Here is a 58,252-nt window from a genome sequence, read left to right on the forward strand (position 1 = left end):
TATTTCAACACGGCATAGCACTTAAAAAAACAAAATCAATGTTCAAGAAACCAATATATAGTATGTCCCTTTGTCAGATTCGCTGTACACAAAAACTCAAAACAATAAAACAAATGCTACGACAGAAAAATATCATTTTACCATCTCTATTATTTGGAATACCGCTTAGGATTTTTCAACGCGTTAACCAAACGGTGACAGTAAGCGACTTTAACTTTTTGTAAAAACTTATTTTGTATTTTTTTCGGGAACAGCTTGGAAAATTTTTTTACACAGAAATATGAACAGTTCAGAGTTTTTTCCTGTTCCTACTTTATTGTTGGAGATATTTGTTTTATTTGTTTCATTTAACTTCACGATGGAGTTTAATATACGAACGTGCGTTGTTCGGACTACAGACATTTTATATTATTTATAAACCGAGTGATGATATAATTTAGCATGCTGAAGAATATATTTAATGTCGCTTGTAGAAAGTTTAAGTGAAATTTAAAAAGTAAGATGAGGGAACCTTCTTATTTTCTTGTTAGGTTACCTGGAATCCTTTTTTAAAAGAAATATTAACTGTTTAATAATAATCTCTGAGAAAACGTCTGTAAGCCCCAGGTCAAGTATAAATACCTGCCGTCGTTAAGTCTTAACAAAACAGTATACATTGTCATAAATAACTAAACTAATTGTCATAAATTACTTGGAGTCCTTATAGAGCCTTCAATGAATTTATATTTAAAATCTGTTTTAAATTTCAATGACTTTTTATGTGACATAAAAAGAGCTTTTGGTTACCACATTTTTTAATCAATGGCTTAATTAATTTTGGATCTTTTTATCACGTTATATATATAATAGAATAAATTAAAATACATCAATATATAGTTTAAGAAACATTTTAAAAGGATCCCATCTCCAAGTCTATCTAAATCTCTTTACTCTTATGAGCCGTACGGAACCCTTTTACATTTCGATGTATATTTTTTCAATACATCTTTTAAGTTTGTTTTATACAAATTCATCTCGAAAGGTTTCCGCAAGATCAGCGACTCGCTTGTTTCAGAGCTAAGCCGTTCCCTCAATATAATTTATCTCATTGCTCCAAATTGAAATTGAATGGGAAATTTCAATTTGATCCAGATACAGAGATGTAGATTAATGCGGACGCTAAATGCACATTATTATTATAAAAAATATATATATTATTTATTTTAATAATTACCTATTCACATCTTTTTTATATCCTTGATACCCATTATATAAATATACCACTGAATTTTATTGTTAAATTATTAATATAAATTCTAGTTTTTTCCCAAAATTCGTCCGCGTGAACATGGAGTACAGTGTGTCAATAGTTATGTTGACCAACAGTTACCGACACCTTCGTATGTACATTCTGTGTGACGTGACATCAAACACAATACAACTGTTACGCCTTCATTCCGCGGGTACTCAGAGATAAATTACTGTCTATGTGATATTCTGATACTTAAGCTATACAATTGTGAAATTTCATCAAAATCCATTCAGTAATTTTTGATAAAGAAACAAACATACCAACATACATCCTCATTAATTTTATAATATTGGTAGTATTTAGGTAGGTGTAAAACTATTATCTTGTGATAAAACCTTTGTATGCTCCAAAAAAAAAATTTGATTGATTTACACCCGTATTTATTTTGTTTAGTAACAAATTGTCAAAAGTTTAAAATTCGATTTGTAGTAATTTGTAATACTCAATTGTAAATTTACATACTAACATACAAACACAATCGCGGCAACGAATATACTTCGTCCTAACACATGTTTCACACGGATTACTGATCGTTTCCAGTTTTATCCCTTAATCTACATGTATAGTATCAAGAAAAGCTTTTGAAAGAAAAGCTGGTAAAGCCTCGTATGTAATATAGCAATGAAAAGTTGTTCTAAGAATTGAAGAAATTTACTAAAGATGAAATTAAATTTAATAAAAGATAACGTAACTTAACTGTACCAAAACATCTTAACTCGATTGAGTTTAAGTAACCAACCGGTTGACTAGTGCTTCACTAGTAAACATTTAATATTAACTGTTAAATTACAAACCTCTCGCACGGTGTGATTTAAATGACATTCGAATATTTTCGACTAAACCTTCAATGAATATGGAAGAAATGTTGCGAGTAATTCAATTGAAAACCTTTCAATATATTCTTAATAAGACATTATGACTAAATATAATAAATACTTTCATACAAATAACGTTAAAAAAACATAAAGTTTTGTTAAAAAATTACGTTATGGAAGCCTAAACATAAATTATATAAAGTAATTAGCTAATGGTGACCGTGGAGAGAAGAGACGACAAATAAACAACAGGAGATTTTTAATATAATGAATTAGAAAGAGAATTAGTATAATTTGTTAAAATTGTTCCTCTTGCGCTGCTATTTCCTTAGCGAGAGCGTTGGGAGAAAAATTAAAGACATCGGAGGAATTTGTTAGACGCAAAAAAAATATGTTCAAAGATAAAGTGTTTTGTTTACAATGTTTCATTAATTTGTTTATAGAAGACGTTTTACCATGTACATATTACTGCGTTTAATATATAGGTTACACTTAATCGGATATAATCCTTCCAAGTTATTTTTATATCTTCCTGTTCGTCATATGTAAAGTTAATTGACGTTGTTTTTTTTACGCTTGAGTGCAACCGAGCAGACGGCCTACCTGATGGAGGTAGTACCGTCGGCCATGGACATCCGCAAGATATCGTACAGAGATGAACCAAATATGCAAAATGTAACAATTTCCTTATTGACTACAGTACAGTCCAGTACAGTTACAGTAAGTGACTATCATTAATATTTATAACTTTTACACAGTATTGGTTATATAAATGAGGAATAGGAAATCTATTTAGTTCAATGAATATTAATTTAAGGGAAACGAACTATTACGAAAAAGTTAAAACAGTATATATTTTTTATTTTTCTAACAACTGTAGAGAAATAAAAATACAATAATGATCCTTAAAATAACAACTGTTAGTCAATTTAAAGTTATTTAATATATGTACTTGCAATAAATTAATATTAACCAAATCTCGTTAAATCCTAAAAAGTATCGCTTAAAATAAACACTAGATGAATGTTTGGGTTTAACTGTTGTTTATAAGCTCCCGCCACCAGATCTAATTAATTATTTAGGATGCGAGTGAAGTCTGTTTTTGTTTTCAACTTAGTTTGTTCTTGAGATGCTGCTCTTGGCTCCTTGTGTTCTTGTGATGTTAAAAACGTAGTCTGGATTTGAATTCTTTTAATTTAATCACATTTAAAATCTTATACGAATTGATCATTTAGTGTTGTTGATGATAATTTTTGAACGTCATTGTATCCATATATTATATACTCGCTATTATTTTCCCGCGATAACTTCTGTCCTAAAATCGGTTAAAACAAAATAGGAACATAAGTCCTCATTACAGCTGTACAAAATTTCATTCAAATCGGCTCAGCATTTAAGACATGAAATGTAACCAACAAGGAGGCACTCACATTCATAACTATATATAAATACGTACATACTTTAATAGTTATATTATATTAATTGGATCTAGTTTAGTGTTTAGTACATAGATAGTAGTTTGGTACGTTCTCTTAAAATTAAGAGCCCTTCGAAATGATAAAAATTATTTTAAAAATTAATATTACCAAAAATACTTTCAGATTTTTGAAAAATGTACTATGTATAGACAATAAAAAAATTCACTCAACCCTACTTGTGCACTCGCCTTCAGATGTGTGCTCGCTTTAATCTTCGAAATTACTGCCTCACTTATCTATGATTGGATTTCGTCTTCGCGGCGTTATCTCGTAATCAAAAATTTGATCCTGCGTATAATGAAAGTTTATGCTATGGGTGTCGTTTACGAAATGGCAATACCTAATTATAATAAAATTTGTTATAATTATGGGCCGTTAATGTGGAATAAATTAATTAAGAAAACGCTTCGCAAGTGTGACGATGCAAAACTTGGAGCGCGTCAGTAACTAGTGTTATAAGTAACTCGTTAATATTGACGAGATTCAATAGCATAAACGGTAACAGAACAAAAACGGTATAATTTCAATATTTGCTTAAAAACTAATAATAAAAAAAAATTGGAACATTTTTCTATTGTCATCTCGATTCTCCTTTAGATTTCTAGACAATTTTGAAATAACCAATTTTGATATTTACAGCAGAGGTTCCCATATTTTGTCACATAGGCCTCTTTCGAAATTTTACTGGTTCTGTTGGTAGCTAAATTTCTACATTTCCAAAATCAGACAAATAACGTCTCACTTCCTTTATCATCTCCATCTGACCATAGAAATTTGGGAGGCTAAGTCGCAAGAATTAAATCACCGTTATGGAAAAAAATTATATTTATGACGTTGAAAAATTACAATGATGTTTCTTTACTTTCTTGGTAGGTAAATACTAAGTAAAAATATCCAATTCTCGCTGACGTTAGGCCAGCAATGTATTTATACTCCTTTTCTTGCTAATATCATGTTGCTGAAAAGTAACCGAAACGTCGGGAGTGTGTAGTTTTTTACAAAAATAAAGTCACGCGTAGTTCATCCGAAAAATACTAGTTTCATTTAAATGAATAAAACTAGCGAAAATCTTAGATCTCATTATCATGTTAACCGTTTACAATTGGCTGCAGTCTCTGTTATTTTTCCGTATATGGCACAGATATACATTTTTTTAAAAAAACGCTCCTTAAAGAGTGAAAAAAAATTATAATAATAAAGGGGTCATGACCACAGTTTAATTTTGTTCTTCACTACGATACCGGATAAATTCTCATTGAGTCCCGCTTAATAACTATGAACCTCCGTATTTTTAAACCACCATTGACTGAAATCAACAGTGCACCTGCAGTTTTCCAAACCTCTGACAATTAAAAACATTGACACGAGCTATTCGCGTGTCAAATAATAAATAACTGCAAAAAACTATATTCCCAGACTTAACACGAGTTTAGGCAGTCGTGTTTTTATATTAATCTGTCGGATGAAAATATGTTTGAACCAATCTACGCGGCTTAAATCCGAATATATATGTAACTAGTTTTTGCACGCCACTTCGTCCGCATTAATTTCAGAATTAGTAATATATAGCTTTTACTCGCGACTTCGTCCGCATTAGATAGTCTTTTTGGATAGTAGTATGAAAAAACCTGAGCTGTACATTTTTGTACGTATGTTTTAATTGTGCCGAGATGGGAAGAGGCCATACTAAGTGTGATTGTCATAGCTTAGGTTAGGTTAATACATTTTAAAAAGAAGATAGGTTACTGCAAAACATTTTTATATACGAGGTTTTTTGTTTTTCCTTCCTTGCCCAGAAAAGTAATTGTTCCCATGGGAATGCGTTGTTTTCCCGCAGTCAAAAGTAACTCATGTCATTTCTTGAGTCTCAAACTATCTCCTTACTAACTTTCATTTAAATCTGTTCAGTAGTTTAGGCGTAAAAGCGATCGGCCCACCTGAATTTTCCCATGGGAATGCTTCATTTTCCCGAGGTAAAAAGTATGTAGTAAGTATAAATGTCTTTTCTGGGGTATCAAAATATGTATCTCCATACCAAATTTCATTCAAATTGGTTCAGTAGTTTAGGCGTGATTGAGTTACAGACAGACAGATTTCCTTTCGCATTAAGTATGGATTTCGTACGGTGCATTCAAACTTATTTAATTCTTGTATAACAATGAATATTCATCACTACTTTATATATATGTATATATAAGATTATGATTGATTCTTTACACAATAAACAACAATGTGATTCGTCTAAAATAAAAAAAAACTTTATATATATATATTTAGCTCGAGGTCTTAAATTTTTGGATGTAATATATTTATTCCCTAGCAACACATGTCGCGCAAAGTCAATGAATACCATGTAAAATATTTTCGCAAGTTTTAATGCATCAGAACCTGAAAAAACCCATAAATATACCATTTTCACCATCTGACACAGGACATAGATTATTCATTTATCTATAATAAATTTAATTTTCTGTCTCTATACAACAATTTGTCGCTGAAATCTCGCATAAAAGAAAATTGATCATTTTCACCGTTTGAATAGCTTAACAATTTTGAATTTTGTTTGACCCTTATTATTTTTCCTTTGTATATAACTCTTGTTCAAATCTATAACATTATTAGAATTCACTTTGTAACGCCATCTATTGAATACTCATAGCAATTAAAATATGGTATCATCTTTGTCAAAATAAATATCACGAAATTAATCGTCTCAATTCATATATAAAAAAATTAAAATCTGAATCCCATATAAAAATCGCTAAACGCTTGAATAACAGAAACACGCTTTACAACAAGCAAGTATAATCAAAAATAGCTTTTTCAAGTTCCACAGATAACACAATTTTTGCAATTGCAATTAAATCAATGGGGTCATTTATTTATTTAAATAAAACATCAATAGATTTCAAACGTTTATTATATATGTATAACATGCTATACTATAAGCGATCTAACACGTGGCTCCACACCGGACCCTAAACAATCATATGTAAAACATTACATAACTATATGTCACGACACGATTATGATTCTACACCAAAATAATATTTAAAAATGCCTGCATGAGCCACACTAATAAACCCCGACACATACAGTGAACATCCTGTATCTACATGTACATGAAACACTATATAGCTGTAGTGAACAGTTCTTAGCAGAAACGTTTAAGGAATGCTATAGAAAATCTATAAACTATGAACATTGATGAACATTAAGTATTACATACATCTGTACTAGTTCAGCTCAGTTATCAATGATGGAAAAAATATATTTTTATATATTAATGATATTTATATGTTAGAATTACAACAAGCACGGAAAAATTTTCTACTAAAAAAAACAATTATAATCATATTCTTATGTCCGACAATGCTATGTTCCAACCATGAATTTAAAATGGAATATACACCAGCAATTAAATTTAAATTAAACTGTATATAAAATAAAAATAAAAATTAAATTAAAAATTTAAATTTAATTATTAGCTCAAAGTTGCTTTATTATACATCTCCTATGAAAGCATGTTAGTATGAGATTCTACTAAAATGTGATACATTCAGTCCGTTTAGAGACAGCAGCGACCTGTCCATGTTTTCATTAACGAACAACCGAGGAAAATACAGAACGAATGACTTGCAACCATTTTCGCTCTATTTTGAGTTTGTTTGGTACTTTATTTCACTCTATCGATGACGTCACCAAGTCACAGCTCCCTCTACACGAACCGGCTTTGAACACAGCGATCCCGCGAACAATACTGTATTATATACAAATTAATAATGTAACACGCCACCAGGAGAGCAGTTGGCAGGAGCTGGAACAAAACACACACTGATACATGGCGCGGAGATGACGACACGGATATAGACAGTGCCGGCAAATAGAACACTTATATGGAAATTAATTATGTTATTTTTAATAAAAACCAAAGTTATTAAATTGTAGGTGATGCATGAAATACTATCCATATCCTCTCCCCCCACCCCCAGATGGCGCTGACAAAGCTAAAGGCGCTAACAGCGACAGTTAAGTCGAAACTAAATAGAAACTATCCACTATGATCCACGATGACTCGCTATGATCCACGATGACTCACTATGAACCACTATGAACTCTTGCCGTCCATCCATACTCACTTAACAGCGCGTCTCGTACAGCCCGGAACGTCCGATGTACCGGACCCATTTAATAACATCGTGATCAGAGTAGTTCAGCTTGGGCTCGAACACCTTCAGATAACGGACCTGAAACAGACACACGCCTTAGAAACAACGAGAAAATACAAAAAACTCTTGTTAAAATAAACAAAAAACCATTTATAGCTAAATAAATATATGTGACGGCGCGCCCTGCGCTTGTATTAGTTTAATAATAAGCCCGGTAAGTAATTCAGTCGACTTGTTCCATACAGACTACGAGCGGCCAGTTCCGGACTGGGTAGCTGTGGTCACTGAGAGTGAGGACGGCCGTTACGCTATGACAGCCGACAAGCGAAGTGCACAAGTCTAACCTATCGGCTCGTAATCCATTGGCATCTTATCATTTGAGTGTGGTATTAAATACTGTTGTAAAGAAATCGAGTAGTGAGATATTGGCCGGTACACGAGTGCTTCTACTTTGAGTTCCGATCTTACAACGCCCATGATGGATATGAATAGAGGAGTCTGTAACTCTACAGAACAAGGACAGAAGAATTAAAGATAAGATAACATAATTTTGGAAAGCTGAATAACCAGCTACCCACATATAAAGGCATAGTACATATTAAAAGAAATTGATATACAAGTACTGTTGGCAGAACGAATAGATAGTAACAGTACCTTGAAGCCGGAAGGTGCGAAGGGCACTTCGAATCCCATGGAGATGGGTGGCCGCGTCCACTTCTTCTTGGTGTCAGTCTCCAGGAGCTCGATCTCAGCGGACAACTGGGTCTCCTTCATACCAGCCATACGCTTGATCCTGAAACACAATGACGTTGAGAGATTTAATGGGATATAAGACTTTCGCGAGTCATTTAAAAAAAACTATTACCATTTTGGATTTACGAGATGTGAATGTCTCATTCTGTGAGACGTTTAAAATAATAAAAATTCGCGTAGTAAATCCGAAAAGATATTAGTTTCAATTAAGAGATTCAAACAAGATATTCAAATAATAATCTATCGTGTTATTGAATCGTCAGATTATAACTGACAGACGGTACGGTCTGCACATAAATGCTAACAAACTATGAAATCATTTTTGTACACCAGATATATTTCATGTAGAGTACCATTTTGTACTAAACATGTATAATTTATACATTTATTAGTTTCTGCCCGCGGCTTCGTCCGCTATAATTTCAGAATTAACATTATGAGCCCATAAATAACCAGACATTGGAATTTATTAAGTTTTTTTTTTTCTTTTACGATCGAACAGAATTAAATATCCTATATCCATGTACTGGTTCTGAGCTATCTCCCCGCCAGTTTCTAACCATATCCCTACAGCCGTCCTTGAGTTATAAACAGTGTAACTAACACAACTCTCTTTTATATATATAGATCTATTTTAAAACTAGCCGTTTTGAAGGTAGAATTAAATTTATAAGCGATTTAAACCAAAAATGTATGTAACAGTGTTGTGTGTGTTTTTATTTAACTGAAAACATAACTTAATCATTCCGAGCACTCACTTCCACACAATAGCGTTCTCTGAGGGCTTGTACTTGGCCTTCCCCTTCAGACAGATCAACTGCACCCCGCTCGTGTTCAGCGGTGTCGGGATCTTCACTTCGATCTTCTGCCCCAGGAGCGACGGCTTGAAGTTTGACTTCAGCACTACCTTCACTTCCATCTTGGTGCGACCGACTTCACGCACCAAGGGGATCACACGGAACGGCAGGGATATATCCTTTGTTGTACGGTATCTGAGACAGAGGAACGGATGTTATAGCCTTATAAGGAATATCCCGGAGCTGGAACCTTAGTACGAGTTTGGATTGTCAGTCTCGCCACATGACTGTGACAACATAGATTTATGCGAACTTGTAACAAAATCCTTTCAAAGACTATCATAAAAAAATATTAACAAAGAAATCTGTTCAATTATTACATATAATAAAATATATGCATTATTAAACCAGTAAATGTATAATAATATAATATTGTGTCCAACAAACGGTTATCATACCTCATGAGTTCAAACTCTCCATCGGGCGGTATGAACGATATAGAGTGCTCCGTCTCAAACTTGCTGAGCTTCACGCACTGGTGGAACTGACAGTCATCAATTACGACTACAGGTTTACCGGAGCGAGCTGGGTCACTGTCCGTGTTGCCGGAGATGCCGCCTGTAATATTCATCGCATACATTAATAATCAGATCTCAATAGTTTTGATGTATAATATTTTTGGTAAAAGCCTTAATAACTATATATGTATGTAATTGATGAGCTAGGCTGCTCTAGTATAGATATGTTGAATGAAAGGTATCTCTTGAAACTAATGATACACGGATATGCCAATTGATTACTCTAACAGATATTCATCTCACCGTTGCCTTTGCCCTTGGCTTCCATGACAATTTTATCATTAATGCCAAACTTGCATTCCGGCATTCCTGACAGGTAAGACTTCATCACCACCTTACCGGCAACATGAGCCGACAAAACTTGACCTGGAACATGGTAAATTTCTTTATTAGGAACATATTAGTCGGAACAATTATAGGTCATATTTATTTGGACACAAAATTGATAATGTAGCATTTTTTATATTGATAGATAAGTCTCGATATATTATTTAGGATATTTTTTTGCTGTCGGTATAACCTCAACAAGGATGTATCCTCGAGATTCTTCCAATACTCCGAGTTCTTTGTTATATACTTAAAGTATTCCCCGCTTCCCTGATGTCATTGGCTAAGTTTAATAGTTCGACCACATCAGTTCTCTCGTGTCTGAGCGCCAACACATATATTTTTTTATCAATATCTGTTCGACAATAATAATTGTGTGTCCAATAAATATTCCCTTTCAATATTTTATTACATAAAATTAAACCATTATAAATATATGTATATATATCTTAAAGTTTCCATAGACAAAGTCCAATTTTTCTAGTACCATACATTGACATTTATGTTGAATGGCTGTTTGGGGGCATGCGATCTCTATCACATCAGATGTTTGGTTGACAATGTTTATTCTTCATAAAGGGTCTATTACTTTGAAAATCTTGGTACATACGTTTCTTAATTTTACAAAAAATTTACTAGAGTTAAATGTACATTTGCAGATAATACTTTATTAGCACATTATCTGGCAATAAAAGCATTTATAAATCTTATAGAACAAGCTTAGCATCTATATATGGCGTAACATTACATTAATTTACTAAAAAATTCAAATTATTTGTAACAAGTCTGTAACGCAACACACTGGGATATATTACCCTGTACTGGGAGCACATACCTTGAGGTGACATCAATAAATTGACATACTCCAGTACATCGAGGAACAACTCATTACGCCGATACTTGATGCCTTCACGACGCCAGCCGATCTGGCCAGTCACCTTACAGAGATATACGAGTTTAATAAAAATAAAGTAAAATAAGACATAATATAGATTTGGACAGTCGGTATACCACCAACTAGGATAAGAAAGTAAAATACAGAGGATAAGGAAGGAAATGAGGAATGAGAGGTGCTAAAGCGACAAGTGGTATGCATGAACCATTCATACATCGGAGGGTCTTTGGTAAAAAAGAAAAATTGGCGTAAGTTAGTACTAAAGAAAACTTAAATTAACAATTGATTCAAACTTAGATCTCAGAGAATTTTTTAATTATTAAATAAATTATACCTGTGATGTAATGAGAGCCTGTTCTTCCTTGGTGGCCGACTTGATTCCTTGCTGAGTGATAAATGTCTTCAGGACTCCGGTATCCGAGTTCTGAGGGTAACCAAAGTCCAGGATTTCTACAATATATAATACATATTAATTACATATTTCAATGACCAATTTTTTATTTCATTTAATAAGAGTAATCTCTACTAATATAATAATTCTAAGGCTTTTTGTAATGGCGATGATGTGTGCACTTTTTTTTTGACTAATATTATCACAGAACAATATTAAATATAATACAGAAGAACATAATTTGTAGTAAAAATCTTATAACAATGAGTTTTTGGCTTAGCTACGTCTACTGCCATCTATTTAAGACTGCTGCCAAATATTTAAGACAAACACTGATCTAAATGTAATAACAAAAGTAAATATGCAATATTTCATACAAAAATTATTGCATATTTGGTTGGAAAAGATAGAAATTTTTGTCCATAAAATTATATTAAGTTAATTTTAGCCAATTGTTTAAGGTATATCTCACCATCCAGCAGTTCGTAGATGAGCACGAAGTTATTCTTGATGTTTTCTTCGGATATCTTTCCGAAGTAAGACTGCATCACATCAATGATCTTCAATAGGAATTCAAACACCATAGCGGCGTTGACATTCTGCTTCGTGACCGCCGCTAGCCAAATGTTGGCTCTCTATGGAAATGAAAATTTATAATTCAATTTGTCACTATTCTGTAATTCCGTTAAATGTAGTACATATGTTGAGAGAATATATACATGTTTGATCTGGTGATGCGTGACGATCATTATGTGTGTTCAAGTATGTTATTTGTAGTTAGATTCAAATATAACCAGCAATACAGCGGCAATATACATACAATATACAACTAACATCACAACACATTACATCTGGCAAGCTGTTTAGTGCCAACATTAAGAAAATAGTGTGCCAAACTATCGTTCCAGAATAAAATTTATAATAATAGTTAATCAATAATGTTCATTCACAAAACATGTTGAACTACCCTCACATGACATTGTGGTTACACAATTTTACATGTATATACATAAGTTTATAGTATAATGGGTGCCATGACTATTACATATATGGAAAAAATTATGATTTTTTGATAATTATTTACAAAACCTTTTGGCATCTTTTATACAATTTACTCTATTAATGTTAATGTTCTTTGTGTCGATCTCTGTAGCCTTTCTTCTTACCTTTATATGAAAAAATGATGTCCTAGCGATGTTGGTGACAGGCGAGCGAACCTGCTGACGAGCGTGGATCACGTTCACCCTGAACGCATCCACGGCATTACGACCGATATCATCACGGTACACCCGAGATATCAACACCTCCCCTTTGTGGTTGTATACGAACAGCCCCCCAATCATCTTGCCGAGAAATTACCTGATTACGGATGACAAAAATATTGTTAGTTTCTAATGAATTTTAAGCATGGAAATGTAAACTATTAACTGGTGAGGCGTCGTTACATAGTACAAGATGTTATAAAAATTGTCTAAAGATGATTAAGTGGATTGTTAATCGATAAAACAGGATATGACCAATAAAATAAGTAGCAACAGAAGATGGAAAGTTACTCACGTAATGATTAGTTGGGACATCTATCAGAATATTTATTTTTTCACCATAAAAGCCAGCCCTGTAAACTCATTTTAGAGCAATATCGGAAAATATTGAAAAATTGTAGTTGATACCCGCCCCCAAAATGAAACGTCAATAGTTCGACCGACGGGCAATGGGCTGCAATGAAAAGCCACTGTAAATTACTAACAATAGCTATTATCTGTAAAGATAATCTAAAATATATATAATTTAAAAAAAAATTCATCATATAAAATCATGATAATAAAGAATAATATATAACACTGCCTAAAAAGATTTCTTATTACTTTAATGTTTTATAAAAAAAATGTAAATTATGAAAAACCCGTAGTCATAACCAAACTTTGGCATGTAGTGGAACGTCACTAAAACCAAAGGCAAAATGAAAGGAAAGTGCTATTTTGTCAATGGTGTGAGATTTGGGTCGATTATGTCATGGCGGGTTAGATGTTTTCGGCACTTGGTTTCGTTGAATTTGTTTTGAATTACGTCGTCAATGGTCCCGTTTGTTCGTTTGTTGTTTAACACTCACGGTATCCATATACTTGTAACTATCTCGTAAACATTTCAAATGCTGAAACAATTGCAAATGGGCCTTCGCGCGTTCATGCTAATAGCTTCCAAAGTATGGAGTTGTTTTTGTTACATGTTTAGAAAGCAATATCGAGCGGTAAATATAAACTTTGGTAGATAAATTCTGTGAAATAATGTGTTCAATAGAAATGTGTCTCATGAGGTGTTTGATTTTCAGTTGGCTCAATATCAATCTGTCAAATATGAAATATATCCTCTTTCTCCAGTATCTCGACACAGGCTGAGTAAGTTATAAAGATTTTTTATTAAAGTATAGCTATAACTGTCCTTATTGTAACTTGTTAAACACAAGAAACTTATATCTTTCATATAACATACCACTAGTCCTGTCTATTTTTAGAATTATCTTATGTGCTCACATAAACAAGTAATAATTGTTTGGAAAATGGTATTATTTATGTGTCTATCGCGCCACATGGCCACCAAATTTATTAGAATCTAACCATTCACACCATATGGACAGTAACCATCTGTCTTATTGGAATTTTAATTTAAAGTTGGCTACTTAATGAGTTCAGTTCCTTATACTAAATTAATATTACTTAATTAATTTGTGTGGTATATATTTTGACATATATTTATGTTTAGACCTCAGTATATTGATGTCGATTGTTGGTAATATTCTTAATTCAAAATGTAATAATTTAAAATCTCATATATTTTTCCACTAATACTTATCAGTTGATTTAAAAAAAAAACACAATATAACAACACATTATATCCTAAAGCAGTTGCTTTTTGGTATTAAATTAAAAAAAAAAAAACTTTGTATACATAATTTTAATATCAACTTTATTATATTTTTTCCATCATGTTAACAAGAAATTGTAATATATGAGATCCTCCACGCAGCACTCAAGATTATAATTCATCCATCAAATAAAAACATTGATACTGGCAAAATATTCCACAATTCCAATGTGATTGAAGCCATACCATTAAAAATATATAGGACATGTATATTCATTGAAACGAGAAGAAGTTTCAATTTATCTGTCTAAGATCATATACTGCTGCTATGGTTCATACTATGCTTAATTCGGAAATATATATGTTTGCTATGCTATATCTTCTGTAGTCTGGTTCGGGTCCCTAACCTGGTTACCCAGAATATATTTTTGTATGCTTAGGCATTGTAATATCAAATAACTGTTACATATAATAATTTAACAAGAATTATAACTAACAATGAAATGGCAATAAATAACAGTATAGATCTCGTCACCAAGAAGGTCAATATTGTAATGGGACAAAAAACAAAACCATAGACAATTTTCAGCGTCAGTTAAACAAAAATAGGTTTCACTCATATATAAGTAATTGCTAGCTATATCTATTGTTTTTGCTACATTATTGCTGGCTGCTAAGTATTACTGGGTACATCAATCATCGTGGAATCAACATAGTTTTTTGCAATTTTAAATTTTATTTCGTCAATAATCATATCAGTAAGATATTAAGTAGATTTGTGATATCTTATCTTGTCACGGATTTCAATATATATATATTAATAAGAATGTGTTACTTGAAAATTTATCTTTTATGTGAAATTTATATTCAACAAAGACTTTCTCTGCTTATATAGTTGATAATACAAACAAGCTGAAACAATGATAGAGGATTTTTTTTTTATGTCTATGATCTTCGATAGTCCCACATCAATTACAAAACTTAATAATTTTTATGTTCCAAGATATTTGACTGTTAATATTATATATACTGTCACATAGACTTACTTAATGCAATTAAAATTGTCAAATTAATAAAAGATATGTCCATATATGTATATATACGCCAAGTTAATCCGAACACAAGTGACCGATGATTCTTTTTTTCCAGGTTTAGTTAAAAGGAAGATGCTGGTGTTAGATCTAGACGAAACGTTGATTCACTCTCACCACGACGCCATGCTCCGACCGACTGTCAAGCCGGGGACCCCTCCGGACTTTGTGCTTAAGGTCACCATAGACAAACACCCCGTCAGATTCTTTGTACATAAACGACCCCATGTTGATTACTTCCTGGATGTGGTGAGTCTCTCTTAAGTAACACTATTATTGGTAGTGCAAAATCATGATATATGATAGTCTATATACTGCTGAATATTTATTTGTATGTTTGTTTGTTTATGAATTACTTTAAAACCAAAACTATGAATAAAAGACTAAAAGTGAACATTTTAAATGAATATTTATGCATTTGGTGATAGTTTTGTTTCCATATACGGTAATACAAGACAGATGGATAGCATTTATAGTTTTGTTTGTTCATTTAAACTAGTAAATAATTCAAGGAGAGCCAGATAGTTTTACCACCTAATTAAGCGAATGTACTTTTAGATTACTTACAATCAATGTGTCTGTATTTAACTGAGGAAGTATTTACGATATTGATATCAAAATTAATTCAATAAGTATGACGAATACACTAAGAATAAGTTCGTCGTAAATTTGTACGCCGGAGAAGTGGGACCGTGAGATATAACAGCTAAATCTCTACAACTTGGGCCTGTCCAGAACTAACATCAATTCATTCTTAGAACATACTTAGAAGGCAGTCCTAGTAGTATGTTTGTTTCAAATTTGGATAGGTAGAGAAAAGAGCTTAGACGGTGGAGGTGAGCGTTAAAGTCTCAGTCAAGTCTCAGGCGCCGTTAAAGCTCTTCTGTCTGCAATGCGAATCACGCGGCACCCGCACTGGGAATCCATTGAATGCTGAGAAATTTTCGTCTCTACTTCATATTTTATTAGAATCATATTATCAGTGAAAGTCACATCAAAATTGGTCCAGCAATTCCAGAGATTAGCCCAAACAAATAGACGGACAAACTGAAGTTTAAAAAAAAATGTCGTTTCGATTCACATACCAGTCACATGCGTTCAGTGTGAAGTTGTTATTTGAATATTACAAACGGACATTACAATCTCGTTTACTTGTATATATTATTAGCATGACAATGAGAAAGGCAATCACTCTTCCTTCTACTATGTTAAAAAAACTAATATTTACCTCCTAAACTATATAACTGATACATGAATTATTGAATATGTTCTATAGAAAAAAAAAATTTACATTAATATGTATGTTAATTCTGGTACATTAAATTAAGTATCACGTTCCAGGTGTCCCAGTGGTATGAGTTGGTGGTGTTCACCGCTTCAATGGAGATATACGGAGCAGCGGTGGCTGACAAACTTGACAACGGAAGAGGAATACTGAGGAGGAGGTTTTATAGGTAGTAGAATGTAATATTGTTACATAGACACATTTTTTTATGACAAACTGTGCAATGTATAAATTTATACAGAAAATATATATATACAGGTGATGGGATTGAACCTGCAACCTTTGGTATATTGAGTTTCAGTTTCTTTGCTAACTAAGCTATACTGCCCGGACTAAAGTTGATACAACTGTTTCATATATAGAAAAACTCAATTGTTTATAGTTTATCTCAAATGTTAGTAAAAACAGTTATAGATTATGGAGGGAAAGTTATATGACACTGAATGCATTTGGCTTACAAGGAAATCATAAAGTATTTAATTCAACTTTATGAAACAAAGATTATATAACAAAACTCATAAATCCTTTTTAGATAGAGTCACAGATAAAAAAGTACTTTAATCCAACTGATTTCTAGATAAAACTAAACTAGTCAAATCTTTTTGCAAACTATACAAAGTTTCTAATACCTATTATGATTGTTTTAATATCCATGTAAAATCATATTTGCCTGTTCCAGACAGCACTGTACTCAGGAACATGGCTCCTACACTAAGAACCTGTCGTCTATATGTGAGGATCTCAACAGGGTGTTCATATTAGACAACTCACCGGGCGCATACCGGGACTTCCCAGGTACATGACAAAGAAACACGCCCTATATAGTACTATTGATTGCTATACAAATTATAATTTATTACTTAAGGAAAATATTATCATGTGAAGTAAAGCTTGAAATGAATTTTGTAAAATTATTATTATAAGTTAAGTTAAAATAGAGCTATAACAAGGAGATGCTCCTTCACGTTTTTTGCTCTTTTTTTTTTGGGTGAAGTCACCTCAGCGTTTTTATACTGACCAGGTTTTTGGTCGTGGGTTCCGTTTGCCGGCCCTAAATTTGAAATTTGTGGTCTAATCTAAATATTTTTTAAATAAAAACCACCTAAAAACTGGGGTATCGGACTAAGAACTCCTCGACTCGATCAAACAGTCGCCAGTATAGCGAGCCGCTCGCTTCACTCAATAATATCCAATGCATTTTTCTGAGACAAACTAAGGAAACATAGTAATGATTCTTACAATTTAAATTAAACTATTATTTTTTGGATATACTACACTTTTATAACGAACCGATGTGAAGATTGCAACTACATTTCGGGTTATTTGCTGCAACCGTGATTAATGGCAGACAAGATGAAGGTGTCCGTCAGTTAGTCTTGTTACTTGTCATTTATCGCCAACAATGTTTCTTAATGCGCGATTAGAATGCGCTAACTGTCTTGAGGTCTTGTCGTGTGTTCACGGACATAAAATTTTATATTTTTAAGGAGGGTGTGCCAGGTATTAGATATTTGCCAGCCATCATCTCTATTGAAATTGGGATGTTTTTTTAATTTCAATAGCCTTGCGGATTAACCTCGGTATGTATCTGTCTTCACGAGCGAGAATTTGTGGTTTATCAAACCGAATGTAGTGGCCTGGTTTGTCCATCGTGTGTTCACACACTGCTGACTTCGACGCGCGCCTGTTTTTGATGTCTGAGATATGTTCTTTCACCCTCGTACCGATGCTCCTCTTTGTCTGTCCAATGTATGACAAGCCACAGTCACAAGCGAGTTTGTATACACCCGCTTGTTGCAAAGGAATGATACTCTTGATAGGTCTCGAGACTTGGCTCACTTTCTTGTGTGGTTTGTCTATAGTCTTGATGGAAAGCTTCTTCAAGATGTTGTCCATTCTGTCGGTGACTCTTCACATGTGATATGGCAGGGTATCAGATAGATTTTGTGACGGGGGTGAGCCGCGGGCAGGTTTTTTGCGGTAGCAACATGTTTTATATGCTGCAGCTTCTAAATGTTCAGCACGAGAAATTCTCGAAAGAAGGATTTACCATTTTGACCTAACTGGCGTTTGTGGTGGTGTGATCATCATAATAAATAACACAGTATATCCTAATACCATAGCTTTAAAATTAATTTTAATTAGTCCTGAACTCATTAATAATCCGCGTCCGTGTATTTTCCAGATAACGCCATCCCCATCAAGTCGTGGTTCTCGGACCCGCTGGACGTGGCCCTGTTGAACTTACTCCCCGTGTTGGACGCACTGCGGTTCACTCACGACGTGCGCTCCGTCCTGTCGAGGAACCTCCACCTGCACCGGCTGTGGTAGCGAACGACGGTACCTTCATGGTTTACTTAATCCTATATAGCTTTACTTATTTCCTAAAACTGATCGTTTTTATGGTGTTTAACTATATGGATACATTAGACAATCATAAAAGGGGCTGTTTATTCTAAATAACCCAGGAAATTATATATTTCTCTTAAGTATAAGCTGTGTTTGCATAAAAAAAATGTATGAAAATAACATTCAATCAAATCAAAAATTTAATCAAAGTTTAGACTGATAACATTTGATGAGTATAACGTCCATTAATGAATCTCTATATAATAACTAAACGTGAAATCTGTTTTGAAGTTTACAATATAAAGAAGCAATGTTTGTACATATTTTTTTCTTGTCCACAGATAAAATACCGGCTTATGTACAAAGTGAAGGGGCCGCGGCGCTTTCGGATCCTATTTATTATTTTTCCACTCGTCAGATCCTCCGGCGCTTTCTATAAATATAGATATAATTATAGTTAAATAATGTTTTATTAAGTTTTGTTTTTAAAATAAAGATGTGATCAGTGTCGTGACCATAGCCAGTGTATGATTAAGTGACCTACGTCTGTAGGACTGCGGGTCGTTTCTGAAACACCCTCTATGTATAACGGTTATGTTGCCAGTACTGACTGACAGGAGTGACAGTTTTCTATGAAGATCTAGTTAATTAGATGTATTTAATATAATCTGTTCTCCCGGTACAGATGATGAATGATTTTAAATTGTTTTAGCGATTCAATTTTGCGATGCACTGTTTTTTTATTTTGTATCGCGAGAACAGGTTTAGTAATAAAAATGGTAAAATAATTCTAAAGTTATAGTGTTTTTTGAGAGGATTTTTTTTTCTTTTGGAAATATAATTTACCACCAAAGTATTGAATCATCTTCCAACTCGTCTTTTACTAATGGTCTGGTGATATCTTGAATTTCTATAAATAAAAAAGATTTTTGATAACATTTGATACACACTCGCGATGTGAATAATTATTTTATTTATACAAATTCAAATGAAGTGGCCGCCGACAGCTGAATGGCCATTAGATACTGTAACAGGAAAAGAAATGGACATAAGAGGAGAGTGAAATACAATATGTGACTTAAACCATGAATATGATTACCATGTTTCTTAATAAATTTGAAACATGATTTCGTTTGTGTAGTATATTTTATTCAATAGATTAAGTAATTTTTAAGACGGCGCTGTGAACCGCTAGTGTAGCGTCACCCTGGCGACCATATCATGTGTAATAAGAGGGGTCGCACTTCAAATTGTAGTTAACATTTGGACTAGTCAGCTGAATCCAGCCGGTGTGACGCTAGCCTATGACAATAGTGTTATGTATACTATGTGACCATGTACAAACAACCGAACACTTTCATACCGTTCTGTTTACTAATCGCGCTGTTTGACGTTGCTTTTTGATTGCAATTTTTTTTTTATGGATACCGCTGTACTCTGTTTCAAATCTGTGATTTTGAACACCCTGTATTCGAGCGAAACATGATTTTCAAGTGGCCGGGCTGATTGTTGGTGTTTGATAGTTATTTAGATTGCGACATTGACCGCGATCTAGTCCTGAAAATATAAGGATGTTGAAGATTTAAACACTTGTATCACAAAAAATTAATCTGATTTGAAATAGATTGTATTCATGTAATGAGGAATAAGCAACTTTAAATCTTATTTATATGGGCTTTAGGGTATATTGTAATCTAAGACAGGTTAAGTGTGTACAGATTTTGTATTGCAATGTTGGATAGCGTTGTTAGTAAACTTTTAGATGTTTATAACGCCCGTTACTTGTGCGACGTGTCCGACCCCACTGTGAGGCTGTACAAAACTCATTTCATTTCCGACTCTATGACAATGTAATAAGAACTATGGAGTGTAAGTTGATTCAAATCTCTTAAATATTACAAAAAGACTACACATGGAATGGTAATTGAAAAAACGATTCAGCAAAACCATGACAATCAATGAAATTTTAGATTATTTAGTGTTACTGATAACTGGATCGCGCTAAAGAGATTTGAAACAAATAAAATTGTGAATTACTATGTATTTAGTTAGGAACATAATGTTAGCTATTTCTAAACTCATACAAATTTCAGTGGACGTATATTATATATAACTATTTACAATAAGGTACAACGTCTTATGGCCGATGGCTTTAAGAGCTTAGGAACTGGTTAAATACTAAGTGTGAATGATTTTGTAAATATAGTTCCATTAGCATATCAAAGGTTCAGCTGTGGATGTTCACAGGGTGTTTTTTATTTACGAAGTGAGATTAAATAATATTTTTTTTCCTGTTTTATAATTATTCTACAACACGAACAGACTGTGTAACACCACCACCTCTCGCACTAGTGTCCGACCAAAGTTGTCACTGACATCTCAAACAGTTCTTGTATTAGAGCACAATCTGTAGACGTTTTATTACATGATCATTTGTGTTACAATTTTACCATGCAATAACTAAAGATTTAACTCTCCGTTTTTTTGTTTTTTTTTTTTTTATCGAGGTATTGAAAGGCATTCGTTAATATTTTTAGTGATTCGTCTTTTTTTATATTTGTTTCTGATTAAATATTTGCGATCTTCGACGGTGACCTTAAATACAACCGTCGAAATTTGATGTATTAAATATAAACAAAATATTCGTGAATGCCTTCACATAATTGACGTACTTTTAAGTAGACAATTCGGGATGTACTGTGTGTATCATCTCATGAATATTGAAAAAAAAAATTGTAAAACAATTTTGTAATCTTGACTGGTTGTTCAAAGTTCAAAAGCGATTTGTAATAGAGATATTAAATCGATTCAAACAATGTGCTGATAGATCATTTTCAAAGCTCACTGAACCTCTCACCCCGACTGCAAGGCGTGTTCCCTAAAAGAAAAACTATATGAAAGAAATAAAATATCGTATTAGTGTATTAGGAAAAGCAATAATGACAATTCATATTAATTGTAAACTATAAAATTTTTAATTTTTATGTATTAAATCTGTTTTTAAAAAACTATAAATATGTAGGCTCGTAAATAAAAAAAAATAATTCATCAAGAAACATTTTTATTACAGACTATTGATTTTTATTTCTTCGAAATTATAATTTTCAGGCTTTACAAGGTTCAAGATCATATACCAGGAGCAGATAATGTTTTAACAAGTACTATAGACCCATATATATATCGCTATATTTTCACTGGACAATTCCCCATTAACATGCTCCGATACATCCGTCGTTTATATTTTGCACCTCACTAACACTAAAACAATGGGATACTGAGCATTTATTTTTAATTACTGCTCCATTTTACAAATTTTTCTCACTTGGATTAGTTTTTTAAGTAGACATTAACGATAGATTTCCTTTAAAATAATGAACAGGTTACACACAAAACAGACGCAAGTTATATTTGAATGTACGGATTGCGATATAACATTTAAGTTGCAACTAAGAAAAACAGATTTATAAATAAAATTGAGAGATAATTTTGGAAATAACGAAGCTATGATAGTCCTTTGATTTATTAAAAAAAAAAAAAAACAAAATGGCGTTCCTGGCAACTGATAGAATGAAGCAATAGAAGTTAAAAATTAAGATTTTTGTAAACAAGTAGCAAAAACTTGCAGTCCTTAATAACATATGTCAAAATTATGTCCTTATAAGTCAATAACATTTTTTTTTTCAAAAATGTATTTGCATTATGGCTTAATGGCTTACTAATGTTCCAAGACTCTGTTCCCGCCAAAATGCAAGTCCAATATGGGTTCCAATTACTCAGGATTTTAATAATAGCCCAGACAGTCGTAGCATTGTATAAAGTTATAAAGTATTTGTGGACAACATTAAATTATTTTAACATTTTTAACAAATACAATATAGTGTCATTTGTATCTGATGTTAATACGTATTTCAAATTATATTCAAAATCATTTAATAACATTCCACATTAGAAAATCCCTTAGTGATTATCTCAACAGGGCCAACAAGAACTAAGCCAATAGGGTTATCACAAACGGCTTTTGTTATTATATAATGTGAGCGAAATCGCGTCACTAGAATTCTTTCTCTATACATTCAACTGACACTGTCTAAGGTTTAAAACTTATTTCACAATACTCGGTCCAAATAAGTTACTGCGTCACTAATGGGTCTACTCAACATTTTTAAGGATTTATTCTTCAAATTACATCTGTACAGTGCCACTGGAGAAAGCAGCGGCTTGTTCCAAAATAACATATTATGAAACAGAAAAGGGCTTTTCTGAAAATGATTTCACATAAGCTTCATGCAGTTTGTTGACAAAGTCAGCGTCGTGTCTGAGGAGATAATTGACGGCCTGTAATAGTTGATTCCTAGTGAGAGGTTCAGGGGAGGGCTGAATATCATTCCCGGGTATAGCTGTGAACATCGTTGGAGGCATCAAGGCTGGTTTCTGTTGATTTGTCAGGGAGTTCATGATGGGGAACACACCTCCGACCTCCTCCAACTTACCACCATTATAGGATCCCACCTGGTGTCCAATATCTTGAGTGTGGTTCAAGTACGTAGCTAATGGAGAAGTCGGCTTCGGGGAAGAGATATGCATTAGATTCAGTTCATTCTCCAAAGGATTAGGCCCGTTGGTGTCACCATCTAATTGGATTTTCTGAAGATTAGTTATCCTGTGCTGGCTGTGCTTGTCTAGTGGCGTAGACTTAAGTTGGAAAGAACTGTTCTGTCTCATCATAGGATCTATGGAGACATTACCATTTGAAGATTGGGCTTCTTGAGGTGTTACAGATCTCTGCTGCTTTTCTATGTGCTCAACAGAATGGGCTGGATTACTCATCAGTCTTTGTAGAAGTAATGGAGTCTCTCGTACATCGTTTGGCCGCGGTCCAAACATCCCCGGAGATGGAAGAGAGGACACAGCAGGCATTTGCGCTGCCGCACCACTGCCAGCCTTGGCGAAGAAATCCATCACACTCTGTGAAGCCATATCTGGCGCTCTCGTCGGTGTTAAGTCATTTTTATTATTTGTCAATCCCTTATTAGTATTAAAATCATCTTGAGCTTTGCTCAACATGCTAAATATATCAACTGACGCGTTAGTCTTCGCTGGAGCTGAATACGTAGGATTTTGAGACATTTCGTTAGGAGCTTTTATAGAATCCTTCACTAAAGAGTTCAATTTCGTCGCAACTCTAATGCATTCGTCTTTATCGTAAAACCATATGCCGTAAATACGACACTTCGCGTTTCGATACAACAGAAATGGTTCTTTTAATTGCAATTCAATTCCTCTAGAAACAGGTTCGATAAGATTGTTTGTATTTAATCTGTTCATAATCACCAAACTATGGTAAGGTTCCCCATTTCTACTGTACACAAACAAAGCCCCTTCGATGTTCGTTTTCTCCCATTCGTTTTCTTCAAAAGTATAAAGTGCGACGTGGGTAGCACTGTCAATTATTTCTCTCGCATATGGGTCTGCCCTCTTTAACGCTGTTAAATTCATACGTAAACCGGTGTCAGCCATTTTATACCAACATATACAAATATTTTTTTACACAACTTACTAGCATCACCATCACACTTCACAGCAAAGTGACAGAAACGGACGAATTAAGTCGCCATCTTTAAAATACGTTCCATTAAGTGCTATATTAAAATGCTTACAGACATTTCCTCTAACAAATATTTTTATTCTTACATATTCTCACTTATTATTTATTTGTTTGTCATATATTAATCTTTTTTTTAATGACCTTTTGTTAATGTTTTCACTTGAAAATACAGTTTTATATGTTTGAATATATACTTAAATATTACTAATGATGGTTGTATAAATATATACCTACTTATTTCAATTTTTATACATAAATTATTTTGTTACTATGTATTTTTATCTACTTATTCAATAAATCAATGCAAAATTGAAATACATATTTCAATGCTTAAATTATAAAGTCTTTGAGGATCATGTCTTATAGCTCGAACTCGGGCCGTTGATTGATATGGTCTCAAATAACATTGTTTACTCTCTGACCTATGTTTTTGGCTTAACGCTTCTTTCTGTTGTTATCATTAAAAAAACTTTACTAAGGAACTTTCTCATGCTTGCAATCCTAAAAAGTGCTCAATGACTCAGATCGCTACAGTTTGAAGTTCTCTGAGGGCATTAATATGTCTTTAAAGATTCAGCATCGAGCGTGTACGGTGTTTGGGGTTTACCAGTGTCTTTAGTAAGGCTTAACAATGTCAACGTAAAAAACAATCACCTTAAAAAATCTCATTGAGAAGTCATGTTATATATTTGAATCGTCGATGACTTCGTTTAAAAATATTAATTCTATCGGTGTTTAGGCTGACGATGCACTTGGTATTATTAGATACGGTGGGTTTTATATTACTACGGTACTTTAGCAAAATTTTAATAAAATTAAACTCTTGTTTCTGTTATTTTTTCATAGGTAATTAAAGTTTTAAAAAGTTATGTAAAACGTATTATTTAGATTCTTACTAATCTTCCTGTACTACATGTAGCACTAATATATAAATATATTCGTATAGTCATGTATTTCATCAGTGTAGAACATATCTTCGAGATTGACCTCTTATCAGTTCGAACTAACAATATAATAGTTGTTATTCACATCTGATACAAATATTGCTAAGATTTCGTATTGTACCTATAGTGATGTACACCAATAATATCGAAAATTTAAATTACAATTATTGTCCTTTTTTTATATATTTATTTTTTTATATAGTATTCTCTTTCTGCTCTTTCTGCTTCTATTTATTCTTACTTTTAAATTCTATATTTGAAATAAAAGTATAAAAAAGACTTCTATATTAATAAAAAATCAATATCTAAACCAGTTTCTCTTCGAAGATTCTCTTAAGTATATATTTTGTTTAATATTTCTAATACTACTCCTGCAATAATATAAAATAAAAGAAAAACATCAAACATGAGTCTAAAAATTATAAATTAAAAAGTATCGTTATTGATAGTATTTTTCAGTCCTTCTATCTGTTAATAGGTGGAAAGGAAACTGTGGATGGTGAACCCACTATTTCATTAATAGCATAAATAGCCGTCGTATTAAACATCCCCGGTGATTTGTCTTTTCTGGAATAGATAAATTGAATTCTTTTTCCATAAAGTTGTTTTGACTCTTGAACTCAAAATTTTATCACAAGCAGCTCTGTATTCATAAAGGAAAAGAATCATAAATACAAAAAGTTTATATTTTGCATTTTGCATGAGGGTTTTATTTATTATCATCTAGAAAAAGAACTATGTTATTCTTATGAAAGTTTAAATTAGTCATATATGTATAAACTAAAAGTCCCAATTAGAAAACTCATATAATTTAAATAAGGAAAAAAACTTAAATAAATTGAAGTATCGATAAACCAGAAAACCTAAGATAGCTATCATCTAAATTGTAAATAACGTCAAACGAAAACGTCATTTTAAAGTTTACGCGTGTTATGAATGGTTGTGTTTTAGTTACAAAAAGTATATATAAAATACAATTAGATTATTATATTTAACTTTAAAGTAAAATGCAATAACCTTTTCAAAAAAAAATAACTTAAAAATTATAATAACTTTCAAAGTAAGTTTAAGTTTTTACACGCGGTACAAACTTGGTAAACAAGTTTGTAGTTTTATTTTATTATAATAATTTATTAAAGCTATGTCGGCAAACGTGCTCGTTATCGGTGGTGGAGGCAGGGAACATGCAATTTGTTGGAAATTAGCAGATTCTCCATTAATTTGTAAAATATTCTGTGCGCCCGGTAGTGTCGGTATATCGGCGACGAAGGAAAATGTTGAATGTGTGGATTTGAATATTAAAGATTTTCCGGTAAGTTTCTTAACACTCATAAGAATCATGTAGGAATAAAAAAATAAGCCGAATACTTCAATCATTACTTCATCTTAAACAAGACTCATTATTTAATTTTTCTCATTTCGATAATATGTCGTTTTAGTATAATTTTGAAAGCTCTTTCGAGGTTGTGTTATTTTCCAGTATTATCAACTTATGTATTAATTTTGTTTAGAACATAAATATATTTTCATCTAAATGTTGATGCATTTTACTTTAAAAAAAAACCCTGATTTTTTTTATCTTTGTTAAGAAATTGTAATTCAATTATTTTTTTCCTCAATTCTTTCCTTTTTATTTTTTATTTGCCCCATTTTCAAAGTAACTGCATAACTGTTATCCATTTTACATTCTGTATATATTTAAACTTATTTTTTAAAGTTTCAACAGGCACAAGTAAATGTTTCAATGAAAATCACAATTAAATATAGCGTTGAAGTATGACTAAATGGGACATAGGTTAATAATTAACTTAACATAAAATACAGTTATATTTTCCATTGACCATAACAATATCCTACCCACACAGGTCTCGTGCATGTAATATTTAATATCTCACATATTTTCAACAGTCATTTACCTAATTATAGATAACCTTTGCACCTAACTTTCTCATTGTCTGCGAGTGATATGCCGGTTGCTATGAAGATAACTAACAGCAACAAATGCTTCGGCTAGCTCTAAAAACGTATTTAGTGCCCTGATAAAAAATATAAAACTATGAATATACTCTTGTTAGGTTGGAATTTTAAAACCATTTTGTAAGTAATGATGGTGTTTCTTCTATGACTGCCTCAGGGTCTGGTTAAGTGGTGCAAAGACAAGTCAATTGATCTCGTCATCATTGGACCCGAAGATCCTCTTGCTAATGGCATTGTGGATGCCCTCGAACCAGCTGGCATCAAATGCTTCGGACCCACAAAAGCCGGTGCACAGATCGAGGCCAATAAAGACTGGTCCAAGAAATTTATGAACAAATATCAAATACCAACGGCAAGATACCAATCATTCACAGATGCTGAAGCTGCTAAGCAATTCATTAAGAGGTACCCATGGCTACCAAAGTTATGACTTTGAGAGATCACAGTAAAATGGTCATCTAATATAAATTGTGTTCAAAAAACTTTAAATTATTTTATACTGTACATTTCCTTAATTAATTTAAATTTACTGATATATTTATTTAAATAATAAATATTTTATGTATGTATTTGATTGAAAGTATTTATTATTTAGCAATATTTTTTATATTCAATAATATGAATACCGTGTTATAGTGCACCATTTAGAGCGTTAGTCGTGAAGGCATCCGGTTTAGCGGCTGGGAAAGGAGTTGTGGTAGCGAGCAATGAAGATGAGGCCTGTGCAGCGGTGGATGAGATCTTAACCGAAGCCAAGTACGGAACTGCCGGGCAGGTGGTCGTTGTTGAAGAACTGTTGGAAGGGGAAGAGGTTTCGGTAAGAAAATCCTAGATACATGTTAATTAAAATGTACTCTATATATAAAAATTGTTAATAATAATGATGTAATTCACGTACATGTATATTTTGTAAGACAAAAGAAAAACACAATTCTTATCAAAGGTCAGGTAGATCAAGTCAAACAAATCAGTGTTTATTGGGGGCCAGTGAGATAATACTTAATTAGAATTCTTATTGATAGCAGTTTACATAGTAATAAGATTTAATCTCTAAGAAATTTTACGTGTCTCGAAATAACACATTGCAATTTACTATTCGGCGGGTCGTTGTCGGGGTCATGATATCTCAGTGTCGTCAATGAATTAATAAACAAATAGAAGATCTTATAATATTTTATGTATATACGTTTAAATACATTTTGAGGAAATTGAGACTAAAATAAGGTTTTATGTGAAAAATTCTCCGACTTAATATTTATATATTCTGTTCAATGCCCATGGATAACGGAATGACTTACGGAAAGCGTTTTAGATCGGACAAATATTACACTTGACTTCTAAAGGTGTCGATAGCTAAGTTAAAAACACGTTACACCAGCTGACACGCGCTGGATTACAATCACAATTGTATTTATTGATGCAACGTAAACTCAGACTTAGCAACACAGCGTAGCGCTATACTTTATGTTTGAAAATATAACACGTAAATAAAGTTGCTTTTCCGTTGACTGCAACTGGGTTGTTTAAATATGACAATTTCTTTTGGACTCTATCGAGTTAATAAAAACAAATTAACACTACCTCCTGGAAAACGTAAGAGTAAAACTAATATTTTTCGGATTTGCTAGGCGTTTAAAATCATTTTTAACAACGTACTCCGACGTTTCGGTTACTTCGCAGCAACCGTGATCACCGGCAGACGGGATGTACACCGAAATGTTCCGAAACGTCGGTAGTATGGGATCCAAATAATTATAAACGCTTAGTAAATCAGAAAAATATTAGATTTATATCAATGAATACTCTCGAAACTCTTAGAGCTCATAACTTAAGAGTATAAAACCCTTCAATTGTCATAACTACTTCAAGGTGCTGGCATTCACGGATGGGAACACGGTGTCCATGATGCCCCCCGCCCAGGATCACAAGCGCATCGGCGAGGGGGACACGGGACCCAACACGGGGGGTATGGGGGCATATTGTCCCTGTCCGCTTATCACCCCAGAACAGCTGGCCGATGTCAAGGATCAAGTGTTACAGAGAGCTGTGGACGGGCTCAGGGCTGAGGGCATCAAATATGTCGGTGAGTGAGGTCGTTAGCAGCTATATTAGCCGTTTGAAACTTTACAATGTGAATGAAAATCAAAATAGAAAATAAAAGGCGAGAAATTATTGCACGAACAGAATTTCAACCTGCAACATCTAGATTCTAGATTCGGATCCGAAGTACAGTACAGTACAGTGTCGGATACAGTCGATGACTTTTCTCTTCTATAAATACTCTGTTTTTTTAAATGATAATAATTATATTATATTATGAACTCTATCTCCTGTGGAGTAAGGACTAAAATATTTTTATTGAATTATTCTTTTACGTATAAATACTAGTTTCAGCACAAATGGTGACACATCTTCCTTCACCAGATATGTATACAGAGTTTTGATACAACAGAATACAGCTAAGACATGTTACCGGCCTCCCTTACGCAGCTGTCTTTCTACACAGAGGCCATATCACTATTTGGAATTAGATTTATTAGCGTACTTACTATATAGAGCGGGTTTAAAGGTTAAATTACTCTAATTATAGCATATGCCTAGCGGCCTTTGGCCTGTCAGAGTGAACCTGTCAACAATATCAATAAAATCAATCGATCAATAAAAATATCTTTACCTTCGTCTCAAATTCTTCATACTTGGGACAGATGTCATTAATCAGTTAGATGTTTGTACGAACCGAATTATGTTATAATTAATTACCTTTTAAACTATACATTTACTTCAAAGCTCGTCATTCTCCATAAAATATAGGAAATCGATCGATAGGGCCATGTAACAATTCCTTGGACACTTGAGCCTCGTTATGAATAGTATTTACAGCTAAAATATTTAAAAGATAACTTACGTTAATATCATGGCCTATGACACCATGTTGACGACTGTTGATACATAGCGTAATATAGACGAGCGTGGCGGGCAATGTCGAACATTTTTGGTACGCAATAATAAATACAGATATTAATTTGAAAGACGCTATTGTGGAACTGATTTTGGAAACAGTACCCAAATCGTTTGCACCTTTCTGATATCAATCCCCATACTGTGTAGAATTTTCTAGTGTTTTGCTAAAATTTTTCGGAACTTTTTGGAATTATTAATACGGATATGTCTGGAATTTGATCTTCAAGTCTAAATTGTCTGTGTATATTTGATATTATTGTAAGATATCCGGGGACCGTGAGTGATAACGAGAGACAAACAATCTGTTATGGGCGTAAATAATGATATTATGAAACAGACTCATTCCCGTTCACAATAAAGTCGATAATCCTATGTATTACATAATGAGTAATGATTGAAAAAGTTGCGTTCGTCTTGTTTTGTTCATACTATTGTTGATGTAACAGACACGATAAAGGAACGTCTTGGCAATGTCAAGGTTGGCCATGATGTTACAGAAAAGGCGGAAAAATATTAATATCATATAAAAAATAACCAAAAAAATCGTGTATTAGGTATAAAAATATCCGGACTCAGAGCTGGGATCTGGGAACGCGATATTCCAGAGGTCCCAGGATAGTTTTGATGTTTTTGCACTACTGTATTTTGTATTTGAATATTAATTCAAGTATTTAATTGAGTTGCTAGTTTTCGAGGTACAGTTTCAAATTGATTTTTAATGTTCAGCGTTACTTCCACTTATGTCCTACAAAATGGCTGAAGCCAGTGTTTACACTTTTCAAATACAAGGTGATACTTAAATGTTGCCATTACAAAATTACACTGGTTCAGTATTATGATTAATTATAATCTGTCATAAAAATAATTCTAAGGATTATAGTACATTATAATTAGTACGGCACAGATGGCGCCACTTGTAACAATAAATATAGCAATAAGCACTCTAGCTAATTAAATGAGAGCCTTGCTGTCACTTACAAATTCTATATCTCAAGTATGTCACTTGTTTTATCGTGTATATCTGTCAGGGGTCCTCTACGCTGGTCTTATGGTGACCAAGTCTGGTCCAATGACCCTCGAGTTTAACTGCCGCTTCGGAGACCCAGAGACACAGGTCCTCATGATGTTGCTGGAATCGGATCTCTACTCCGTCATTAAGGTATAATACAACTGCTAGAGTATGACGCCCATCAAAGGCCAATATATATAATGTCGATAACTTAGAAGATTATTTAAAATTACTAAGATTCTGAATGTTATCGATTATTCACGAGGTCAAAGGTTCGACCGACACCTTGCACCCATCCTTCAGCAAATAAGTGAAGAATAGTGCGTAACTTGGAGTAGCTTGGAATAGAAATGACCTTCAGTGTATGGTTATTCACGAGGCAGTGTATAATTCCCAGGCGTGTGTGAGCGGTACATTAAAGGAGACTCCGGTCAAATGGAACACCTCAATGTCGGCCGTGGGAGTGGTGATCGCTTCCAAAGGTTACCCTGAGAGCTCCACCAAGGGCTGTGTCATAAGCGGTGAGTGTCACCTGTCCGACTGTACACTTACTATATACGAAATTCCCATATAATTCAGTAATTGTGGAGCTGTTTTTGGGTAAATCACGATGTTATCAGTAACAGCTGATCCTATAAACGTCAGGTATAAGAACAGGTCTACTGATTTATTGGCAGTTCCTTAATATATAGAATGGTAATTTAGCATCACACAAGTTTGAGAAAATTTAATGTCTTATAGGGACTGTATCTTCTCGTCGCTGCTAATCCTCAATTAATGATCGTACGCAGCTTAATAATATAACACGTCCTACTTTTTAATGAGTTGTTAATACTGAAAATAGACTAGTTCCTAGCACATTCAAAAGACAAACATCAGTTTTATAGTTCATGCATGAATTCCATATCTTCCCAGGTCTATCCCAGGTGTCCAGGGAAGACGTGGTCGTGTTCATGAGCGGAGTGTCCCGTGGAGCAAACGACTCGCTGGTCACTGCCGGCGGCAGAGTGCTGCTGCTGGCGGCGAGGAGAGCCGACCTCCGGACTGCCGCCGCCGCTGCGACACGAGCCGCCGCCGCCGTGGACTTCCCCGGGAAACAGTACAGGAAGGACATCGCCAGGCGGGCCTTCTGCAAGTGAGTGGAGGACACACCATCACCGCATGCCACAGCGTGTATCTCATTATGTCAATAAATATAATTACCCATATACATCTATTTTATTTCACATCCTGAAACCATTCGTTCGCGTGGTCCTTGGAAACTTACAGTCCGAAGTTAACGGTCACGAGTCACTTAGTGTCAAGCAACCAGTCACTCATCGACGTCAAAGACGGGATTCAAACATTTTGTTGATCTCCTTAATGCCACCACCGTTCATGGTTCAATTCATCCATAAGCCAAACTACGTCCATCACAGGATCTAGTCCTGAGCCAACATTAAATGAAAAGTTCAGCCCAAACTACTAAGACTTACGGTAAAAATATAGTCTAATTCATGTAAGGCCTGTACACAAGTAATAGCTCAATCCAAACACCCAGAATGAACGGCCTGTCATACCTGGAGAGCGGTGTGGACATTGAAGCGGCGGCGGCCTTGGTCCGTCTGATGGAGCCCCTGGCCACGGGGACCCACAGACCCGGGGTACTTGGAAGGCTGGGCTGCTACAGCGGACTGTTCCAACTGGCGGCCGTGGACCCCGGCCTCACAGACCCCGTGCTGGTCCAGGGAACGGACGGCGTTGGAACCAAGGTCAAGGTGAGAGAATTAGATAATATGTGCATAAAAAATATAAAGGTCGGATTGATCCCTACCGTGATGAGAGATGGTACTAATACACGCGAATATGAGGAATTGTGAATATTGAAGGGGAAAAATATTATATATCGTGAGGACATACACGTTAGTGCCTTGACACTGACGTATTAATTGACTAAGCATCAACTGAATTCCAAGGGGATCGACGTGGTCTGCCCGAAAAATGTATTCAGGAGTATTTACATGTCCCAGATAGCAGAGATGATGCAGAAGTACGACACCATCGGCCAGGACCTGGTGGCCATGTGCGTCAACGACATCCTGTGTGCGGGCGCCGAGCCCTTCGCCTTCCTGGACTACCTGGCGTGCGGCCGGCTGCAGCTGCACACCTCCACCACCATCGTCAAGGGAATCGCCGACGCCTGCGTCATGGCCGGCTGTGCTTTGTTGGGTAAGGAGCGATCGCTGAGCATAACATTTACTATATACACAAAGGAACTATAAAGATTCTCGTTTCGGTGACGTCACACACCCGACCGTTCTGTCAACATGTCACATGTGTTGCAACCCTCGTCTCCCGCCGCTCCGTCCACCCTGTTCGTCACAAAACGCGAACCATCGATAGAGCTTCTTAAAGCTTTTTCCATGTGTTTGGTATGATAACGTCTTAACATCTGATAATGAATAAGAACTGCGAGCGCTGGGAATGTTGTTTCATGATATTGATTGTATCCCGTCCCGTGTCTCTGCGGCATGTCCTGGCGAGCGCAGCGGACGGTCTTTGTCATTTCTGTTGTATGTTTAACTTCTTCAGGTCATTACAACAATAGTTGATGTTTAAGCTATTTTTGGTGATCGTATTGAGTGTACGTAACATCCTGTATACACCAGGGGGAGAGACGGCGGAGATGCCGAGTATGTATGACGTGGGGAAGTACGATTTGGCGGGGTTCGCGGTGGGCGTGGTGGACAACCTCAAGCAGCTGCCCCGCTACAAGGAGATACGACCCGGGGACGTGGTGCTCGCGCTGCCCTCCACCGGCGTGCACAGCAACGGGTACAGCCTCGTGCAGAGGATCATGGCCGAAAGTGGACATAGGTATTGTGTATTAACAGCTATTCAATGATTATAGAGCGGGCTGAAGAACAACACGCGCGGGACTCGAACCCGCTATGTTAGTTAGTAAGGAAGGTTCCGTTGAATAAACTTGGATACTAAAGATGGAGAAATATAAGTAAAGTGGACAATTAATACATTATATAGATACAGTCCGCCTAGTTTGTAATATTGCCTCTTATCTCATTAATGTGTTTCTCCTATAGTAAACAATAATTTTTCTATTCATTTTGTTATAACCCGTCAGTCAATGTACACGAGACACATGTTACCTACGTACGAGGTTGCAAATAAAACTATTTAAATGCCATTTTGTTTCTAATACAATTGTAAGTATGAAAAAAAATTTTTTTTTCAGTTTCTACGAAAAGGCTCCGTTCAGTAAATCCAACAAGAACTTCGGCGAGGAGTTCCTGGAGCCGACCGGTATCTACGTGAAGGCCCTCCTGCCGGCCATCAAGAAGGGCCTCGTGAAGGGCCTGGCACACATCACCGGGGGAGGCCTCCTGGAGAACATCCCCAGGATACTACCGCCCGGCGTCAGGGTCAGGCTCGACGCCACTAAGTTCCAGATAAACCCTATCTTCGGCTGGCTGCAAGCTAAAGGTGAATTACACTCGTACACGATATATGTAACGGTGCCAATGACCTAAAACTTCAAGCATCAGGACTAGGAATGGGTGTTATACTGAGTGACTGTTTATTTACTACGGAATGTTAATGAACGCGTTCTGTGTCCAGGGATGGTGTCGGACTTCGAGATGCTGCGCACGTTCAACTGCGGTGTCGGCATGGTGGTGGTGGCGGACCCCGTGCTGGTGAGCGAGCTGGTCGCCGCCGTGGACGGCACCATCAGTGTGGTCGGGCAGCTGGAGGACATGAGAACGGAAGGTCGGTGACCACCTGGAAAAGACTTACTCCCTCACAGATATATGGCTCATAGAAAGTGTCACCATACACGCCAGTGTTGACACCGTCGTTGAGTGAGGCAACACTGGGTTATATATTTTGTTTATATTTTTGGTGTCGAGGTGAGGAGTGACCAGAAAACTACTGGTCTTATAAAAATCTACTGAACGGATATTGATGAAACTTTACTGACTTGTAGTTAATAGTTCAGAAAAACTCGAAGGATATAATTTATTAAAATAATCCGTGCGGTTCCTTAAGGGTGACGTCTGAGAAATTGTATATTTTGCGAAGCGTGTACCGCGGTAGATGGCGCTGCCGGTTCAGAGTAGATTTTATTTAAGTATCCGTCATTAATTTCTCTCCGCGACCGACATTGTCGAATACGCGTTCAGGAACTGGTATTAAATAAAATACTTATATTTTACTCTTTATTACATGTACCGTGTTAAACAACTCGTGTCACACTCTCCAGGAGGTCAGCAGGTCATAGTGGAGAACTTCCAGCAGGCCATGTCTCCTCTGACGTCACCCTACTCGTCCGCCAGTCCGTGTCAGAAGTCACTCTCCTACAAGGACAGCGGGGTCGACATCGAGGCCGGGGACTCGCTGGTGTCACTCATAAAGCCTTTGGCTAGGTCGGTTTAATTGGTCCCACGAAACATAAAAAAAATAACTTTGACTTACAAAGATTTAGAATTTAGATAATGTGTCTTGTAGTGAGTATTGAGGCGGGTCACTTGGAGGTGGTCTGAAGATCCGAGGTAAACTTGTCAATAATAATTATGCTGTACACAGATCCACGTCTCGATCCGGGGTCCTGGGAGGTCTTGGAGGCTTCGGCGGGTGTTTCCAGCTGAAGGCTGTGGAGCAGGAGTATAAGGTGCCTACGGAAGATATATACACAATACATTTCACCAGCATACTTTACCTGATACCATACACGCTATATAAGAGACAAACTGCAGGCAGTTTTATGAAATCACTCATTTTGATAGACGTTGCTCGTATAAAATAGATTTGGAAAAAATTCATTAATATAAAAACGAATAGATAAATTTTTGATTCTAAAAAGCATTATGTCATAAATAACGCGTTCCATAACCTCGTGTGTGCTCAACATGCAAGGACCCGGTGCTGGTGGTGGCGGCGGACGGTGTGGGCACCAAGCTGCGCGTGGCTCAGAAGATGAACCGACACGCCACCATCGGCGTTGACCTGGTGGCCATGTGCGTCAACGACATCCTGTGCAACGGCGCCGCGCCGCTCACCTTCCTGGACTACTTCGCCTGCGGAGCCCTGGACGTGACCGTGGCCAGGGACGTCGTGGCCGGGGTCGCGGACGGCTGCAAGCAGTCCTCAGCGGCTCTCATCGGTTGGTTGATACAAATACGTCCCTACTAACGGTCGGGAGGCACATGCGACCCTAACGTTGTCTATGGTCAATCTCAAGAACCTTTATTATTGAAATACCCTGTGATCTGAAGTTTCTTTGCCGCTTTAAATGTACGATCCAAGTCCTCGTGATACAGCTTATTATGACACAATAGGCGGAGAGACGGCGGAGATGCCCGGCATGTACGAGGCCGGCGTGTACGACATCGCAGGGTTCGCGCTGGGAGTGGTGGAGAGGGACAACATACTGCCGAAGATCAACGACATCAATGTGAGGCGAAGTCTGGCGATACTCAGATAATACCTGCGCTCAAAAGTGTTTGCTTTTGAGAGATGTGTAAAGAATCGATTAATATATAAGAAAGTGTGGCAAAAAAAACAATGTCCGATGTAGTCGGAACCTAACTTTATAAATGCGAAAGCTGAACTTATAGTGATGAAACTTTACATTCACATTGTCCAGGCACCCGAGGAACATAGATATCATTTTATTCAAAATATCCGTTAATTTCCCCACACAAGGGCACGACACTTGTACCTAGTATGAAGTCGCACGTCCCCGGCGACAGATGGCGCCGCTAGCTGGTCGCCACTTCTATTTATTTTAAGTGTCTGACATTAATTTCCCCCGGCATCCCACTCCGAAGTCCATGCCGAGGGGAATTAACTAGTGACCGAATATCTCCTCCCCGGTCCCAGGTTGGCGACACGATAATAGGTCTGCCATCGAACGGCGTCCACAGCAATGGGTTCAGTCTCATCCACAGCCTCATGAAGAAGGCCGGTCTGAGTCTCAACGACAAGGCGCCCTTCAGCGAGGAAGGACTCACTCTCGGTGAGTTACATTCATTTAAATCAACCTAACATCGCAGAACGAGGAACTGTAGTTTGTATTATTCGAGTGTATTTTTATTTTTACGACGACAAGAACAAACTCCCGTCGTATTAATAATAACTTTATATTGGTAAATCCGTGTAGGTCCGATACTATAAATATAATGGTGCCCAAGGCAGGAAATTATTTAACATGAATAGCAATGAATGTTGAAGTTTCCGTTTAAGTAAAGTCGAGGGTTCCGTGTCGTGTTTTCCCCACGTCCCGAGTCCCGGCGCAGGGCAGGTGTATTTATCGGTCGCGAATGTTTTCCAGGCCAGGAGCTGATCAAGCCGACCCGCATCTACGTCCGCAGCGTGCTGCCGGCGCTGCAACGCGGCGTGGTGAAGGCGGTGGCGCACATCACGGGCGGCGGGCTCATGGAGAACATCCCGCGCATCATGCCGGACTCCGTGCGGGCCCGCCTCAACGCGCACTGGTGGAAAGTACACCCTGTATGTATACCACACCGCTGTATATGATGAGATCTAACGCTTCCGCGAGTAATCGTTTAGATAAGACTAACTAACTAACTACTATAACTACATATTTCCGTTGAGAATGTCTGTCGTTATCACCTCGTCTAGAGGATTAGTTTTATAAACAATAAAGCAACGCTCAGTAATCCGATAATATTAGTTTCATATCCGTGTATATGTGACCTGGACTAGTACTGTGTTGTGAGTGTAAGCGCGGTAGAGCATCCTGTATATAGATGTTATCGTGCAGGTGTTCGCGTGGATCGCGGAGACCGGCGAGGTCAAGAACGACGAGATGCTGAGGACATTCAACTGCGGCATCGGCTTGGTGCTGATAGTGTCTCCGGAACACCAGGCAGAGGTGATGCAGCAAGCATTTAAGTCATATAAAGCTGGAACCAATCTGTGACTACCTTCGATATGGTTCTATGATTATTTGGTGGCTGATCGTGTGATTGCCATTCGTGATCCAGGTGATGAACATAACTCGCTCGCACGGCGCGATGGTGATCGGCTCCATACAAGCCCGGCCCCCGGGCGGCGCTCGCGTGCTCGTCGACAACTTCACCTCCGCGCTGGACTTCACGAGGCGGATGCCGCACCTCACTAAGAAGAGGGTGAGAGCGGTGATTCCACCCCACCGGTTATCATACACCCTAACCCTTTGATTTTTTTCGATACAGTCAGTCTGTCTGTCTGTCTTGTCAGTAAATACTATCCGAGCGTTAAAACCCTAATTTTTTACTATCGAACAAGCTTGGCTAAATTTGAATTTAACAGGAAATATTAAATGTAATAACCGCGTATAGTTAACCGTACTTTGTAACTGGTTTCATTCATGTCCTGCGCGTGCGGCAGGTGGCGGTGCTGGTGTCGGGTAGCGGCAGCAACCTGCAGGCGCTCATGGACAGTGCGTCGGACCCCGCCCAGTGCATGTGTGCGGAGGTGGCGCTCGTCGTCAGCAACAAACCCGACGCCTTCGCCCTCAAACGGGCCCGGGACGCCGGCGTCAACACGCTGGTAACGCTCCAGACTACTAGGACACTGGGCATATGATAGCGAGCAGTCTGACACTGAGAGCATCACGCAGAGAGACGGCTGGGACATCAAAACCATTAGAAATTTAATGATAATATTTTCATATGTGCCTCGCGTTTTTATTATTTTAAACTACAAATCTTCACGTCATCTCCGCCCGTGACCACGGTTGCCGCAAAGGAACCGAAACGTCGCGAGTCTTTACTTAAACTAATAAGAAACGCGTGGTGTCCGGAAATATTAGTATGATTTACTATAAACTGATTCAATTGTCAATGCGTGCGTACGCCGCAGGTGCTGAGTCACAAGGACTACTCCAGCCGCGAGGAGTACGACCGCGCCCTCAGCGCCGCCCTGGACGCGCACCGGATCGACCTCGTGTGTCTGGCCGGCTTCATGAGGATACTCACGCCGGGCTTCGTTAAGAAGTAACCATATATGTCTCATATAACGTAACCGCAGCCCGTGACTAGTCTCAAATTAACAGTTTTACACTAAATGCATGTGAGAGTGTATGAGATAGTGGTATAATTTTTTTTTTTTATCTGTTTACTTATCCGGCTAGTCTCTACGGCTGGGCGTATTTGTCGGAGGCTGATACAACTCATATATATATTTGTATGTCACGCTCTCAATACGTATGTTCCCTCCAGGTGGAAGGGTCGCCTCATCAACATCCACCCGTCCCTGCTGCCGGCCCACCCTGGACTCCACGCTCAGAGACAGTGTCTACAGGCGGGAGACAAGGAGTCGGGCTGCACCGTACACTTCGTCGACGTTAGAACTAAGATACACTTTATACTCATATACATAAGGACCATTTTACAACATATTTTGTGAGCTAAAATAATTATCAAATTATCAGCTCTTTAGTAATAATAAGTTTTATCTAACATCTGTATGAGTATGTCTGTAACGTTATATGATGTTAACAGGAGGGCATGGACACGGGTCCGATCATTCTCCAGGAGCGCGTGCCGGTGATGCCGGGAGACACAGAGCAGGTTCTCAGTGACAGGATCCTGTCCGCGGAACACCGCGCCTACCCTCAGGCGCTCAGACTGCTCGCTACGGGCCGGGTCCGGCTGCATGAAGACACTATCATATGGCATTCATGAACACCCCACACTCCGTACAGCCAAGGGATGTAACATCAAGAATATTGCATTTATGCCGCACTCAACAACACATCCGTCTTCCACGAGGTGCCTTATTTGTGTTATATAAATCTTTAGCTCGAATAAAATATATAAATGTTGTATACATTATCATAATAAGAGTTTTTCATGTTGAAATAATTTTTTTACATATAATATGATATTATATAGATATTTCCGCACGTCATAGATATAAGATTATGTTAAATAAAATATATGAATTCTTATGTTATGTTTTATTTTAGTCTACATGTCTAGTACTAGACTCTAGAGTATCACAGATCACATATATGTATATAAAACAAAAAAAATCAATTGTTAACATTTTTCTATTGTTTTCTGAAGGAGAACACTTCGCCCAGAGCTTTAAACAACAGGCTTATAAAATCTTCATGGTCCTGAACCGCATTCGATGAAGTTTCTATTTCTTTGACCGGCTCTTTGACTTTAGAGTGTGGTCCATTCTTAAGTATGTCATCGGATATCTTGTCAAAGTCTACATGAAATTTCTGTTTATTCAACAGTGGTACAATTAAATTGAATGTATTAATTTTAACATTAATAGACTGTGACAGGAGTCGGTTACATTCACATATCCTACCCCACTTGGTGTGTTCATCACGGGTCAGGGGGTAGGGTCCGAGGTACATTCTATCCTTGGTTATCTCCTTCTTCAGCAGTTCAATGTCTTCATCTATCTCTTTACTCATTGTGATCCACTCCGGTGTAAACCCATTGTTTATCAACACCTACAAATAATATTAAACATATTATATTATAATAACCTTTGGTTTCTTTGATGATAAATAATCTGGTGATTTATTCAGTGATTTCTATTATAAATGTATTATGAGTGAAAATAGTGATAGTGGAGTAAGTAACAAGACATTACACACCTCATTCAACTTATGGGTTGTAAAATCAACATAGGGGTTGTTATTTTGATCCTTCAAAGGCTTTCCTTTGCCGCTCAGGTTCTCGAACTCCCCTTTGGACATGGACTCTTGTATGAGATCCTCTACGAGCCTGTCGAAGCCGTATTTCGTTTTAATATCATGTTTCTTTAGCGGTTCCTTCTTCATAAGAGTTCTATCTGATGCTGCAGCCTTGGCCACTCTGTGTTCCATAACATTATTAGCTGCTCTCTGTGCCCTGGCTTGGGTCCATTGTTTTTGTCTTTGTGATGGAGTTCCAAATCCCACACCTTCATAGCTTAAGTACTGACGGTGTTGTGGTGCTGTATGCTGGAAGTAACATAGTATACAGACATTACAATTGTTTATCTTATCATTTTGAGTGCTGCTGGGAAAAAATCATAAACTCAATATTATTTCATTATTATTATTTAAGTCATAAACTAAATTACCCGAATATCATATACAATTTTTTCAACTTCCTCTGAATGTGTTGTACCAGTATTATGTTTGGAGAGGGTCCGAAAGGCATTTTCTACTTCGACAAACTTATCGATATCTGCCTCAGGCGAATTGGAATCGGGATGGTATTTTTTGGCTAATTCTAGAAATGCCTGCTTCACTACGTCCTGGCTGGAGTTTGGTGGTATGTCTAATACTTGGTAGCTTTTCTGAAAATAGTAAAATTTAAATGAGATTTGTTTTTCAATGTTAAAAATTTTTGCTTTAAATATATGTATGTACAAAATAAATGTTTGAAGATTTCTTCAGTGGCAGGCCTAACAGTAGCAGGCCACCAGCACCACCAAGACCAGTTACTACCCATTAGACAATTTTATACCACCGACCGATTCTTGGGTTCCAGTAATGACTGTTAAGGCCATTTGGAGGATGGGTCTGAACAGTGGCCTTATGATTTGAGTATAGTATAGTACACCAACATTTTCATTGTGTCAAGTAATTGGTTATGGAGGGTAATGGAATCCAAATACAGATGCTGCACTGGCTTCTAGTGGAAGTAGGAGTTGTTAAATGTGAGCAAACCTCCCATGAAAGGATGCCAGTACAACTGTGTATAAACCCAAAGTGACTCTAGCATGCCAGAGACGAAACCTCTTAGCATTCAATGGATTCACCGTGCGGGTGCCGGGTCCATTGCGTTGCAGGGAGTGGAGCTTCAACAGTGCCTGGGACTTGCGACCCAGGTGTAGGTTTAAGGGGCCCCTAACTAACGCGCGTTAAACGCTCACCTCCACTGTCCAAGCTCCTCTCCCTACCTAACCATATTTGAAAAGAACCTACTAGGGCTGCCTTCGAAGTACGTTCCAAGAACGAATTGATGTGAGTTCTGGACAGGCCCAAGTCTTTTAGCAGGTTGTAGAGAGATTTAGCCGTTATACCTCTCGCTCCCACTTCTACCGCGTATAAATCCACGACGAACCTATTTCGAGTGAGTTCGTTTGTGAGCTCGTAATATTTGTTGACCTTGATGGTATGGTCTTTGGGGATGTTGGTTTCCCAAGGAACCGTAAGCTCTATCATCACAACGCGCTTTAAGATTCGCGAATACATAAATATGTCTGGTCTGGAGCCCGACGCACAAATATCCTCGGGGATTTTGTATTGTTTTTCATACGTATCCATCATTATAGTCCAATCCGTAGCCGCTTTAAGGATGGAGTAAGGCTTAACATTTGTTTTTATAGCCCTAGTGCCCTCTCTCACAAAACCTACTGATCGCTCGTTTGTGGTTATTTCCTTTTGCGCTCTGGCTACCGAAAGACTAACCGCTTCACGTATGATTTCTAGAACCCTATCGTGACGACGCGAGTATTGACCGCTATCGAGGAGTACCTTACATCCCACTAACAAGTGCCTAGCAGTTCCAACTGCCTTCCCACAGATATAGCAAGTCTTTTCGGTACCTTTACCCCATCTCACTAAATTACTTTGATCTGGGAGAGTCATCTGGAACGCATTGAGATAGAATTTTAGCAATGCTGGCGACCAATCATGGATTAAGGTGCGCCATTTTAGTGCTAATGGGATGCAAAAATCTCCTATGTCTAACCACTCGTTCTGCATTTCTAAACTTATTGCATGGATCTTATATTTATCATTCTCGTCTTGCCAAATAAAAGACTTCAATATATCCGTATCTTGGACCTTCCTACTTGACCCTAACCCTACTCTGTTACTTTGCGCTCCTATCATAAACTGCTTGTGGAATTGAAGCCTTGACTCTAGCTCTGGGGCATCTTTGTCTTTTGGGAGCGATGTAACGACGTCATCCTGGGATTTCCCCAGGATGTATCTCTTGGAAACTCTCAGGTGTTTGTAGAGCTCCGATGGCCTTTTTAGACTCATCCCAAAACTATTGCGATCCCTAAATAAAGCCGATGAATCAGCCGTTAGCGCGAGCCCGAGCCACAACTTCAACATCTTTATGACGCCTGCATCTAACTTTGACAGAAGGGTTTTATTGAAATCATAAACGAGGAAAGGCCAATTTAAACGTGAAGTTAGGTAATTATCGTAGATCCAAGCTTTTTTAACGTTACTGATCTGTTGGCTATCTACCTTGTTGAGATCGTTTAAAAAGCTATCTACTATACCTTCTAAAGATGGAGTACGACCTATATTATCAATCTTCCGACCGAGAAATTTAAATGGTGCATTTTCTGTAACCGTAGAAATGCATTGACCGCCTAACGATAATCCCGGATCGTATGAGGTGTATCTTGTACTCCGCCTACCGAGACACAGACAGTGACATTTACATGGTTTTGTCCTCAATCCATCGGTCCACTCACAGAATCTATCCACTTCATCTAATAGTACTTGACAGTGTTTGGGTTACGTGTCAGTATTGCGAGATCGTCAGCGAAGGCTAAAATGGATTCCGTGTATTTATTATTAAACTTGAACCGATACCCCCATTTTTTCTCGTTGCTGCTTAATTTATCTACTAAGATGTTAATTACAATATTAAATACAATTGGAGACAAACAGCAACCTTGAAATAGTCCTACATTGTAACTAAAAGTTTTTGAATGGCCTTCTTTAGTTGTTATAGAAAACTTTAATTTTGAGTAGTACGACGCGATCATATCGGTAACTAGGGGCGGAAAGTTGTACCATCTCAGCGCGAATAGCATCAATTCGTGTTGTATCGACCCGAACGCGTTCTCTAAGTCTATCCAACAAACTGTAATTTGCCTCTCGCTTTTCCTAGCATCTTTTAAACTCTCCGACAGCAAAGTGTTGTGTTCTAGGCATCCAGAAATTCCGGGTAAAAACCCTTTCTGGTGATTTGGCCTAAAATACCTGTTGCTGAGCATGAATCGCGTCATTCTCGTTTGTAGAACTGAGAAAAAGATTTTGGATATAGTATTTGTTAAGGCTATCGGTCTAGTATCTTTCGGATCTGTGACTCGATCTTTTTTGGGAATGAGGACAAAAATTGCTTTCCCGAAGCACTCCGGGATTTGCTTCCTTGACCAGATTTTATCGTATATATATGTGAGATGTTTACGAACCGATGGACATTTTTTAAAGACTATATATGGGATACCATCGGGTCCCGGCGCAGATTTAGACGATTTTTTCTTTATCTGAATACTTATCTCATCTAGCGTTGGAGGGATGCCGTGGAAATCGAAACGAGGAATTCCAGGTTTTTGATCGTTGGGATCCGCATAGAGTCTTACACTTTTAGGCACTTCGTATGTGCTCTTAAAATGATCGTAAATTTGTTCATTGGTCAAGAGAAGCTGTCCGCGTTCTTTCTTAAAAATGGTTTTCGAATACTCAAAAGGGTTTTTATCAAAATCTACTTCCTGTTTTGCCCGGTCAAAATTATCGCGATTTTTTGCGGTTTGCGCCGATATTCCTTGAATTAATTTTAGAATTGATCTTAACGCCCTAGCTAGTTGATGACTAAGGTGATTGTCGCCTAGGGCTTTGGCTATACGTAGATTTTTTATTAATTCCCGTTTTTTCCTCCTCATTTTTATCTTGAAAGAATTGTCTTTATTTTTGCGAGCGTAATGATTTCGAGGTGGATATTGCTCGTTAAAGTAGTCGTAAATAGTATTTTGGAAAGTTTCTACTCGCGAGTTCAAATCCTGCTTCGAGCCCGGATGCTCTAACAGGTCCGCTAAATTGTCGTCGTGAACTTTCCAAGTCGATTGTTTCATGTTTGGAATGCTAAGATGTGTCCGGATGTCAATGGACTCCTGGTAGTTTCCATTTAATGGTTCACCATGGGATACATGAGGGTCAACTCTATCCGCAGTGAAAGTTGAAGAACTTACCGACGATTGTCGTGCTTCAACACCATTATGTGTTTTTAGATGTTTAATGTACCAGGCTCGTCTCTTGTAATTTTTCCCGCACGTAGGGCATTTCAAATCCGTATTCGCGCCGTTTTCGCCGTTTATATCGACCGGTGGACAGATCTTTCGCCCCCCCTCTCGGACTGTCCTTGCAATCGCACCAGATACCCGAAAGTGATCTCTGGGGCGTTGGGCATCTTCCAAATCTAAATATCAAGCACCAACTGTTATAGTGAGTTTGATGTGTTGTATGTTTATCATTTCAAGGCCCTACTCAACCAACTTCTTTCATTTTGAACTATGTATTCACTCTCTTTAAAATAGAGACAGGGAAGTTTTCACATCAGTTGCACTTTTTCTCTCTCAAAGTGCACCTTACTAACATCAGAGGTCTGCACTGTAACCTCTTGCCCGTCTACTACCATCTAGACTAGTATGCGGCACTTTTTTATTATCAGAGACATAGATTGAATGTCTGATTAACGCATTATATGTACTCACATACCTAGGTTACTCTCCTAATAACTTTTTTAAAAGATCTTTCTTCTGATATGGTTCTACTGTCCTGTTCTATCCTTCAGCTTGTCTTTGTAGACTTTTGTGCCCACCATCATGACTTGCTGTGTCTATATATTTATGTTTTGGATAGAAGAACATGAATTTATAATTATTCAACAAATTGATTTTGTTCTAGGGGGGGTTTATTATTAACAATTTGTAGTAAGATATATATAATACAAAAAGGGTCTACTGACAGCTACCTATACGAAAAAAAATGTTAAAAGACAAGAATAGAATCTGTCTATATACACGATGTACATGTACTTTCTTGTCTCTGTCTGACTAAAAAAGATGAATTTTATAATAACATGCTGCTAAATTGAAAAAAGTCACACCCTCGCACCAGCCTCTTACCTGTACTTTTCTATTTATTTTGGTGGTCATATCCCTGGTCAGGTATGGCTGAATCTCTAGACATATTCTTTTATTATAGACAAATTGGTTTATTGTTCTGTACATATTTCAATAATTATTATACCATTTCTCCAAGTTATTCAAGTGTTTCCCAATTTAAACATAGCTAATTTCATAATATTTTTATAATTTATAAATAATAATTTTTGAGCTGTCAACTGTCATAAATATTTTTCTTGTCAATGCCATTATCTTAGTTCAAGTGTAGGTACGAACGAAAGTGAAATTGCCATAATATTTTGCCATAAAAATGAAACATAATATTTCACAACCGTTATAAGACATTAGATACAAAATGTATTTTCTAGCCAAAAATTGTTTAAGAATTCTATTAAGACTTGAAACATGTAAATTTCTTTTCTTTAAATTTTCTTTCAAATAGACTTTATTTCAAGTTGTATATTTACAAAAGTGGGATTTAAAATTTGTAAAATAACCGACACTAATAGCTGACTTTAAGAGTCTAACTATTGAATCTCCGTCTCGTCTCTTTTCTGGGAAACTGATCTGAGAACAGAACCGCGCCAAATCTTGGCTACCGTTCTTCTAAGTCTTTAAGATTATAGTGAATCCGCACTCTAGTTTTTGAAAACTGTATATTTTTCGGAATGTCTATATACTATCAGATAAAAATTGAAAATTTAGTTTACTGTAAATAATAATAATTGAAATTACCGATTCTTTATCAAATCTGCTTTATATATCATAAGTTTTAAAAATTATTTAGTTAATAATGTGCATTCACAAAAATTTATTCACTTACCTGAGGCTTACAATTTTTTTTATTAGTTTTATTATTTTTGACAACTAATCTAGGAAGAGTAAGTAATGTGAACCATTATTACAATTGGGATTTTAATTTTTTTAGTACAAGTTATATACTTTGATAGATAACCACTTTTGATTACGGTCATGAGTGATACGTCAAATCATTTAGTTAACAGAATTTAGTTTGACGTTTACGTCGTTTCAGACGTGATTGTATTCTTTGAAAACTTTTTGTTTTCTGAATTCTGATATTTATATTTACAATGTGTTTATATGTAAAGTGACGTGTGTTATATTTACCTAGTTTAAATTAGTGTAAATAATAATTTCAATTAATTTTATCTAAAATAGTGTGTGTTGTTTTGATAATGACTCTGACGTCTGAAGAAGTATCCAACCGATATCCAATCCATTGGCTTGTTTGGAATAACAATCATAATGAGCTGAAAAATGCTTTGGAAGCCAATAAGGCGAGTACATACATTTTTTACTATTTTATAACTGATTAATTTGGACATAACCTCAACATACGAACTTAAATATTATTTTTTGATACAACAATGACCTTTTTTGTTTTTTATCAAGACAATGTATATTAGTAATTGAGTCGTATTGCATTTTTATATTGTTTAAATATAAATTTGCAAAATTTTACCCATAAATAAATAAATTGAAATGTTTTTTTGCCATGTAGACATCACAAATAATCCTATTATCCATAATGAAGCCATCCAACTGAAGATTAGCACACTAAACATCGCCAAATATTATGTGAACAGGAAATCTTGTTACTGTTTGCTTGTTGTCTCTTATTACAAATGAAGTTTAAAAAGTAAAACAATATCGAACAACATCATATAATGATTAAATACCTAATGTTATTTTTAATTATCTACAAAAAATTATCTCAACAAAGTTCTATGAATTTAAGAGCATATAGTTTTATTACAGTGTAGCTATTATTATTCTATTAAGAACAAAAAAAAAATGAAAAATCCTTTATGAAAATTTAAATTTGTAAATCGTGGTTATAAAAAAAAAAAAAACATATCTACAAAATACTGTTATAATGTGAGTGAAATTTGTTAATATTGTATTACATCCATAGCTTTATTTTGTAACATTTTTCCATCACCTACTAACATATTGATTTTAGCATTCGTTTTGCTGTTATGAAATAAATTAGCACAAATAATAAGTATAATAGAGATATTAAAAGTAATTTACTGTTTTTTTCTTTTGTACAGACTATAAGGGGCATTATAATTTGGTGAAAGGTTTAAATGACTCAGAAGAGGCATAAATTAAAAAAAAAAAAACTTTTAATTTAATATCACTGATTCTCGCTAAATTTTAAAGTCTTATTTTGTTTTTCATCATTACATATAAAAAGTCTAGTTGGCTGAAATAAAATGTCATTAGTCATGTGTGTTCTAGACTTTACAAATCAGTATAGTGTTATCAATACAGATAAGTTAGAAACAGGCAAATTTCTAGAGTTAGTAATAACAAATAAATGTATTGTTGTCATCAAATTTGGTCTTTATTAAATAATAGTTATTGCCCGCAAGTTCGTCCGCGTTAATTTTGGCATTAGTAATATATGTACAGCTGACGGGGCGAACTCTATTCCACCCTAGAGGCCAAAAATAACCAGAACCAGATATTGGAATTTATAAAATTTTTGTTTTCTTTTACAATCGAACAGAATTAAATATCCTATATCCGTGTCCTGGTACTGAGCTATCTCTCCGCCAGTTCCCAACCATATCCCTACAGCCGTTCTTGAGTTATAAATAGTGTAACTAACAAACTAACACAACTCTTTTTTATATATATATATATATTTTTCGATTTTCGCTACTTGACGTCATCGCGATAATAAGCTGACACTCTAAAATATACAAGATAATAATTTGTTGTATTTGAAAATGATTTAAATTTAATAGTTATGTCTTAATTGCAGTTTACGTCAGAAGATATAGAGAGAAAGGATCCTCGGGGCCGAACACCATTATTACTGGCCGTCACTCTAGGACACATTGAGTGTGTGCAGGCATTGATTAATGTTGACGCTGATGTCAACTGTGAGAAGGACGGATGGACAGGTCGGAGGTTTTGTGACATAGATTAAACAACACCTTATTTTTAGTTTGAATATATCTTAGTATAATGTTTTTTTATTTTTGTAAGATTCACAAAAGACTATAAAATCTTTTGTTCTATTAGAATTTTTTTTTTAATTTTACATTAAATTATAATATATATATATATGTATATATATATAGTTTTTATTCATATAAAAACTAGTAAATTTTTTATTGATTTTTTCCTCTTCCCTTTTCTAAAAATGTTCTGAATCTTGCGAATTTTCTATCTTTAGAGATAAAAATTAATTAATTTAATCATCGTAATTACAGCGGTCCAAGAAGCAACGGCAACTGGCAACCCTGAACTTCTATCGTTGGTGCTGGGACGACGGGACTATCAGAGGCATGTTGTCCGCTCTAGTGGCATCCCTGACCTACTGAATAAGTTGAGCCTCGCACCAGACTTCTATGTGGAGATGAAATGGGAGTTCACCAGCTGGGGTGAGGTTATCAAGGAACACTAACCTATCTGATATTCAAAGTAACATTGTTGTCAATTGATTTTATAATGACCTTTTACAAATACTTATAAAATGAATACTTACTATACTACCAAGTTTCACACTAAATTTAAATGTATCTCACCGGTAATTATATGTAAGGTCGCGGGACGAGTGTTGAGTGTTTTGCTCGGCATCTATTGATTATGGTAGCTGTTTATGGGGAGGGAAGATGAGAGAAAATAAAATATTTAAATGAGAAGTAAGAATGATTTGTATTTATAATTTTAATGCACGTGTTTGTTTTCAGTGCCGCTTGTGTCTAGGATGTGCCCTTTTGATACATACAAGGTGTACAAACGCGGTGCTAACGTGCGCGTCGACACGACGCTGGTGGGCTTCGAGAACAACAAGTGGCAGAGAGGGGATAGGACGTACATATTTAGGGGACAGGGTTAGTTCTATCTATACAGATAGATTTTAATGCTGTCGTTGGTATTCACATCGTTGTTGTACAGGTCGCAGCGCAAGTCTGGTGGAGCTCGATCACGAGGCTGGCACGTCGTGGTGTGAGTACCTGGAGGGAGGGGGCTCGCGCGTGGGAGGGGGACAGGTGCCCGCGCCGCACGTGGTGGAGCAGAGACTCGCCGTGCCCATAGCCATCAACTACCTCGATACAGACAAGATCAGCTTTGAGAGGTGGGCGCTGTTTATATTACTTGTAATATTGAACTTGCGTTTGGTTTCTGCTTCATTAATGAAGAGAAATCTACTGAAATGTTCTCCCTGAGTGTTACCAAAGCTTCATATGTGGAGCATCCGGGAATACGCTGTGAATTAGAATGACGATTTTTTTGGCAGAATTTACCAAACGCAAGCTTGGTCACCAATATCTCCCTGAGGGCCATGCCTTCAGTTTAGTCCGAAGCTCACTACGTACGATAACAAAAAATATATGAATAGTCGTTGATGGTAGTATGATAATATATGTATTCACTGTTTTCAGAAATAAAAGCGGTATATGGGGCTGGAGGCAGGACAAGAGCGAGACGGTGAACGGCTACGAGTGCAAGGTGTTCAGCGCGAACAACGTGGAGCTGGTGTCCAAGACCAGGGCGGAGCACCTGCCGCGGGGGGAGCGCCGCCCTCACGCCTCGCGGCCCCCGCTGGCAGGGCTGCTGGCGCTCGCCGACGACGACCACTCCACCACCACCAGCCCGCTACTCACACCTGATAACGTGAGGAGGCCGGATCCGAGCTATTTAATGTTCTCATACAATCATTTAAATGAAACTAATATTTTCGTATCACCACCGCTATGAGTGTTGCTGCAAAGAACCGGCCCGAAACATCGCGAGTATGTAGTTAAAAAAAAAGCCCAGTAATCCGAACAATATTAGTTTGGTTTAAACGAATAGTCGCGAAGGTCCTGCATCTCGACATATAATGATTTATTCCGTGACGGTGCCGTGAATAGTTGACGAAACAAAATGTAAGAAAAAGTGTATCATAGTGTACATGGAGCGATCTCAACAAATATATACACTAGGGACCAGCCCCGGCTCAAAAAATATAAAATAGCCTATTTAGTTTTGAGAATTGTTAAAATTATATTATGATAACTTTCAAATAGTTCGCTCGAATAAATGATTTAAAAAGTAATTTACAGATAGCGATGTAGGCTTAGAAACGAAGTAATTTATTCTGATAAGACTTATGTGAATAGCTATCCAATAGATGCTTTAGGAATGCTAATTTTAAAAGTTGTAAATTGGATATAGTATATTATAAGTCTTAAGGTATAGACATATGCCCCCGCGGACTTTTCTGTAAGCCTATATGAGATACACAATCCCACCATATATTATTTTGTTATATCTCAAAGGGTTTTGGCAGCGTTTTGTTAAAAGCTGACAGACGGCTCATTTTTTCCCGACATCTTCAACAAATCAATACAAAACCTTGACAAATTATATATTAAAACCTTTCTCGAGAATCACGCTGTCGAGTGGCGAAAACCGCTTGACAATCGGTGCAGTTGTTTTTCTGTTCATTGCGAACAGACAGACACACAGACGCGGCGGGGGAGTTTGTGTTATAATATGTATAGATACGTATATATATTTAGTAGTCTAACATTTACAAGATACTTCATTAAGTGATGTTATTAGTAAATCAAAAATAAACATTTATAGTGTTTACCCTGAGTAAAGACTTTTGAATTTATCATACTTATACCACGGGCCCCAGGAGGACACGCCCCGTCGGAGCAGATCGCGCGAGGAGCTCCGCCCCGTCAGCTGGGAGGAGTACTTCGGCGAGGGAGACGAGAGGGAGCTGCGCCCCCGGGACGTCACCACCAAGGTGCAGAAGTTCAGGGCGACACTCTGGCTCTGTGAGGATTATCCGTTACAGGTGATGGAACAGATTATATTCACAGTATGATGTGGTGTCCCGAGGCTCGGGGCGTGTGTTGTGAGTGGGATAGAAGACAGCTGGTGAGCGAGGGAAGTGTGTGACTCCAAACAATGTGCTCGTCCCTACACCTGGTTGTATCCGCGGCGGTGTTCATTATGACTTTCTATGTAAACGCTACTCTACTTCCAGCTCCAGGAGCAGATAATGCCGATCCTGGACCTGATGGCTGCCATCTCCTCGCCTCACTTCGCCAAGCTGAAGGACTTCGTGCAGATGCAGCTGCCGGCCGGGTTCCCGGTCAAGATCGGTGAGTTGGACCGGATGTGACCTGTTACCTTATGACCGCCATATTCTACTGCGACTTTATCTATACATCAATCCAGGAACATGTGCTTGTGTCGTGTTATATAAAGAACGATTGTGGGACGATGTTGTCGATGAAGACATAGCTACCATTTTGTCCAACTCATATAATATATTCCAGAGATACCTCTGTTCCACGTTTTGAACGCTCGCATCACCTTCGGCAACATCTTCGCAACGGAGACTCCCGTGGAACACGTGGAGTGTATCCAGGAGGGGGCGCGCCTTTCGTGTGTGCTGGACGACAGGTGCTTCAGCGTGGGACGCGGGTACAGCGACGCCGCCGCCCCCGACGACCACCGAGACGACGAGGGCCTGCTGCGGTACGCCATACAACAGAGCCTCATGGACGCCGGCACCCACGACGAACAGGTTAGGAAATAGAAGCGAGATATAAGATTGTGTTGCAGATGTCCATGGCCGACGCTGACTACCTGTCATCTAAGAGGCCGTCTTTTAGATATGTTTTTCTACTTCATATTTTTTTTATTAACCCTAAATATAATAAGTCGACACCTCTGTAATGTTCTGCCCTACCTCCAGGTGGATGTATGGGAGGCTCTCCGCGGCGCGCGCTGCACGTCCCCGGTGGCGCCCCGGCCTCGCTCGCCGCCCCCGCTACTGGCACACGAGGATCACTACTTACAGAGGTTAGTGACCAAGCTTCAGCAGTCCATTGACGCCACATATGTTTCCCATAGCGCGGGCCGCACGGCTGTATACAACACCGAGACTGACCAAACCTTTTGATTTTGGGCGATAAAATAAGCCTTATGAAGCTCCTTGAAATGAAATCCTTATTTCTTAGAAGCCTTAGCCTTCGGTTCCTTGCAAAAGATTTTTAATATCTCGACCATGTTTTCTGTTATATGGTCGAGGGCAGGTCGAAATTTTTCTTTTTTTTTTTGCTATTTCGACAATATTTTTGGTCCACAAACCATAATGAAGATATTGAATGATTACAGATTCCGTCGTTATCAGTTCAACTTAATGTAGCACGCTTTTAGCTTTACATACACCGACTCTATTTATTTAGCCTTTACAATACGTTTAAACGCTAACAGTAGTTACTTCTGTTAATTTTTTATAATGAAACTGCGATATTTTTAGCACCTCGGTTTTAGTTCTCGAGGGAGTCTTAACGATCCTATTGTTTTTCTGATTGTGAATGACGTCACGGTCGGGGGTCAGCGTAAAGTTTGAAAACCATAAATATAAGTTGTCGCTGGTTCAGTATGTTTAGCACAGGTCTGATACTTCTACTACATACACAGAGGTTAGTGTTTTACCTTCAACAATATTTGTCTATGAATGTAACTGCAAAACTCTACGTATGTAGTAAGCCAACGCAGACACGTGGTAAGGGTACTCACCGTTGATAGTTAGAGCTAGTGCTAATTTAGTATATAAGTGTGGCTAAGGTAGAGGCTAAAGCAGCTAGTCCCTTAGAGCGATAGAGGCGTCGCTGTCCGGACTCACTGTGCACAGTCCGGGGCTGGAGGACGGCGAGGAGGAAGACGGAGAGGAGCTGGACGAAGACCTGCGAGCGGCCTTACAGGTGTCCGCTCAGGAACACGCGCACAGGGACCAGCTGCTCAGGGACGAGCAGAGGCAGCTGGACGAGGCGCTCAGACTGTCGCTCCTGGACAAGTGGTGAGCCACGGGCACAGAGTAGGGCGTGCACAGAGATTTAATATATTCAAACATACTACTCCAGCTCAGTACTCACAGCTGTAATTCCGTAATTAATTGATAAATTTTATAATAAGGTAATCATCCTTTGTTCATTTGAGCTCCGAAAACTGCTCAAAAAATGTTTAAACGTTAAACCGACCAAAATACGGAAACCCTTAACAGTGAACTAATTTTCTTCATACAACATGATTTCTGACGTGACGTGTTTATTATGAGATAAGCAACGCGTAGTTCTGATAATAGTCACACTATCTGGAAGGCGGCGCTAGTGGCGACAGACCAGTAATGTTTCTGTTTGCTGTCACTAGATGGCGCCTTCACGAATTTCACCAAATTATATATCTAATAAAATCATAAATCTCTGTGGACCCTCGTATTGTGTTCAAGTATATTAAGTCAAAGCTGTGTTATGTAGAGTGTGTGGGGACTATTTGCCTCCGCGGAGCGCACGGCGCTGATGTGGATATGGCTGAGGTGAGAGCTGGTTTTTAATTTTTATTATATTTTACTTGTTTCAGATTTCCGTTGAAACTGCGTCCTTGTGTTATCCCCCGCCACTATAGCTAGCTATAGTCCCGCCGCGAACTATAGACTATAACTGTACAAACACGTTTATACATGAGACGATTCTGGTGCGTATATCATTTAAGTTGAACTCCCACAGAGCCTTCATGACGCTCTTATCGTGTTAATTATCCTATGTCATTTCCGCTTTCTTATAAAATGTTTTCAAGTACCATTCGTTGTAAAATTAAATTAATATATTACAGTTAGTTCATATTTATTTATTACATAAATAATTTCTTTGTAACGATTTAGTATTTAAAAGTATTTTATTCCTCGCGTCCTGCGGAAGGTCGATTGCTATATAAATCTGATGTTGTAATGATAGGTAATAAACATATTTCGGCCGATGGCCTCTGTCCTTGTTAGTCGTTTAAGAATATACCAAAAATATAATCTATTTATGAATTCGGACTTCCGTCTGTAAGTATTGTATGGTAACGTGATCTCTCCTAGGTTATATCTCCTCCTTCACACATTCGACTCGCCGTTTTTTAGTGAATACAATCTAAATTTCTCATAAGTTCCCGTCATGATAATCAGAGTAAAATTATTTTAAATCAAGCGAAGGCGATACCGACACGTGAATGTATTTCGTTTTACAAACGTCGAGAAAAGAGAAATATTCTTATTGGTTTCAACGTAAATTGTAAATTGTATATTGAGCTACTTGTAGGTGTCCTGGAACTACATAAATACAATCAATCAATTATAAAATCTTCCGATATCTAATTAATTTTATGTAATAAGTACAGTTATGTATTTTGTTTTAAGCATTGACGTCGTGAGGGATGTTAGAAATAAAATAATTATAGAAAATTTATATATATATATATATATATTTTCTTTGACTTACGTAAATATTATTTTTGTTTGGACAAATATCACGTCCCTCACGATGCGATCGTGTTGTAAACATGTTACTTAAACAAAGGATCGTATAATATATGTTTCATATTAATTTATAACTGTGAATGAATAAGTATTAAGGGCTTAGAAATTCCTCTCGCTGTAAACGAGCTCGGAGTTTACGAGCGCCATGATATGGGACGTTATTCCTCAACTGTGATTTCTAGTCAGCGGATTGCTCGTCTCTGCCACCTGAACACTGCCATTTAGTTTGCCTTTTAGTAACAGTGCCATCTGTCGACGCCTAGTAGCATTCGCTAGTTCTGTTTTCGTCTCACAGATGGCGCTGTTGTTAAAAGTGTAATATCGAGATGTCAAATTGTAGAACATTTTTGTTGAAGTCGAGCGCGAGGAATCCGATGGCTTATATGATACGTGTTTCAAAATATTTCCTATAGCGATTATTGTACAACTCAGTGGAATTGTGTAACTATGAAATATATTTCTGTATTTGAAATTTTTGAATACAATCTTGTTTTATTATATTAAATCTCATACACAGGAATGAAAGGGACGTCGGAGAAGGTCTGAGATGAAGTAAAATAATAAATACACACAATGTTATCTATGTATTTAAAATTTAATTTCGTTACTTATATACAAATTACAACATTCACTATTATAATAGGTATTAGTTGGCCTATATTTACATATGTAATAGTACACTTTAGAAGCGTAATTTCATTTATTCAAGTCAATAAATTACATCAGGAAACTTTTGGAATAGTTAGTATTCACGAACGATAACCAACAACCTAACGGGGACGAACTGGTTCTGGGCCGGTTATAACCGGTTATTACTAGTTACAACCATTTACTAGCTCGGACCCGGGACTCGATTTGCAGATAATTCAAAAATCGATATGGCAAAATAACAATTCGTATTTATTTACACAAGCGATTCAACAATCGTACGAGCGATGTTAATATAACGATTAAATTCATAAATAAATTAATATATTTACAAAAACGGACCCGAAAATACAAGGAAGTTATAGTTGATGAGTTCGCGTCCGAGCCCGATCACCGGAATAGAAAAATGTATTTATACACTAAAAAAGTATTCGCCGACATCAATACAAATATTTTCGGCGCTTATTCTACAAGTTACTGACAGTCGATCCCCGTTCGTATAAAATATTGTACTTACTAAATCTAAAAATCGATAAAGATTCCCAAGGAAAGCAACGAGAACAGTTAAAATCATTAAAAACTTAAAAAATAACGAAATAAATACTGATATTTTAAAAATGTCATTTATTTACCCGCCTTTCTATAATACCCATAACAAACTGAAACTGGGAACATCTCATTATTATGTATGTTTTAATATGAACGCGTCCATCACAATGAAAGCAATTAACGTCAACTGACAACATTCAATTTGAATATGTTGCCGGCTGCTTGTCGACTGTCACTTGTCACTATCGATCCGGTTCAAGGATAGGTGACAGTTGACAAGTGACGTCACACTAAACTCATATTCACCGAACAAAACCTGCGCGCTATTAAAACTTTTTGGACAGTTTTGTCTATTACAAGAATTCATTTCGGTTTCCCGTGGGTGTTATATAAACACGGTTATATATATTATAATATTATGACGCTAACATGAAGCAAGCCGGCTGAAATGAGAGCAGTTAATTAGCTTACAATATATAAATATACCGAGCCGAGTTTACCCAAATTACAACATTAATGCTACTTAGTTTAAACGAATGCTTATTCTAGTTTCATTGTCAGACATCAATATGAGCAAACGTGTTTGCTTCGCGGTTATACTTATTTATAAAAATACATTTCATAAAGAAAACGAAATACGAATATTGTAATAATTAGGACATCACATCGCCATTACTCGCTCACCACCATAATAAACTATCCTAGCTCCATGCTATGTAATGTCATAATGAATACGTGTTGTAAGAATGCTTACAGTAACATGAATCCTTAAGAAGCGTTAAGTTAGGTGCAGCCGTTCAGTGTAAACTCAGCTTTATCCTAAGAGTGAAAGAGAGATCGCAGTATTCGTCTCCCGCTCTCATTTTAGCCCGATTGTTAGGTTACTACGAGTTGACAACTCCTGGACCGTCATCAGAGCGAGTTGTAGTACTCGAGGCGTTCGATCGACTTCCAGAAGTTATCGACTACGACTGTCTATGAAAAGTGCGGCTGCAGCTTGAATTCGTGTTCCGAAATAAACGACTCCGAACGAGATCCCACGAGATGAAACACAACTCCGAGCGAACACTATAACAATGGAGACCAAACCGCTCACCCGAGCCGTGCGTTAATGAATATTAAAACGGAAAAATATCTAATATTGAAATTCAATCTGCGGACCGCACGCACGTAAATGAAATGCACCGCACTTAACTTTTCTAACTACTATATAGATACAGTCCACGCGGATTGC

General features: G+C 36.8%; 6 protein-coding genes across 8 annotated transcripts; 3 read left to right on the plus strand and 3 right to left on the minus strand.

The window, feature by feature from the left end:
* Positions 1–6,486: 6,486 nt before the first annotated feature.
* On the minus strand, positions 6,487–13,219 carry LOC116770135 (AP-2 complex subunit mu). Of its 2 annotated transcripts, XM_032661487.2 has the most exons (11): positions 13,052–13,219; positions 12,661–12,853; positions 11,967–12,129; positions 11,438–11,553; positions 11,044–11,146; positions 10,125–10,247; positions 9,762–9,921; positions 9,265–9,498; positions 8,408–8,546; positions 7,724–7,831; positions 6,487–7,401 (listed from the first exon to the last, which is right to left on the minus strand). In XM_032661487.2, the coding sequence occupies exons 2-10, from the start codon at positions 12,835–12,837 to the stop codon at positions 7,724–7,726; spliced, it is 1,323 nt and encodes a 440-aa protein (XP_032517378.1). In that variant the 5' UTR covers positions 12,838–12,853; positions 13,052–13,219; the 3' UTR covers positions 6,487–7,401. The 2 variants fall into 2 exon arrangements, with proteins under 2 accessions (XP_032517378.1, XP_061383841.1); XM_061527857.1 differs by lacking the exon at positions 12,661–12,853 and having other exon boundaries at positions 13,052–13,218.
* Positions 13,220–13,453: 234 nt separating this feature from the next.
* Positions 13,454–21,898, plus strand: LOC116769912 (CTD nuclear envelope phosphatase 1 homolog). The gene is made up of 7 exons (XM_061527858.1): positions 13,454–13,742; positions 13,824–13,890; positions 15,506–15,696; positions 16,789–16,901; positions 17,412–17,527; positions 18,918–19,072; positions 19,423–21,898. Exons 1-6 carry the CDS (start codon positions 13,644–13,646, stop codon positions 19,061–19,063), a joined length of 732 nt encoding a protein of 243 aa, XP_061383842.1. The 5' UTR covers positions 13,454–13,643; the 3' UTR covers positions 19,064–19,072; positions 19,423–21,898.
* A 227-nt stretch (positions 21,899–22,125) lies between these two features.
* On the minus strand, positions 22,126–24,698 carry LOC116769911 (mRNA-decapping enzyme 1B). The gene has a single exon (XM_032661111.2). The coding sequence runs from the start codon at positions 24,596–24,598 to the stop codon at positions 23,318–23,320; it is 1,281 nt and encodes a 426-aa protein (XP_032517002.1). The 5' UTR covers positions 24,599–24,698; the 3' UTR covers positions 22,126–23,317.
* A 1,843-nt stretch (positions 24,699–26,541) lies between these two features.
* LOC116770303 (trifunctional purine biosynthetic protein adenosine-3) lies at positions 26,542–40,530 on the plus strand. The gene is made up of 25 exons (XM_032661721.2): positions 26,542–26,690; positions 26,770–26,942; positions 27,765–28,012; positions 28,244–28,424; positions 29,477–29,690; positions 31,597–31,727; positions 31,975–32,098; positions 32,493–32,712; positions 33,118–33,334; positions 33,587–33,785; positions 34,226–34,433; positions 34,810–35,057; positions 35,193–35,342; positions 35,836–35,998; positions 36,159–36,243; positions 36,489–36,735; positions 36,911–37,026; positions 37,455–37,590; positions 37,906–38,084; positions 38,359–38,469; positions 38,582–38,725; positions 38,967–39,128; positions 39,441–39,574; positions 39,800–39,923; positions 40,082–40,530. Exons 2-25 carry the CDS (start codon positions 26,772–26,774, stop codon positions 40,262–40,264), a joined length of 4,095 nt encoding a protein of 1,364 aa, XP_032517612.2. The 5' UTR covers positions 26,542–26,690; positions 26,770–26,771; the 3' UTR covers positions 40,265–40,530.
* Positions 40,525–46,709, minus strand: LOC116770305 (dnaJ homolog subfamily C member 28). The gene is made up of 4 exons (XM_032661723.2): positions 46,470–46,709; positions 41,670–41,888; positions 41,200–41,547; positions 40,525–41,052 (listed from the first exon to the last, which is right to left on the minus strand). The coding sequence occupies exons 1-4, from the start codon at positions 46,572–46,574 to the stop codon at positions 40,633–40,635; spliced, it is 1,092 nt and encodes a 363-aa protein (XP_032517614.2). The 5' UTR covers positions 46,575–46,709; the 3' UTR covers positions 40,525–40,632.
* A 757-nt stretch (positions 46,710–47,466) lies between these two features.
* LOC116770306 (ankyrin repeat domain-containing protein 13D) lies at positions 47,467–56,306 on the plus strand. Of its 2 annotated transcripts, XM_032661725.2 has the most exons (12): positions 47,468–47,767; positions 49,264–49,405; positions 49,718–49,888; positions 50,198–50,341; positions 50,406–50,586; positions 50,894–51,125; positions 52,138–52,302; positions 52,495–52,612; positions 52,790–53,040; positions 53,212–53,318; positions 54,118–54,321; positions 54,882–56,306. In XM_032661725.2, coding segments are annotated over exons 1-12 (1,818 nt in total). In that variant the 5' UTR covers positions 47,468–47,665; the 3' UTR covers positions 54,883–56,306. The 2 variants fall into 2 exon arrangements, with proteins under 2 accessions (XP_061383619.1, XP_032517616.2); XM_061527635.1 differs by lacking the exons at positions 54,118–54,321; positions 54,882–56,306 and adding an exon at positions 53,634–54,110 and having other exon boundaries at positions 47,467–47,767.
* Positions 56,307–58,252: the final 1,946 nt, after the last annotated feature.

This window comes from Danaus plexippus, assembly GCF_018135715.1.
Source record: "Danaus plexippus chromosome 13 unlocalized genomic scaffold, MEX_DaPlex mxdp_15, whole genome shotgun sequence".
In the NCBI taxonomy this organism is placed as follows: Eukaryota; Metazoa; Arthropoda; class Insecta; order Lepidoptera; family Nymphalidae; genus Danaus; species Danaus plexippus.

Bases quoted from the DNA above. Each gene is read 5' to 3' on its own strand.
- LOC116770306 (XM_032661725.2), top strand. From the start codon at position 47,666: ATGACTCTGACGTCTGAAGAAGTATCCAACCGATATCCAATCCATTGG. The intron at 50,342-50,405 runs GTTAGTTCTATC...GTTGTTGTACAG, and splicing joins GTACATATTTAGGGGACAGG to GTCGCAGCGCAAGTCTGGTG. The intron at 52,303-52,494 runs GTGATGGAACAG...CTCTACTTCCAG, and splicing joins GTGAGGATTATCCGTTACAG to CTCCAGGAGCAGATAATGCC.
- LOC116770303 (XM_032661721.2), top strand. From the start codon at position 26,772: ATGTCGGCAAACGTGCTCGTTATCGGTGGTGGAGGCAGGGAACATGCA. The intron at 29,691-31,596 runs GTGAGTGAGGTC...TATATCTGTCAG, and splicing joins TGAGGGCATCAAATATGTCG to GGGTCCTCTACGCTGGTCTT. The intron at 38,085-38,358 runs GTATGTATACCA...GTTATCGTGCAG, and splicing joins ACTGGTGGAAAGTACACCCT to GTGTTCGCGTGGATCGCGGA.
- LOC116770305 (XM_032661723.2), bottom strand. From the start codon at position 46,574: ATGTACAGAACAATAAACCAATTTGTCTATAATAAAAGAATATGTCTA. The intron at 41,889-46,469 runs GTAAGAGGCTGG...TACTATTTTCAG, and splicing joins AAATAAATAGAAAAGTACAG to AAAAGCTACCAAGTATTAGA. The intron at 41,548-41,669 runs GTAATTTAGTTT...TGTTACTTCCAG, and splicing joins AAATTGTATATGATATTCGG to CATACAGCACCACAACACCG.
- LOC116769911 (XM_032661111.2), bottom strand. From the start codon at position 24,598: ATGGCTGACACCGGTTTACGTATGAATTTAACAGCGTTAAAGAGGGCA.
- LOC116770135 (XM_032661487.2), bottom strand. From the start codon at position 12,837: ATGATTGGGGGGCTGTTCGTATACAACCACAAAGGGGAGGTGTTGATA. The intron at 11,147-11,437 runs GTATAATTTATT...TATCTCTGTAAG, and splicing joins AGGCTCTCATTACATCACAG to GTGACTGGCCAGATCGGCTG. The intron at 9,499-9,761 runs GTATGATAACCG...CCTCTGTCTCAG, and splicing joins GGAGAGTTTGAACTCATGAG to ATACCGTACAACAAAGGATA.
- LOC116769912 (XM_061527858.1), top strand. From the start codon at position 13,644: ATGCTGAAACAATTGCAAATGGGCCTTCGCGCGTTCATGCTAATAGCT. The intron at 13,891-15,505 runs GTAAGTTATAAA...CTTTTTTTCCAG, and splicing joins AGTATCTCGACACAGGCTGA to GTTTAGTTAAAAGGAAGATG. The intron at 16,902-17,411 runs GTAGTAGAATGT...TGCCTGTTCCAG, and splicing joins CTGAGGAGGAGGTTTTATAG to ACAGCACTGTACTCAGGAAC.